General features: G+C 47.0%; 2 protein-coding genes across 3 annotated transcripts; one reads left to right on the top strand and one right to left on the bottom strand.

Annotated features, from left to right (window-relative positions):
• Nucleotides 1-3,048: 3,048 nt before the first annotated feature.
• LOC119181425 (myeloid differentiation primary response protein MyD88) lies at nt 3,049-13,447 on the top strand. Of its 2 annotated transcripts, none has more exons than XM_037432672.2 (7): nt 3,049-3,177; nt 5,266-5,750; nt 6,686-6,733; nt 7,309-7,341; nt 7,417-7,585; nt 9,997-10,088; nt 12,847-13,447. In XM_037432672.2, the coding sequence occupies exons 2-7, from the start codon at nt 5,381-5,383 to the stop codon at nt 13,251-13,253; spliced, it is 1,119 nt and encodes a 372-aa protein (XP_037288569.1). In that variant the 5' UTR covers nt 3,049-3,177; nt 5,266-5,380; the 3' UTR covers nt 13,254-13,447. The 2 variants fall into 2 exon arrangements, with proteins under 2 accessions (XP_037288569.1, XP_075745082.1); XM_075888967.1 differs by having other exon boundaries at nt 3,131-3,285.
• A 2,979-nt stretch (nt 13,448-16,426) lies between these two features.
• Nucleotides 16,427-28,117, bottom strand: LOC119163746 (uncharacterized). Its single transcript, XM_075888965.1, has 6 exons — nt 27,998-28,117; nt 26,949-27,160; nt 25,274-25,462; nt 24,363-24,509; nt 22,935-23,028; nt 16,427-21,759 (listed from the first exon to the last, which is right to left on the bottom strand). Exons 1-6 carry the CDS (start codon nt 28,041-28,043, stop codon nt 17,789-17,791), a joined length of 4,659 nt encoding a protein of 1,552 aa, XP_075745080.1. The 5' UTR covers nt 28,044-28,117; the 3' UTR covers nt 16,427-17,788.
• Nucleotides 28,118-56,209: the final 28,092 nt, after the last annotated feature.

Raw genomic sequence — 56,209 nt, forward strand, 5'->3', positions numbered from 1 at the left:
TGATAATGAAGGTTGTGAGCTTGGGATACAGGAAGTCACGCTAAAGATAACAGATAAATACAAATATCTGGGCGTATGGATAAGCAATGGGACCGAGTACCTAAGGAAGCTCGAAATACAAGTAACAACTAAACGTAACAGGAATGCAGCAGTGATGAAAAATAGGGCACTGTGGAATTACAATAGGTATGATGTTGTGAGAGGAATATGGAAAGGGGTCATGGTTCCTGGTCTGACGTTCGGCGATGCGGTCTTGTGCATGAGATAAGATGTTCAAGCAAGATTAGAAATTAAGCAACGTGGAATAGGTAGGCTTGCTTTAGGAGCTCACGGGAATACACCAAATCAGGGAGTACAAGGTGATATGGGATGGACATCATGTGAGGGCAGGGAAGCTAGCGGCAAGATAAAATTTGAGAAGCGATTGCGAGAAATGAGGGAGAAGCGTTGGGCTAGGAAGCTTTTCAGCTACTTGTACATGAGGATTGTCGCGACAAAATGTAGGAAGCGAACCAGGAAATTGACTGGTAAATACTTAGAAAACAGCAGGTGGCCAAACAAAAAAAAAAAAAACTATCGGTTAAGAAGAAAGTGAAGGAAACGGAGACTGACATGTGAAGAATTTGCATGATTAAGAAGTCCGCACTGGAGATCTATCGAACTAAAGGTTCGATAGATCTCCAGGCTATGCAAAGTGTTGCGTTGTTGCACCGTTCGCCACAAGTGGCGCCAGTGACCGACAACATTCTAAAATAAAGGAGGGAAAGGGTGTGGCAGCTGTTTATCTTTACTTGCGGGAGGCATCTTTCTAGAGAAGGCGTCTGCTTGGCAATTCAGTGAAAACAAGTGCCTCTGGCCGACAATGCAGTGAAAATCGCTCTTTTTTTACAAATGCGCCCTTATTGTTTTAGAACCACCATAGCGTCCTGTATAGAACGATGATAGTTATAGTGCGAGAACAGAACGACGACAAAAAGACAAAAAGGACTTTGTCGTCGTTCTGTTCTCGTGCTACAACTATCCTCATGTCATACCAACTAGCCCAAACTGCCGCACTCCAGTATAAAAGCTTCACCAGGATTGCTTCTGACTTGCGAGCCAATGTCACTGAACGACGATCAAGAAGTCGCCAAAAGTCACCATTTTCCTCCAAGTATTGCCAAAAATGTCGCCACTCTAGAGGTGCGTGGTATGCCTACTGCTACTACTAATAAATATTGAAGATTTTGTATGACACTGTAGAAAGCAGTACCATCCTCAGCCCCTAAATCATACTGATTTTTTTTATGCCAATGGCATTTACAACTTCACCATGAGAGTACTTGGGGCGTCTTGTTCGCCGACCAGCCCTGAGATGGGCATTTGGTGCAAGGGTGTACTGTTTGTTATGAATGGAACGCTCAAGACATTCTTCCACTGCAGTCCGCTCGTTTTAAAGGTGAAAGTGTGGTAAAGATCGTGTGGAAAGCATGGCAGCATTTTTGTAGAGAGCGTGACGCTCCTTGCATGAATTAAAAGCTTTATTGAAGGTAATATACATCTTTAATAGCTGTTGGGATTTTACGTCACGAAAAGGTAATACATCTTAGAGGCACAAGCTATCAGTGTTTCTTATTCTTTTTGAGTACGAACTAATATGACATCAGGCACCTCTGCCTATTTCTTATATATAGTCGCCTCAATGAACAGATATAGTCAATGGTATGTTGCAATTGCTTTTACTGCTCACTCACCGAGAACATCAAAAAAATACCCGAGTGAATATTTTTTTTTATTGCACGTATGCGCCTCTGGGCCATTAGCATGTCCCTAGGCACTTGACCACGACGCACCTCCCGGGTATTACGGTAAATGATGGAAGCCCCGGGGTAATTCGCCATCATGATGATCGAAAGACTTCCCCAGAAACAATGTAGCTTGTTGACGTACGTCTTACACTGCAGATGAGGGCCACATTAGATCCATAAAATGGAAATCCAGAGGTCCAACTTCATCTTGTTGTGAAGTTCCGCGTTAGTCAAGTTTGCGTGAGAAGATACTCTTTCGGATTCGGCATTTGATGTTGGAAGTGTGAGGATCCTCACGGCTCCAATGGCGAGCGCCGAGGAAGAGCATACACCAGCAGCATACCCGAATGCCAACGCCTCACACCGAAAGGTTGTGGCGAAATTGGCTTAATTTGAGGCGAACACAGAGCGAAGCAGTCGCTGCAACAAGAAAGGAATGGTGTGCGTGGCCTTCCTTTAAATTAATTAAAGAAGTTCATTGTGGTAGAATCATACGTTCAATAATTGAACTACTTAGTGTGTCTAATTACAGAAGAGGAGTGTGATCACATTCCTGAAACTTAACAGCTAGCCTCTGTAGCAGCAACATGGATGGTAAGAAGACGTCTTTGATGAGTCATTGAATGATGTCCTCGTAAAGTTTTACGTGTTACGTTGCAAAGCATTACCGCCGATGGGCATGAAGACCACCTGCAGTGCAGTGCTGCCTAAGTGAAAAAAAAACCCAATCTGCTGCAGTATAAACATTTTGCATAGAAAACAGTGGCAGTCATCACACAAGAACATTAGCTATAGCTGTAGTAGTTCACCGAAAAAGTTTACTTTTTCGCAGGTATCACTGCAGAAGGACAGTAAGATAGTCTGTCTTTGTAGATTTGTAGTTTATCGTGAATCAAACGCAGCACCACAAACGAAGGAAATAGACGGAATATAATGAGGGACGTCGATGTTGCTGACATCGTGCGAAATTTCGGCACGACCCAAGGCAGCCGCTGATCGCAAAGCTGGCAAAGTTATTCTATCGCTTTCTAGAGAAAATTCATGCATCACGAGATCTAAGTTTTACCAAATGTAAAGCTTTCTGCATTAGAATTCTCTCAAATGATTACTTCCAACGCTGATTCGTGCCTTCGTTTTCTTTTTGTCGTCTGCTTCAACTGCAGCTTGCAGCGCCCCTCTAACCAGCACTCTAACAATAACTTTATGTTGCAGTTATTCAAAAGGTTCAAAACAAAAAGTAATATATTACTTCAGTAGGAAGGTAAAGTTTATTTTTAAACAAGCACAAGTTGTTTAAAAAGTTTAAAAATTGTAACGTGACATGATACTGTGACGTAAGCAAAGCGCAACAGAGAGGCCGAAGGAGCGAGCTCGGACTGGCCTGTTTACGGTACGTGTTGATTCAGGCACCTGTAGATCCTCAAAAGTTTCTAAAATGTTTTATTGAAGTGTACTGCGACGGAGCGCTTCTCCGCCGGATCTAATCAGCGAACATTAGGTATGTTTAGCTTTGCTAGCGGTGCGATTATAGCCTTTCGGTGACACATTCCGCGACAAACGCGCCTTCCGTTTTGGGACGGCCGATACTAGGAATATCTGTGTACAGTTTCCGTAGCGTCGTGATAAAAAAAAAAAAAAAGCATGCTGTTCTATTCGTTATTTTTAGTTCTATCTTCTCTACGTTTATCTCTAAGCGATGATGCAGTTTGTGTCTGTCCCGATCGCATTCGACTTGGGTGCGCGGTCAATATTCGTCGTGTGCGTAAAACGAAAGTCGTTCGCATAATGCAGCCACAAACGTCGTTGATGTGATTGACATCCATCACCGGCTGCTGATTATACATGGCAGAATATCCTTACGCCTAACGAGAAAGCGAGATGTCCGCTTGCAGTCCTGATATTTTACGAATATCTGGTTTTTCCGGGGATTTACCTACTACGTACAACCAGGTCGTCCTTCGGACGCTTTTCCCGCATAGTTTAAAGTCTTGTCTCTCTCTTTCTCTCTGATTTCTTATTTCTGACGCTAATTTCTAAAAGAAAAGTGCTCATGTTTTCTTTTCTTTTACATTCTTCTAATACTAAACTGGTGTCTTAAATTTATAAGGACACACTTTTCACGCACTGCATTGCGAATTTGATCGCGATTGAGACAGGCCGAAATGGAGAGTGTTGGTCGCGATAGGGTTAACTTGCTCAAGATGCAGTGGGAAGCTTATCACGACCAAGTATTACTGGCGAGATTGCGTTCTTGATCGGGGCTAGATCGCCATCGGCAAGTTTCCCCGTGTGACGCCCACTTACCGCCATGTATACGACCGGTAACATACGAAAGTTACTTTCTCTTGCTATGTGGTATGTTCGGCTTTTTTGTCAATTTTATGCAAGAAACGTACTGTGTGATCATAACATCATAACAAACTCCAGAAAGGATACTAGGATCGCGTGAGCAGTGCACTAGCCGTGCATTTGCCAGCACGCATGTAACTTAGTCACTTTGTCTTGCAGGCGTGTCGTGTATTTCAGGGCTGTGGCGAGCATAACTGTGGGCTTCAGGGGAATAACCCCTCCTCCTCCCTATTGTCAATTTATGAGACATACTTTGCGCCCCCTCCTCTCTGCACACGCCTGTGAATAGTGGTAAGGACATGCGTGCCCTTTGCCTGATGCAGCAGTGAGTGGTATTAAAAATTGCTTGTTCTTTTACCTGCAAATGATAGAAAAATTGACCACTAAATGCACCAGCGCGGAAGTTCAAAGTAGCTGAAAAAGCACCATGGTGTAACCTAGACTTTTTAGAGCCGGACTGGGCACTAAAGTAGCCAATTTGGCACAAAGCAGCCACCAGGAGTAACCCTAATTGAAATTGCCGTTTGACAAGTTTCCGGGAACACCCAGTAGTACAATACAAATGCGGTGAATCTTATCCTGGCTTTATTTTTTTTTTCAGAGCAACATTTTAAATTGGTTATCATAAATAAAAACCTATATTAATAAAGAAGAAACGGCCTCCATAGCAAAACCTATATCCTCTTCTTGTGATTTTTCTGAATTTACGCCACTGATTTAAATGGATTAAAGTTTTAGTTTTAATATCACGAAACGGTTCAAGTGTTTGAGATTCCACCATGGATGCTTCTGGATTAAATTAGGCCCATCAATAGCTAGTTAATGAGCACTTAATTAGTCCAGCATGCGCGAGGAGTCTGCTGGTGCTCTTGTGTTTCGTGCCAGTGCAGTTGTGGCTGCCACGACTAGCAGTCAAACCCGTGAGCTTCTCACATTTTGCAGTGGAGCATAGCCACAGCCAAGGTAGCGAGTATGCAAAAGCCCAGAAAGTAATTTAAGAGTGCTTACTAGTGGTTGCAGTCAGCTATAGGTATATGCCTTTTAATTGATACCTTTCAGATAGATAGGCAAAATAACATGCACATTGTTGTACCTCACATTTTGTTCTTTCTTTTGGTTTTTTGAACAGGAATGGCCATACACCACACAGCGGACCAAGAAGGGCTACATAAGCTATAGCCAGATAAGCAATTGCCATATGTGATGTCGTCACAGTGTTAATTGTATCGTCTCTCAGGTCATTAATGCCCGACAGGCAGATCATGGCCTATCCGCAGCTCCCAAAGCAGGAGACTGCCGAGCTGACGCCGAACAACTTCCAAGATGTTCCGATCGCTGTAGTCGGTCTGAAGTGTCGCGCCATACTTGCCATGCGCCTCGACGTGCCGCAACTGCTTTTGGGGCCGTCTGGTCATCGTGACTGGCGAGGACTGGCACTGTTGGCGGGCTTCAGCTGTGATGAGGTGGAGCTCCTCAAGGAACGGGGAAAGAGCCCGACGGCATCTTTGCTAGACGAGTGGGATGCACGACCCGTGGCAACTGTCAGCCTCCTTGTGCAGCACCTGATGTGCCTTGAGAGATACGACGTTCTTGACGACATCGAAGCAGAGCTACGTAAGCAAAACTCTTACGTGTGTCTTTCTTTCTTGGTATGTCAGGCACATCAGGCTTGAAAAGACCCTCATGGTGTAAAAGCTTTGACAGGGGGGTCAAATTTTCATCCATTTGTGAGTAGCAAAAAACAATGGGCACCCACCACTTTTCGGGTCTCTTTCTGCTTCATGAACACTAAGCACATGATTACTTTTCTTTCATTGAAAACACGCACCTTCCGCTTTCCTGTCAAGAGTGCTGTGTAATAGTGATAGCCTACAGGCTATTTGTGACCTCTAGACATGGCACATGCGACGTTATCTCATGGAAAGCCGTGAGAGATACATTGTGAATGTGCTTGTGTGACGAAAATACATCCCTAACGGTTCTGCTGTTCTAGAGTTCAGCCGTGCACACAGGGTGTTCAGGAGGCCATGGTGCCCTCTGAGGGGTCACCTGCATAAGCTCATAAATCTAAATTGAAAAGTTGAGAAAGAGCCCTGAAAACGTTGACTATGCATACCTTAACAGAGTGCTTGGCTGTAGCCCTGGTGCATAAGCATTGCAAATGCAAAGGTGTGCAGGTTTAAATCCATACTTCACTGAAAGTCAGTCGTGCAGTTTGTGTAAGCAAACTTTCTGTTCTCTGGTATTCTGAACAGTAGCAAGGGAGAGAAGAGGGAATATTTTGGTACCATTGGGATGAGAATGGCTGCAGTATTGTCAGGGCAAGAAGTGTGCACATCAGTATGTATACCATGTTTACATTTTTGAGAATAAAATGCTTGCAGGAAAGTCAACATAAGCAAAGAGCAACACAAGCTCTTAAACAGCACATGTCTTATATGGCTCGTTCCGGCTTGCTGACAATTTGCATTACAATGAATTTTTTGGCAGTTTGCTAGGTCAAGCTTCCTTTATCTTTATTATTTCATTAAACTGATACCTCCTTACAGGACAAGACATTGAATTCTACCGAAGAAAACAGTCTGGCGGGATTTCAGGTTAGTAGGCAGTAGAGCTGACAACTTGCAAGGGCTGCTTGGTAAAAAAAAACAATAAGGTTCAATATTTAACTGAGCTTAAAAAACTAGACTGATCTTCATGCAAAGCTAATGTATTCTTTTGCAGCTCGTATTTTGGGACATTTGTTTACGAGTTAGTAAAGGCGTGGCATTTGCCATGTCCAGCTTTATGTTAGTTGATAACTCTCACAAACCAATTGTGCAGCCTCTTCATGAACAGGGCCTACATGTATCTATTTCATTGTTATATATGGAATGGAAAGCAATGTAATCAAAAAACATTGTGCCATGAGATTAGGATACCCTGTAATCTATCCTTGATCTTCATGACAAACATTTAGTTTCATACTATTGTACATCACCTGTTTTGCTAATCATGAGCAAATATTTGGCTGTCAATTGCTTAATGCTTTCAATTCATGTCATAATTCTGGGCTTCCTGGATTCAATGTGAAGCAGGTGATAGAGATATTTTTTTTAACTAATATGATTGTGCTTTCCAGAGTAAAGCTCTGAGAAAAAAAAAAACTCATTACGTGGTTGAACACTTTCAGATGTCATTCGTCCTCCAACTGTCAGGTCGATAAGTAAGTAAAATTTGTACATTCTTTATGTTTTCTCTATGGTAACTAATGTTCTGACACTTCCAACTTCAAATTCAGGGACGCCTATCTACGACGCATTTGTGTGTTACACATCCCAAGACTGGCCCTTTGTTGAGGTGCTGATCGAAAAACTGGAATCACTGGGTCTACGTCTGTTCTTGCCCAACAGAGATCTAAAAGCAGGTGTCCTTCAATACTCTACATTCTATGAACTCATGGAGAAATGGTAAGTTGAATTCTCGCCTATAACAATACCTTTTTTTTTCTCATTTAAATTTACAAGAATTTTTCAATTACCATGAAGTGATTTTAGTATCCAAGCTAGGCAGCCTAATTATGGCAGCCCAATTCTGCCCTTGTACAAGAAATATCGATGGGCTGGTCCCTATTTCGAAAGAGGAATGCCTGAACCACGTGCAGAAGAGGATGGGGACAGCACTTCGCAACCTTGTGCAGAAAAGGAACAAGGCCTTTGGATGGAAGGGCAGGCTGACAAAGGCCCTCATCGACAAGTTGACTGGCTACTATGGCTGGGCCTTACGGAACAGTTCCGATGATGTGGTGGCAATGCAGCGGGCAGTGATGGCATCGTACCACCACGTGACATCGACAAACAAGGAGCCCCACCACCAGTTGTGCCCAGAGGGTGCCGACTCTTGGTCTCGTCACAATGCCAGCAAGATTAACGGCGTTCCACCTTTAAAGCATTCGTGCAATGCTATGTTGCAGATGCACATCTGCCCATTTACGAACGGCTCTCACAGGCTTCTCTTCTGTGGCGCTGCCTGGGAGCTAAGACGCAGAACGCATCACAGGCCTTTCACTCAGTGCTATGGTCCCTGATGCCTAAGGAGTAGCATGCATCACTGATTGCTGTGGAGACAGCATTGCATGAGACAGTGCTTTGATACAATGCTGGCTGCTACAGGGCCACCCAAGTGCTAGCTTTATCAGTGGGGCTAACACCTGGCCATTCAACTGGCAGCCGAAAAAGACTCACTGCGCCTGAAAAAAACCTAAGTAATCCTTGGAGAAAACAGAGAGGCGGCGAAGAAAGACAGTACCAAAGGACACCTCCAGTTATGCTGCAGGGTTGTTTTAGATTTGCATATGTGCCCGAAACTTTCAAATGTCGTTTTCTCAAAATGACTTTTATGGCTTGCGAGGCTGCTTGTTCCAGCCATATCAGAGAAACCACTCAGCCAATTTTCATAAGTCTTTTTGTATTTGTTCCAGCCTTATTAGGGGAACCACTCAGCCTATGTATTATGTACGTGAATAAACTTCTGAGGGGGAAACAAGCCCATTTTTTCAATATATTGTGTCCGTTATTTATGATACCTGATCAAAGTTTGATTATTGTTATCGCAATCACCAACACTAAATTTGATGGTCTCCTAGAATTTTTCAGTAAGGAAATTCAGAAAAAGAGCTCTGTTACCCCCCGAGGTATCAATCTGAGAATCATCATAGCAAGTTTCACAGTTCCAGCATCATTTGAAAGTTCTCCAGACCTGGAATAAGGGAACCATGTGCACTATTCTGACATACTCCCATAACTGGAGAACCAGTGAACATAACTTGATGAAATGTTATAGTAGTTCCAATGCTCTTGCTATTAGTCTATCCTGAAAATTTCATTGAGATATCTCGATAAACAAAAAAGTTGGTATCTGATGGTAGCCTCCCCCCTTAAATTGCACTTAGGATGAGACACCAGAGTAGAAGCAAGACTAACAACTGATTCATTGACATCACGCAATTTTACCTCCAGTGACAATGTGTGTGCACAAAAAACAGCCATGACCACATCACTGCAGTAAACTCCCTTTCCAAGACTCCTATCTAACCAAGAAAATCAAGCTCTTTCTTGAAGAGACGCACAGATGCTTCACTGACCCACTTATCTAGGCAAGTCTAGCGATCCAAAAGCTCCCAGGATTTTGCATGCTCTTTGGCCTTTAGCTTGCACCAGTACCTCCATGCTATTAAATATGGGCTAGCACTTTTTCGCACATGTCCTACAATGAACTGGCAGGTACTTCCCACTGTCACCTTCTAGTGAGTAAGAGTGTTTCATTAAACACTAATTAATATACTATCTCCCAGTCTGCCCCACACAAACCATACCACAGGTGAATAGAAATTCATATAAAACTTCCTTTCGTGCACCAAGTCGGCAACTTACAGAGCACTGAGAAAATCGCGTCAACCCCGAATCTGCCCACCACCATCTTCAAGTCATGCGACATCTTTTGGACATATGGCATTACTTCACTTTCTCTCTCCATTTTCTATTTCCTTTTCGCCCGTGGCACTGGTACGGTGGCATACAACCTTCACCAGTGACTCGAGTATGTAACCATGAGTGCATAACTATGTACTCATAGAGTACATCATAAAGTATTAAAACTCATATTTTAGAAAACTATGTACTCTGGCGTGCCTTTTAACATTCATTTCTAATTCAGTAAGTCACACCTGAGTCTTGAAAATTCGAAAAGCTGGGCATGCTAAAGAGGGAGGGCAATCTCATTACACTTTGCGAGTAATGCAGCTGCTTCAAATGCTCTTTTCTAGCTTTGGGTAAAGAGAAGTCTAGCCAACTTTAGTTGGATATGCTTTTTGTCTTTCCAGGTGTAGAAAAACCATCATTGTGTTTTCGCCCGAATTCCTCGAGTCACAAGAGTGCCGTGTGCAGCAAACATTCATTGAAAGCATTAACAATGGTGAGTTCAATCTGGGCCAGTTGTATCAATTTGCACCATTAGTGGTGCCATCTTGTTCTCAAACATAACTTTGGTGACACAAATTCTGCCATGCATGCGCCAAAAGTAGGCTTGTGCAAATAGTAAATTTTTGGCTCGAACCGAATTCAAAGTGAGTAGCAATTTGGTTAAATTTTGAATTTAACTTGAATAGTACTCAGACCTCGATATAACAAACCCGGATATAACGAAATACTGGTTCTAATAAAATAAATGAAGAAATAGTCTTGCAATAAATATATATTTAGAAGTATACCTCTATAACGAATTTTTGGCTATAACAAACTAATTTTCATGTAAGATGCAACTTTTTTACTATTAGATTTGAGTTTATACTCATTACTAAGGCAAATTATGATGTACTGTCTGAAAATGTGTCAATTCTGCATGGCAGAATTCCAAGACGCTCAGTATTATATTCCTGGAAAGAAAATGCAGGAAAGTTTTGTTTTGTCAGAGTTTGAGTAATTGATAATACACTTCTCTTCTTGCATAAAGAGAACCAAGTATTAAGCCCAGAATGTGTGCAGTTTTCTTTTTTTTGTTGCATTCATGTCCAGCAGAGATTAAAAAAAAAAAAAAAAAAACCTCTTGGCATTGGTTCTGGGACGTGGCACCTCTTACGGTTGTCGAACATGGCAGTTTTTCTAGCAAAGCGGTCCTCTGCCGGAATGAAGCTCACAGCACAATGAGGTTAAATGACCGCTAGATGTCCTCCCTGCAGGCCTCAATCAATGTGTGCACTGTGTTTCAAGCCATTAAAAACAACACTTAGTGCATGACGCCCTATCGTAGTTTATGTGTCCAATTGTACACGTGGTGCTTGAAGGGACTATATCCCACATTTCAAAGAGAAAGGAGCATATCAGTCATGACCTTGTAGGCATTGTCGAAATCTAGGAAGTTGCTATGTTTGGTGTGGGAACTTCGAGGTAGTTTTGCCAGCTGCATTTTTTTTCTGTGCATTTTCCCACTTACCAAGTGTCCTTTTGTGACAAGCTCGATGATCTTGGAATTGTGGAAAAGTAATGTACTAATATGACAGAAACCGTTTTTCTCTGTAGCAACGCTGTCAGATCAAAAAGCAGCTTCTGATGATGTTCGCTCATTATGTAGCATTGTTGTTCTGTGCCTTAACTGCAACTAGCAAAAAAATAAATATTTAGAGTTGGAAAAGATCGAGGGCCACCGACTATCAGTTTGGCATTAGTGGAGACCCTCCTTGCAACCTTATACAACCGGAAGAGCATATCCCATGGTTGCGAGATTTGAAGAGCTTTTATGTAACCAGACAGACACTTACGCGGGAGCAACTGCTGCAGGTTCTCATGGTAATGTCAGTGAATTTGCCGACGCCTGATGCAAGTATAAATGAAGAGCATTGACCTATATCGCCATTTGTCGATAGAAAAATTCAGCGTGACAAGTTTTGTCCCAAATGCCACACTTTGCACGTTAGCCAGCCTGCCAGTAGCATTTACGTCTGTTCCAATTATCTTCCTCCATGTGCAGATATATGCGTTAAAACCTCTAGTGACTCTCACACAACCGATAATGCAGGTGAGCTTCTTTAGGTGTGCAAGTTTATAAACAATAACAATATCTACGGTCTGATGTCCAAAAGCTTAGATATGATTATAAGGGATACTGGAGTAGAGAGCTCTGCAAATTTCGACCATCTGGTTCTCTAGCATTCGGCTTCATCAAAATGGAACTGCCACAACCATGATCGTACCCGCGACATTTAAGGTCAACAGCCGAGCGCCCTGACTGCTACACCACCGCGACGGACTCAAACTGCGAAAGTTCAGTGAACTGACCAGGTTACACCATGCATAAGCCAGTACTACACTGAAGGTTGCACGTGCTGGCGTTGAGTCTGTCTGCGACATCTCTTGACCTTTAAAACATCTGACACTTATCAAATGACCAATACAATGGCACACAGAAATAATGGTAGTGCAGTGCTTCAGTAGCAAAGTGCAGCTGCACTTATGTTCACAGTATTTCATACCCTTATCAGTAACAAATTTTCAGTTACAACTGCCACAGATCTCAGAAAAGTTATATTTTGTCCACCAACTTTTATGCCTCCTTTCAATTGAGTAAGTCGGATAGATCAGCCAAAGGTAATAACTACTTCAGATGTCTCGCTTCCCCAGCACATAGAGGAATGGCGATGAACCTTGGGAACTAGGAGTATTTGATTGGAGGACCTCGGTAAAACACGAGTGATCGAGGAGTAGAGGCACTAGATGCTGAAGCTGTTGAGTGTGGTTATGTGTTGTGCCTAACATATTTGCCTTGGTTGGGACAATGTGGTATATACTACTGTGTATACATAGGTTTAATATTGTTTGATATTATCAAAAAAGATTTTTCACTGACTGTTCCACTGGTCTTATTTAAATTTAGCAGAAATGTCACATTTATTGTTCTTATTGTTTAATGCGAGGTTGTGGGTTTGTATCTCCCTGACTGAGAGTGATTTTTGGTCCACATAAATTCAATTTATTTTATGATTACTACACTTAATTTTAATACAATTGATGTCCCATACGATTTTCTCGACTATCATTTGTTAGGTAATAAATAAAAAAAAAGTTTTGAGGTATGGGGAGAGTGTTGCTTCCGAGGTGTACATTGTGTAGTCTTTTGATATGGATTGTACAAGCCCAACATTATTTAACCTTCACGGTATTTCACTTCCTCTTGGCAGAACAAGCACAGCAAAAACTGATACCGGTGATCGTCAAGCAGTGCGTGTTGAAGGGCACGATCCGGATGATCTCCAAGATCAATCTTTGTGATAACACTTCCAAGCAGGCCGAGTGGAACTGGATCAAACTGATCGAGTCGGTCCGGTGCGACGGGAGCTCTCTGTTTGTCCGCACCTCGGCCACCACCACACCCCTGATCCCGCCCTCTCTCGTCATGAGCACCGCGCCCCCTCTCGGCACGAAGCCGGCGAGAGCTGTGCCCATGAAGACGCCTGTCAAAGACGAGAACGAGTCTACGAGTTCAACAAAAAAGTGGTGGAAAATTTTTGCCCCCCGTAAAAAGACAAGCAGCATGTCTAGCGATTCCAGTGGCTTCCAAAGTATGGGTTCGCCAGAGTTATCGTAGCGACAATGCTGATGCAAACCAGCGCGTGACACATCATGTGCAAGGAATGGAAGGTGGACACAGGTTTTGTGCCCAGAGACTGCACTTTTAATAGGCCGACTTTGTGCGACAGAGTGTCTAACACGGTCAGTTGCTGCTCTGTTATGTTCGCTTAGCAATAAACTATGGCTTTGCTTGCCTCTCTCCAACCTGAACAGATGTGACTGATCAGTCATCGAACCTGATTAGAGTTGAAGCTCACTACTGCTGTACTATGCATTATAAGTGCAGTGTGTGCTCTGAGCTGTGCCAAGAACGCTCTACACCATAGTTGCCAACACATACAGAACAGATGAATTACTTATGAGCCTAGATCAATTCTTTTTTCAACATAAATTAGTTGTTGCTGTCGCTATACATGTCCAGAGCTTTCAGAAAGCATTCCTATGATGCAGATATTTAAAACTGTGAATCCGGATTTGAGGAGGTAGCTGACAGATTGAAAGCGCCAAGTCAGAATAGATGAAATGAGCTGGTAAAAATGCCTAAGGCAGACATCAGTGGATCCTTGACAATGATAGGTCCACCTTTTGAAATGTCCATCAAACACACTTTCTCCAGTTAATTTAACCATCTTCGCACTGAAGTGAAGCCATTAATAGCCAGTTGGCACAGAAATGCTATTTATTGTGTGCAATGGTATGTTGTTACTTTAGATATCACTAATTATATGAGAGTTTTTACATCCCAAAACCACAATATGATTATAAGAGATGCAGTAGTGGAGGGCTCTGGAAATTCTGAATCTGGTGTTCTTTATTGTGCACCGACAAGATACCATCGTTTAACAGTGCCATTGTACTATCACGTTAGCAGAAGTAAAAAGGCTTGCCAGCAGAAAGCGACACAATTTGAAGGCATCTTGCGTACTTCCTTCATGTCCAGGGTGCATGGATATGTTATGAATCTACTCCATCGGCGTAAAACAACAAGTTAAATTGACAGTAAACATTTTGTATTAATCTGCATACCGTGTCACAGGTCATACAATGACTCTCGCTTCACTTAAGTAGAAGTTGCATTTCGACGATGTCCTTAGGCTTTAAAAATTCAGCCCTTTGAAAAGAGAGAAACAAATAGTGTATCAGTTACAGGTGCCTATTGTACGAGAATTAGGTTTGCTACAGCAGATGGTTTTAACCAACTGGTACAGCACGAGGGATTATAAAATAGCTCTTGAATGTCTTCCTGTCCAGATTTCTTCGTATGCTGTTGCACAAATTTCAATTAAACTTCCTTTTTGCTTTTATAGGTATAGTCGAATTGCACAGTACCATGCCATTGTTGAATCAAGTCCTAAAGTGAGACAAGCCACAGGGAGCGAGAGGATTTTCCCAACTGTGGGCAGCCTTGTTTAAGCTGTGCTGTGTCATGCATTAGCCTCAAACCTATTTATAATGTTTACAACTAGCAAAACATGCAGAGTCCACAGCTTGCCAAAGAGGCTGAAACAGTGTCTGCAACATTAAATGCAAAATAAATGTGTGAAACCGCTTTTTTCAAGTCGTTTCATATCCAAGCAAGCTTGCCCACTTTGAATTGTAGCAACCAAAACCTTAGTGTCACATTCTGAACACAGTATACAACATTGTTCCCTTCCCATTTTGTGCCATCAAAAAGAACAAGGCTGCAGGTGAAAAGCATTAATTCTTGAAGTAATAAAATATGCATTTAATCCTGGCTGTTGCATGTTCCCATTCTTTACGAAATTAAAATCTACATAATTGCATCTACTAGTGGTTACATAAATTGCAAAACTTACTGTTGTTAGATCTAGATATTTGAAAACCTACAACGAAATTGTGAACAATCCTGTTCACGTGAAAGGCAAATACGTAGTCTTGGCAAATTAATGTACTATTGCCCATTACCATGCAGACCGAGTAGTCATACTTCAATGGTCAAACTGCCACAGGCACACATACACTACACTAGTACCCTTATATGTCTCCAGCATTCTTCAAAGTTGTGTGATACACATGAGAAGTTTAGTATATTTCTGCATGAACACACTGTATGATTGGAAAAGTAGAGAAGAGTTTATTGAGGCTACAGATACCCCTTAATAGCATGTTCAAGACAGTCACACTTGTATGTTAATGAGGGTGCAAGGTCTGCTGTACATTTCATTTAGTTTCAACTCAAACACCAGACCGAGAGCAGAGGACTGGATATGCAAGCAGTACGGTTACTAGTTGCACCAGTAGGTGCAACTATCTGGTTGTAGTCTCCCTTTCCCTAACTGCAATGTTCACCACTTTGAGTGTACACAAGCTCGCCTATATTTTTAACTTTTAACAATATTAGGTTTTTTTTTTTTTTTGGTCGGCATTATCAGCACGTTACCATAAAAAAGGATGTGGCATCAGCGGCTCTTCTGCCTTGCACTACGTGCTTAGCTACTGCAGCGAACCACCGAACCAGTCAACCAGTCAGCTCGCAGCAGTTGCAATACTGAATGTGTCGTGCAATAAAGTGACTAGCCTTTTACGTTGCATGTGCAACCATGTCGCATGTGCAACTACGCCTTAGAAACACAGAGTACCAGTTAATCAAGGCATGTCCAGTAATTAAAAATTATGTTCCAATTTCGCTCACGCCTGTAACAATCACTCTTTGTTGCAGAGCAGAATTTTTTCCAGCACTGATAAAGCACTTCATAATTATCAGTAGTCTACAAGGATTTTGTCATGAGCACACCAAGCCACTTTTAAAGATTGAGCGTAAAGACTTAAGACCAATGCACTTGGGGAGTTTTATTAGCCTACTGCCCAACAGACCATTGGCTAAGTTGAAGCTGGATCCAGCGAAATGAAAGCAACACAAACTTTCACCAGAGGTGCAAACTTGAATATGCAGATTATTTTCAGTAACTATCTTGCTGCAGATGTTCAGAACTCGCTCAAGAATGAACTCTGAGTAGGGTCAAAATGAAACATAGCTGTTGCCATATGCAATCTGCCACACTGCTATTGCTCTCAAGGCAGCAACATAGTCAACCTGGTGACATATAAAGTTGATGTGGGACACTGTATCACAATATTCCATTTTAAGGCTGAGCAGGCTTTACAAGAAAGCGTGCAGAAGTTTGTCAACACAGAGAGATGGTGAAACGAAGGAACACAACACTCAAGTATTCATAAAATTTTTTTTTTATTTCAGCAAAGTATGTGTAAAAAGTATCGCAGAAGAAAAAAGAAAGGTCCCTAAAAGAAGGTGATGCAATACATACTTTTAAATAAGTCATAGACAACGTATGAACTTGCCCATGTTGCAGGCAAGGGACTCCCCACGAAAAAGTGCTATCAAAGAGGTTATTGGGTTGGAACACTTCTGTGTGCCGTATTTATAAATGTTGCATAGAAAACATGCAAGCCGAACACATCACTATAAAGAACTGCAGGACTTCTCTGTGGGGGACTGTTACACATCTGCAGCGACGTGCAGGGTAGAAGAGACTGAAACCTGAATTGTAACTGGAAAAAAATTTAAAAGAAACTTAGCAACATGGCCTAAGCAATACTTGAACCTTGATATAACGAAGCAAATCAACTATGGCTGGTGTAAGACCCAGATACAGGATATGACATGTTAGTGTACAGCAGAGAATAATTAGTTTCATAGTCGCCCAAAGTATGCATTATCGACCATCTGTGCATGCAACAATGCAAACTTGGTGAAACATTGCGAATATTTCTTTGCCCAAGTACCTGTGTAGAGACGCATTCGTCGTAGTATAATACTATTTTGCCCAAGATGAGACTTCGTTATATTCAGGTTCAGCAACGGATTACACCAACCCACAAGCCAGTGGGGAAAACAATGCAGTTTGGTAAACGCATCGAAATGTCGACTTTTGCTACAATTGCTCAACACATTGCATTTCAATTGAGCCCTCAAGTCAAAGCACGTAAGCATAAGACAAAGCAATCCCCTCCCATTCCTCTCATTAAGGACACTTGATGCAAAAATAAATAACACCTGCCCAAGAAGCGAGTACGTCTTGCTGCTTTTCAGAATGCCTTCGCAACTTCGCAGTTGATGCGAGTGGGCTAACGAAAAAAAAACGATGCTTGCAAGGCATCCAAGCAGTCTTTGGTATACACTCGCACCTGGGCACAATCTCTTCGAGAGAGAAAGAGGAAATTGCAAACTTCAGAACAGGGCATGACAGCCTATGCATACAACTAACGCTAGGTAAAACGGGCAGGGAAGAGGAAAAAAAAATTCTGGCTCGAGCGCCAGCCAGTACCTGCACCTTATCAAATGCGTAAATTAAAAGATTCGATAAAAAGGGATGTGCGCAAGTATCAAAGACTTCCCATACAGAGAGTGACCTTGTACCTATAATTCTGTAGCATGCATGCTCATTATTTGTCCCTGCACATTTTTCGTTGTAAAAAGGAGCTGTCAAAAATACTGTTGCACCATTGCAAGATTAAAAAAAAAAGCACAGGATAGAGCAGAATGACTAGTAGAGAGTCAAGATAGTAAAACTACACATCCACAGCAGGGACGTCAGGCATGCTTTCCGCAATGGCAGCTGGTTTAGCTATTTCGTCGCTTTCCGGGTGGCTGCCATTGCTCAGGATGCCTGGTTCGCCTGCAGGCGCAAAGGCTTCCTTGTTGTCTTTCTGTTCCAGCGTGCCCTTCTCTTCTGGTGTCCCATTGCAGTTGGCAGCAGGTTCTCCATTGCTTTGATTTTCAGCAGCAGCAGCTTTTGCTGCGGCAGCAGCGGTGCCGCCCCCCTTGGGAACGGCTCTAACAGCAGCATACTTGCTTGTTGTCGTTGGCTTTGCTGCGGCAGTTTTTGACGCGGTGGCCGTTTTACTAGCAGCACTTCTCTGAGTTATTTCCGTTCGTCTTGCACCAGCCAGCTGCTGGTTGGTGCTGTCTTTGCCGAGCTTCGCATCTCGCGTTGCTGGAACCCTCGCGGAAGATGTTTTCACAGCTGCAGCACCGGCATCCGTCACCTTCTTTGCGGCATCCGTCACCTTCTTTGCGGCAGTCGAGGCACTACCAACCCTCGATGTTGTTCCAGGCCTCGAAATGGGTGCTGTAGTAGGACGACTCGCCGTAGTGCTTGATCCAACTCTCGGTGCAGAGCTACTGCTGGCAGGCTGCATAGATTTTGGTGCAGTCCTGGAAATGGGAGGCCGAGTTGGTGCCGGTTTAGTAGTGGGCTTCTTTTCGGCAGTTCCAACTTCTGCCTTGCTAGCAGACGATGTCAATGCAGATCCGATGGTTGTTCGAGGACGAGGCGCTGTGGATGATGGTGCTGTCTGTTTGGCCTTTGATGCTGGAGCCGTGCTCTTTTCTGGTGGCTTGGATGGGGCGGGCCTCGTGGATCCAGCCGAAGGCCTTGAAGTTGCAGAAACTGGCTTCTTGGTTGGTGCATCGGTGGTAGCCGTGGCCGATTTGGGCTTTAGTGGCTCGGGCTTGCGGGTTAGGTTCGTTTTCGCAGTGGTGCTGCTCGCAGTGCTGCTCTGTTTTGCTGTCGTAGTTGCTGTGGTAGGTTTTGTAGCCACAGGCTGCTTTTTCAGAGGAGACTTAGTTGCAGGTGTAGCTTTAGAGGATGGTTCTGTCTTTGAAGGAAGTGGCTTTGCTGCAGGCTTATCAGTGGAGGATGTCCTTGGCTTTGGAGCAGGCGATGCTTTAGCAGCTGGCTTTGTTTTCTGGGCAGCTGGAGAGAGCTTTGCACCGGAAGTAAGTTTTGCGGCACTAGCCTTTGGTTCGGGTAATGTGTCCTTCTGAGCAGCTGCAACATCAACTTCGGCTTTTGTTTCGGGTAACAAATCTTGCTTCGTGTCTGACACAGCATCAACCTTTGGCTCGGAAGCACTAGTCTCTGCAGTACTTTGAACTAGTTCAGAAGAGGCTGCTTCCTTCTGTTCTGCATGAATCATCTCAGCAGCCTGAGAACCTTGGATCGGAACTTGACCAGCCTCTTTTGCTAACTGCGAAATAACAGGCTCTACGGGCTTCACGAATCGCCACTCATTGTCCCTCTCGGAGTCCGAGTCAGTGACCCCATCTGCCTCCGGAATGTTCTCTGGAATCGCACCTACGTCAACCACAGGAGCGGGAGTTTCATCAACCGTAGGTTTTGTGTTCTCGCTCATGCAGTGCACTACGTTAAGTGCGACAGACTTCTGCTCCATATGTTCCTCAATCGCGGGACTCTGGGACTGAAGATGCGGACTCTGTGCCTCCTCGGAAAGATTCTGATACGACGGCTCACAAGGCTGTTCAGCATCACCGACTGGAGATATAGCAGCTGTTGCAGGTTGTTGGGGCTCAACTTGCAGTAGAGAGTCTGGAGACTGCAAGGAGGGTTCTTCAGGTGGATGTTCTAAGGCGAAGGAGTTTTCGGTACTTGTAGGTATAGCAAAAGAGTCTTGGACGAAAGGCTCAGAAACTTGGCTGCCAAGCACAAAACTGTCTTGGGAACCTGCGTAGGACACTTCCGCTGGCACTTGTTCTTGCTGCTGAACAGGGATATTGTAGCATAGATCGTCAACTTTTTGTTCGCTTTCGTCAGACTGCACATTGAGAATGTTCTCCACAGGAGGAGATTCTTTGAGCTCGCAAAAGATAACAGCACTATCTTGCTGGACAGGCTCGGCAGTGACTTTCTCAACAATGGACTCCGCAGAACCACCCAAAGAGGTGTCATCAGCGTCGTCCGTACCAAGGCTCTCCAATGTTTCGCAGACAGGCTGCTCATTTTGGGCATTTTCGCTTGCGACATATGCCATGCTTGTGTCTTCATGTGGCACTGCAACAGTCTCACAAATAAAAGCACTATCTGCTGCATGAGGAGGCGCACTCGCCTCTGCAAGTGACTGCACGGCTGAGCTGTTAAGGTCAATAGACACAAGGTCATCCGACTGGAGGCTAAGGGGCTGATTATAACTAAGTCCACTGGCAGCCATATCGGCATCTGTGCCATCCTTGACGTGCTCGGGCTCCAACGGCTGTGCTAGCTGCATTTCCTCTTTGTTGAGATCAGACTGTTGCGCATTTTCATATAAGTGATCAAGCTGTTGCACTCCTTCCTGGTTGTTACCAGGTGACAGCATGTTGCCATGGATATCGTCTGAATGTTCCATACCTATGGTTTCAGCATCATGTACTGCCCGAGTGGCCTCAGCAACTGCAGCAACATGTTCAGCAGCATCTGGTAAAACAACAGAATCCATGTCACAGAGCTGTGCAAGCTTGCAATCTTGTTGGTCTTCTGGTAATGTACTAAGGCACTCATCCTGAATGGCCGAAGCCCCATGTTGCTCTTTTGCTGCCTCCATTTCCTGGACATCCTCAGGAAGAGTGCTCACATCAACTCCTTCGTCTGGAAGCTCAGCCTCTCTCGATGCTGCAGGTTCAGCAGGAGCCCCAACAAGGTCACCAGCAGCGAGCAGTGGATCTTGGGGCAGCATATGTTGGCCAACTGGAGAAGGCTGCCTAGCATCAACTTCCTGGTCGAAACTAGTATCGAACTCGTGATGCTGCTGTGTTGGACTTGGTGCTGTACAGAAAGTCTGTTCCTGAGGCATTTCAAGTTGGCTGCTAGCCTCATTAGCTCCTTCTGCGAAGGAAGAGAACCGCTCAGCACTTTCAGTCCCACTTTCTTCCAGGGTCCCTCCAATACCAGAGCTTTGAAGGCATTCGGCTGTCTCGAGGTCATGCCCATAGCCTTCGTCATCGAACGGGTTGTGGTGCACAGCCTGCCGTTCTGGTATGTTGTCACCGTATCCATTAGCAGCATGCGAGATGCCGTCGGGTTGATCAAACTTGTCTTCCAGACTGCCATCAGTTGGGATGGCACCGTGAAACTGCTCAGGTAAATCTGAGAACTTTCCACTTTCTTCAGTGTGAAGGAGGTGCACTTGATCGACAATTTGGCCAGCAGTGATGACATCTTCATTGACTCTATGCAGCGCTGTTTCGATCGTTCCTTGAACCACATCAGAGGCCACCTGAAGCATTTCAGTTTCGGCGGCATGCTCATAGGTGTGGGAATTCACAGCTTCAGCATCGAATAAGTGGGCTCCGTAGCCGTTGCTGTTGAACCTGGAAGCATCGAATTCGCTCGCATTGAAGGCCTCCTTTGCATCTTCGGCCGGTGTTGCTGGCACCTCGTTTCCAGGCAGTGGATTTGGGAAGTAGTCTACAATGTCCAGAACGCAAGGCTTAAAGTCGCGAGGATCACGCAGGAAGACAACTATGGCTGTGATGTTGTCAGATGAGCCCATGTCTCTGGCCGTCTGCACGAGAGTGTGGGACACATAGGGTGCACTCTCCGGGTCCTCAAGAACTGCGTGGTACACTCTCGATGCCACATTCTTGGGGCTCAGCTGGTCCCAAAGACCGTCGCAACCCAAGACAAGGAAGTCTTCGGTGCCATCAAGGTCCATGCTGACCACATCTGGCTCACTGGTTACAAATGGCTTATGCTCGGCATCTCCTGCAAGGAAAGAAAAAAGAATAGTAGGTGCTGCTGCTGCTGCTGCTGCTACTGCTACTGCTACTACTAACACAAGAATAAGAAGCAACCTCAAGAAACCAGAAAAATCTAGAGGCTTGAAGCAATGGCCAACAAATTTCATGGGACCAGTTTACCTTTAGTGCAGCAGAAAGCTTACCGGTCAGTGTGCTTAATGATGGAGGGGTAATGTGGACGGTGCATGAAAGAGGCAGTATATTTCTATCTATAGTGCCAATGAAGTCGTGCACACTACACATGCTGCAAACAATGGAAGGCGAGCATCACAGTGGTTCGTGTTCATGCGCTGCAGTTTGCTGCGCATGCATGCACGCCACACGCATGTGGTGCAGCCCAACAATTACACCTGTAGCAAGGCAACTACCACTACTCAGCATTAAGAAGTTTTATTTCTCAATGAATAGATAATAAAGCATAGACTCCTAGTAAAGTACAGCCTAACTTCAAGCGTGGATTGTCGCACCTAAACAATGGCAAATCATGTTCCGCAGTCTGAACAACCAGTTCACATAGTACAATGTTTGTCACCGAGTAATAACGCGCAGATTTTTCAGACTTCTCATCAAGATACTAATACCATTCAAATCATGATAAGTTCTCGATTCTGTCGCTATAACTCAGAACCTACTTTCATCAGTGTCTCGTGACATGTTCTGCCCGATTGTCAGTCCCATTTTAAGCTTTGTCAACCACTTGCGACTCTTAAGTAAAAAGGAGCAAGGTGAGCATTCTGACAAGAAAGACGAGGTAAGCACTAATATATTCAACAAACCTTAAAAGTACAGATAATGAGGAAATCTAGAAAGTTAGCTTAGATGCAAGAGAATTTCTGCCAGTAATCAAAGTAATCATCAATTGCAGAATGACTGCACTCTACATGAAAAATAAGGATTGTCTTGCCAAACCATAAAGAAGATAATCAACTTTATACGAATAATTCGTACAAAGGAGTGATAGCACGGTGTTAAATTGTGTAGTATATTAGCCTTTAGCTAATTCTGCAGCAAGGTTAGGAATGGCAGTAACTAGCAGGCAAAACAAAAATAAAAACTGACAAGTCAGAGCCATTATTAACCGAACAAAATGTCATGCCGTAGCCTTAGGCAAGCGCAAGGCAAACTTGAAACAAGACTAACCGATGGCTCTTGACACGCCAAGTGCGCCGTTTACCCTCCAGATGCCCATCAGTAGGACTACTCCTCCAAGTTCTTCTATCCTTTTTCTTTCATCCTGAAATTGAAAGCAATTAGTACAAGCTTTGCAAAATGGTCATGCTCGCACAAAAATTCAAGTACATGCCACGAGAAACCAATTGAACTAATGTTTAAAATTGTGAAGTTAAAAAGTCCAGTACTAAGGACGACAAAGTTGTTTACTGCTAGAACTACTGCCCAATAAATATTTATGTATACCTGTTGCAGAAAGTGTCCCAGAGAGCAGAGGAAAGTGGACCGAATGGTCTTTTCTAGTTTTCTAAGCAATTTGCTTCTTTATACAGACTACCTCTTTACACAGTTTCTCACCTTAAGTCTTGTGGACACTCTGCACATGTCAGCTCTTGCTGCACCAACAATGCCACTGGGGCAGCTTGCATATTGCTAATGTCAAGGTCATACAGCTCATCGTTCGTTTCTGTAGGCAAAGCGCCCAGAAACCTAAAGTGTCCCCCTTCAATGTTCTGAAATATTTCATTACTGACGTTACATGACTTTTTCTGCAAGAATGGCTTTAAGGTTATTAATAGCATGATAGCACGGAACTCAAAAAGAGGGATTAAGAGGCACACAGGAGCAGGAAAAAAAACTTGTGCAGAAGCGAGTCTTGTGCAGCAATGTCATTCAGTAAGTACCAACTCGTCCAGAAAAAAAAAATTGTGCGTAACTGTAATAACCTGCAATGGCGGTACAAAATGTCAAATGCAACAGGAAAATACTAATGGCAGCTGTCACTTAGTATCTACTGTATACTAGGACAGACTTTAGGGAAAGCCTGCGTACATCATTAGGCATCATTCACCATCACATTTTTGTCCCTGCACCATTTTTTTTCTTTTTATGTGCGATAAAACATGCTTATCTGACAGTTGACCTGAAGAGCAATATTCAAAAGCACAGATCAAAACACATTAGCATCAAAACAGACTGTGGTATCCTGTATGTATACCCCTAGCATGTAGTTTCCTATAAGTAAAATCCGAAGCTTTATTGCCATACTGCACAAGAAAAAGTAGAGAACGAAATGAGTGCATGACTAAAATAAGGAGGTTATGCAATGCAACAGGAACATATATGGGAGCAAATGAAGATGCTTTACATTGGGTGTTCCCAAACATTACATGACAAACATTTCAAATTTGCTCTGCTACAACACTGCTGTTGCTCAGAGATTACAACTGTTTTGCAGTCTTAGGTACACATAAAATTGCGTACTTTTTAATTTTCATAGCCAGATGCAGTAAAAAAAAGATGTGCAGAGTGAAATTGCACTAGACAGCATGTGCAATTACAGCACCTGCCAACAAGCATTCGATACTATTTAAACCTGCAGCCAGCACCGAAACTCGCCTCTCTCTCGGGCTTGTGGGGGTTGACCAAGGGTATGGGGATGCCTTTCCGGACCAAGATGGCCTGCGAGTCGCCAAGCCAGCCTACAACAAGTTGGCGCTGCTCACGCACCAGGCAGCAGACAGCCGTGCAGCCACTCTTGAGGCCCTGTATTAAGAACACAGCATTTATGAGTGCTTTCTTGCGAGTATGAATCTCGAGTGTTAGTGACACACAAGAAAGTCAATAAAAATGAACTAATTATTGTCTCATCAGTGACAAACTGCCGAGATCTGGTCTAAAAGGGAAAAAAAAATTCTGTAAGAATGGTGTAATGCATAATCACAAAGCCTTACCGTTCAAGTGAATACAGAATACTATTTTGTATGATCAGCGTCATCGCACTTTTGGTGCGACATGTGATGGCCTCGACATATATTGGAATAGCTAATAAAAAGAGGTTGAAGAGGTATCTGTGTATATTTTTTCTCCACACCAACTGCGTCAAAAATTTCATTTTTGTCACCTTTTTTTACAGCGCCACACTCTCTTCAGTGATCAAATCTTGCAAGGTGGCTCCCCTGCAGGTCTCGGACTACGATTTTTACACAGTACGACTTGTTTTGAAGAAAACAAAAAGTTACACATTTATTGGATTTAGGGTTATAGAGTACAAAATGAATCGGTAAAACAGAAAAGCTGTTAATAATGTGACCTGACGAGCAAGCTGCTACCAACAACTCAAGAGAAATGCGAGGCAGATTGTCTGGACTTTCTTCATCTAGAAGTCTAAAGTGCCATGATGTCAATGAAACTTTGGCATTCGAATCATTCGGATATCGTTGAAGACCAAAAAATTCATGTAACAGGGAAGCTCACTCTAGTGTAAAATACACAAGAATGTCATGGAGCTAAACTGTTTTTCTCTTTACCTCTCTTGATGAACGCTGTAGAAAGTTTCGGTCCGTCAGGAGGAAGCCTTCACGAACGGCATTCACTGGGTTGGTGACAAAGTCCGGTTGCACAGCTATGTTTCGGTGAAGGTGAGCGGTCGCATAGTCAGCTGCCTCTACACCAGCATGACCATCAAAAACTGCATAGTAACTGTACTGAGGAAGGCCCTGCAAGGAGTAGGGAAAAAAACAAATATTCTATGAGAGTGCAATTATTTTAGAGTTGTGAATGACCTACCAAGCATCGCTATTTGTAATGCAGAAAAACTCCCAAAACAGAGCGTGAATGCAACGAGACGCTTTCATCTACTACCAATCGTGCTGCAGTACAAACAATGAACAGCAAATATAAACACAAGTTACACAGCCATATTCTCACCACCTCGCAAGAACATTCACGAAGACAAATTAAGTACATTCACATAGTGAAAGGTGATAGCACTTGTCATCAAGAACACTCAATGTCAAAAGCAGCTAAGCAAGAGCAATTTTGCTGTGCAGATAGCAGCCACGAGCAGTTTCAGGCTTCCTCCCGAAAAGTGGAGTGGGCAGAGTATGAAAAATGATGCGAGACTAGAGAGATTCTCCTTATTTCATTACTTTCATTACGCACGCTTGGAGCAATGAAAGCAACCATGCATTGTTTGGCACCACTAATACTAGCCATATCCGTGCTATTTGTATGAGTAGCGACAATGACAACTATGCAGTGTTGTTACACAAATGTACATAACTGTGACAGAGTAATGGCACACATGTGACCGATAAATTTTAAGCATATTTTTCTGCTGTCCTGCACTGAATGCCAGGGCTTCGAATATTTTGGTCACATGTTATATTCCTGCTCACTTGTTGCCTCTGGCCACTCACCAGTTACGCATGCCAATGGCAGATAGACTGGCCCTGCTCTCAATGCAATGACCCCCGCCCCCCCTTCCTCCTCAATGCACAATGCTTGTACTATTGTACTACTGTTCTCTTAATGAAATTCACAACACTCTTGGTGCATGACCTCAGAGATTGGACGGTATGTGGTCGCTACCAGAAGATAGGGCTATAGGATCTGTAGTTTTCACTAAGAGAACATTGTCTAGGCTCTGAGAAGAAGTAGGCTCTGAGAAGGAGAATTGAAACTATGAACAACCCTTATGCATGTTCCACTGTATGTTTCCTCTCAGGGGAATTACTCAGGACATTCAGAAAGTTTTAAGGAATAAATTTGCTATAATAGTAAATTTTCGTCTTTTGAGAACTGGAACTCTAATACCTCGTACCCCAGCTCTCAATAATGGTAATGAAGGACTGCTAGTATGGGACATTAATCTCAGTCTCCTGTGTCTTGGCATCAAGAATGGATGCTGGAAGGGGAGATCTGGGGGATTACTTTCCGCAGATTCTTTCCAGTTCCCTCTAATGAGCCTCTGTTCACAAAATAAGAATTTAACCATTGGCTTGAGTTTCTGACAATGGGCAAATATTTCTGGACACACCGGCACCTGGCCAGCCGAACAACTAACTCTGCCAGACATTTCATCAACATATGCTACACTGTATCATTTCGCTGCAGAGCAAACTGTTTAGAAGACGAGTCAACAACACTGTTACAATGTACTACTGTGAGCTGTGTCAGCACAAAAGACCCTGCAATGCCCACCTGAAGTCCTAGTGCAAAGTTGAGGTCTGGAAGAGCCAGGTGACGATCTTCCATCTTGCGCCTGTTGTTGCGCACTCCATACGCCGACAAAGGCAGGGATGCAGCAGGTGTGTGGGGCAGTTCTTGAGCTAGTTCGGGCTGTTCCCTCCAGAGGGCACACTGCTCAGCCAGGGCCTCCATTGCAGTGGCTCGAAGTCTGCTAACAGCCAAGTCTGCAGAGCAAGAAACAAAGCAAGTTGCTAGGACGTAGCTCTTAGCTTCCATTCATGGCTAAAAAACAGGCGGGGGTGGGCCAGGAAATGCATAGCCACAGTCACAATCTGCAGTCACATTTTTGAAGTATCGACGCAAACGAAAGTTCCGATAAACATTACAGGAAAACAAGATCGATGAAGAATAAATTATTCAAGAACTGACACGATTTTCGCCAGTATAGCTTAATAATTAGAATGGAAGAGGTAGCTCAAAGTTTCATATTTAGATTTCGTGACAACGAAAAAACCTGCCAAGCTTGGCTCCATTATAACACAAAATCAATTGTTTAGACCAATAAATATTTGTGTAGGCCTTCGTACACATTGTGCAAGTCTGATTTCATGGCACGAGTGGAACCTCGGAGCAAATAGCTCTTTCAGGTTTCACATATAAATTCTATATTTACTCTCCAGTTCTTCATTATGCTAGGCACATTGTTCACCATGCACATCGAAGATATAATTGACATTTTACCAGCATCTCTACACAGCCTGATAAAACTGGTATGTTGGTTTACGTAACTATATTAAAGAGCAACTCATTGTAGTTAGCACTACAAAAGAATACCAGGGCTACGAGGAAAGCGACAATAGAATGCTCAAAATATTCTTGCAGTTTTTAACTTGCATCTAGTTCAAAAAGCACTTTTGCATTTCACATTAAATGTAATGTGGCCACAACGGGAGTGAAAGAAATCCACAGTCTTGAGCAGACAGTACAACACCAAGGCCACCGAGCCACATTTGTGGGTACCAATCAAAGGAGATCATCAAATCAAAAGATTGACAAGGTACCTTCATCTGTGTAGCCCCCAGCCTTCAGCTTCAGGGATGTGTTCATCTGGTGTGCTACGGTCTTTGCCAAGACGGTGCTCAGACCCACGGGCCACTGCCTGCAATCAACAAAAAAAAAAAAGGAAAATACTGATCACAAGATCGCCTGTCGATATGACAACACTTGGACATCCACCAATCGCACTTAGAGGCAAACCACAACTGAAATGGTTGTATTATGCCAAACTGACCAGAATATACCGATACAGTGATGGAATGACTACTTTTTGGAGTAGCTTTCAGAGAAGTACTGCTTTGGAGTAGCCATGAGTGTTTTCAGAGAATTAAAAGAAATGCTAGTTTAAAGTTACTATTTATGGTTTCGGAGCAGACTGCCCAATAATCCTTACAGTTCCTCGAGTTCAAAGCATGGCCATTTTGTCTCAAAATATTCTTTACAACAGTTATTTCACAATCCTTGATTGGTTTAAATTGCATGAAAGAAAATGAGGAAAACAGCAGGTTATCGAATGAACCATAGAATCCACATAATTAAAATACCAATACTTGTGACAGAAATGAGGTCAGGCTGGTGGAACTAAAGCTGATTGATAACAGTTATATCACTGTGGTTCTATAGTGATGGCAAAGTAGCAGTTGATAATTGGTACCACATCAAAGCTATTTCCGTCATTTTCACATTTAAACAAAATAGCCAGTATGCCAAGCTAAAAAAACTCGGCTAAATTAGCTATAAGCTTTATGAACCAACTCATGTTGCATAAGCAAAATCAGAGCTGATGAAGCTGCACAATTGCAGAGTGACATCATACAGATTGTTTTTTTTGTTTCTTTGGTGCTAGCAAGTTGGCCACATGCTTAAAGTTCTTCATTTTCATTTTCTCATTGCAGTTTAGAAATAGGTCAAAGATCAGTTCGGAGGAGACGTAGCAGCATTTCTCTTCTGGACCAGTTTAGGGCAATCGGGGAAGCACTTAATTCCCTTCAGTGCTCGTAATCATTGCTGTCCAACTTTTACGATGACCTACAAGGCACAGTTGAAATGGGGGCCATTCCTGTTTCGCGTGCGCTGGCTCTTCAAGAAGCGAATAAATGGTCGTTCTACTCCGGCACCTTCCGACAATGGCGCCGCGCCGCGGAGGAGCAGAGACAATGGCTGCCGCTACACTTAAATGCGCGTTTGTCACGAAAGGCAATCGGAAGGGACAGGGCAACGAGGCAGGTAATTTAATGCAGGTAATTTAATGGAGAGGGAAAAAAATTAGACGATTCCACAAGGCCGGATCCTATCTGCTCTGCACGACAGCTCAAAGACCCATCATCGCGCACGGCGTCCCAGGGGGTGGCTACTAATGATTATAGAAAAACACAAAAGACCCTAGGTCCCGGCCACACACACGACGGGAGGGCAACCGTAAGTGCGAAGATCATGCGGATTGAAAAAAGAAGAAAGAAAAACCGGCCTCCCTCCCCATCCCAATGACACGCGACCGCCAAACTCGCGTAGCAACCGAGGAGTTGAGAATGGGTGGCCTGCGGGGTGATGCTAAACGTCGGAGATGCCGATAAAGAAAACAAACTCGCAAAAAAAACAAAGGGGATAACAAAGAAGAAAGATATCAAAGCGGGCGAGGAAGAAAGACGCGGCGCCAGTCAACCGGGCGCCCAGATGTCAATGACGAAGGCACAGAGGGAGCCACTATGAAACAAAGGGAAACAACGCAAGTGTGTAAGCGAGAGAAACGGGACACGCTGCAGAAAAAAGGGAGGGAAGATGCGGGTGACGCCGGATGGAAAGGGGGCGCTCGAGAGGCGGGAGGCTGGGAAAAAGAGTGGGGGAAAAGAGGATCGCTCGACACTAATGTTTGTTCGGCAGCTGCAGCCGCGCGTCGGGCGGGGTTCGTCGACGTCGGTCTCCCCTTTCGCCAGCGGGCTCTGATCGGCGGCGCTGCCGACGCGCGCTACTATATGACGCCACGGCTTGGTGGCGCTAGCCACCGCCCGATCTAAAGGGTACAGCCATATCCATCCATCCATCTATCCACACCGATCACAGCGTTAGCGTCGCTCCATGGGAGAGCGCGGCGCTTATGGTAAGTATCATCGCATAACAGATGGTGCGATATCGCTACGGCGCGCGCAAGCAGTTTAACTGGGAGAATGTCATCGCGAATGCGTTATAAGCTACCGAAATAAGTGACGAAACGGCGAGTGGCACACGCCGTCAAAATATATGACGCCACGGCGCACGATTGTCAAGAGGGGCATCGAAACTTATGGCAGCAATGGACGTTTCCTTCATAATAATGTTACTTCCAATACACAGTGCGACTTACTTATCAATTCGGTATACCAGTAAAGAAATTAAAAAGGAAAGCATAGCAATTATGCTAGTAACGAACGTGTAGTGTATAGTTCAGAGCAGTCGCGGCCGCACTACGTACGACACAAGTTCCGTACTTTTTCATTGAATGGCAGCTACAGCGGCGTGACGAGGGCTAAAAAAGTATAAAACGCGTCCGCACCCGTTTGACACGACGTTGTAAAAAAGCATTACCACGCGTTCAGCGCCAAACCGGATCGATAGGTCAAGTTAAAAGGAACAATGCACCTGATTGATTGATATGTGGGGTTTAACGTCCCAAAACCACTATATGATTATGAGAGACGCCGTAGTGGAGGGCTCCGGAAATTTAGACCACCTGGGGTTCTTTAACGTGCACCCAAATCTGAGCACACGGGCTTCATTCATTTCCGCCTCCATTGGAAATGCAGCCGCCGCAGCCGGGATTCGAACCCGCGACCTGCGGGTCAGCAGCCGAGGAACAATGCACCTGAGCGAACGCGTACGCCATCGAAGAAACGCGTTTGAAAGAATAGCTAGGTGTCCTGGATTAGCTCGAAAAAAAGCACAAATGCCTTACAATACGGCGGACAACGGCGACACGGATAGAATCTCGCACACACGCGCGCGCGGGGTGTTTGCAGCCGTTCCCCTCGTCACCTTCAAAAGCCCGCGCTCGGGTACGTTTTCAACAAGCTTCGAAGCGTCCGTTTGACCCCGTTTGTGAGCAAGATAAAAAAACAACAAAGGCGGGAGGTGAAATAAGCAACGCGCCACGAGGCTGACCACCACGCTGTACCCTGTCTGCGTGTTGTTCCCGAGATAACAGACGAGGAACGGCCCCCACAACAGATACGCCACAAGCCACGTTCCTCGCAAGAACCATGCATGTTCGGTCCAGCAACAAAAGGATCGGTCGGCGAGGCAACGTTGACAGGTAGGCCGGCCCCCGGAACGTGGGCCACCACCGACGCTCGCGAACAATATCGTGCAGTACCACCGAAACTGATCACTGGCCACCCCTGATAAATAATTAGAACTATTCTGTGACTTAAGTCCCGAAATCACGACATGAATATGAGAGACGCTGAAGTAAACAGCTCCTAAAATTTCACCCTTCTAGATTTGCTTGTCATTCGCCCATATCAAAGCACACAGTATACACAGACAACTACTGAAGTATTGCTTTTATCAAAATGCAGCCGCCACGGCCGGGATTCAACCCCGCGACTTTCAGGTAAGCAGGTATTCACGTGACGTCATCCGCAAGGTACGCTAGCGCGGCAGCCGCCATATTTGTGGTGTCGCGCGCGAATACCATCGTCGGACCACAACCAAGGTTCTCGGAAGCGCGTATTATGTTGACATTTTCGTAAGAAAACGGGTTAGTAAGTTGTAGCACCGCCAAATGACCACGGCTATGGCGGCGCACTCGCTGACACCATATAGCGGAAAGAGCTCAGTGAATACCTCTGCGTTCAGCTGTAAATAACCATACTAACGTGACATTAACTGACTCAGTTCATGGAAACTATATACCTAAAATACCATCGATGATTTCGTTACTCATAATTATCAGTGGCTAATAAACTTATCGTTGTGTACCATATGACTCACTCACGGTCATCGATCACCCTCGGTTATGTAAATCGAGCAATTTATGCGGCGGTAATTTCGTCTTACCAGAGTCCTTCAATGTATTAAGGGATAGTGGTCTTACCAATACACGAAGAAAGTCTTACTCAGTCATTGCAGTATTATCTGGTATAATGTCGCCAAAAATTCCAAAATTAGCGATGCATATACAGGCAACAGCGAGCTAGATTACAACGGTATGTATAGATACTATTGTCGATTATTTTGCAATGACATCGGAATGCCATCGGCGAATTTCTTTTTAACCCTATCGGCAGCTTGGGAGAACTTTCGACAGATAATTTAACTATATACTGTACGCGTTCACATATGTTGCCACCAGCTTGTAAAATTTCATGCATCGTCTTGCCGCCCGAAACACGTCCGGTATATACATGCTTCTAAGATACCATGATACTTCACGCAGGAACAACCTGTCGCAAGTATTTGATTACTAAAACAGCCGCTTGTTCACTTCTGTAGTATATAAGCTCTCTTCGCACTTAACACTGCATTGCAACGTTTAACTGCGTGAAATACTGCAAGTCGACTCTCTTCAATGAATGCAACCATCGTCGTGAACCAGCCATTCCTCAGACCACCCACCTCGTACGTGGTTCATCAGTGAATTGGAATACTCGTAAGCATATGGAAACCGCTTCGCAGTCAGTCGACGGAGCTATGCGCAAGCAGACTTGACTACGCAACCAGTAAAACTTTGACCAATGAACAATAGCCACCCTAGTCAGGTTGTGGAAATGAGAAAAGCAGGAATCGGCTTGGTCAGTGCCGGACCTCGACCGTTTTGGCTCCGGCAATACTGCACGGAACTGTCAGTGACCGGACTCGCTCGCACGACCGCAAGGCCAGGTCGCAAGCGTTCACAACAAGAACACACACGCCAAGTTCACTGCACCCGCCTTCTACTTGGGCGGGCAACTCATAGAAAAAAAATGGGCATCCACCCCGTCCACGCCTCGGCTACAGAACAAGCCAACGAGCGCACTTAGCCCACCAAACAGTACACGCTCACACACCACGAACTCCGAGCTGTCCAATAGACCGTAATAAGCAGCTGCGGATGACGGCAGGCCGTCCTCGTGCCAATGGGCTTAGCAGCCCAAAGTAGGCCGCTATAGTGACTGCAATGCCGGAACGCAAATAAAAAGGTCGAGATTTACTATAGGGCCTCGGCAGAGAAGTCCGATTGTATTGCAGCGGACGTCCGGTCAGTGACTTTCAACACAAACATTCAGAATCATGCAACTTCGTCGAAACACCCACACGGGAGCGAAGTGACTTTTGAAAAGGGGAAAAGGAAGAAATAATCGCTTTTTCAAAGTCACTTCGCTCCCGTGTGGGCGTTTCGACGAAGTGGAGCGTTCACTGTACTTTATATAGTCTGGATAGCATTCGTGCTCTTGAATATACCTGGGAAATGTTCGTACGCTCACGAGAGATGCAGAAGTGTACCGCTAGGTCGGAACAAAAAAGGAGGCTCCAAATGCTTGGCGTATATATGCAGGCGCGCGTCCACCCCTGCTTCTCGAGCACAAAACACTCGGACGCAGGGCAATCGGTCTATCCCACGCTTTATCCATACACTCGCCATATACCAACAATGACGGAAAGTGGCGGCCACAGAGGGAACAAAAGACGTGACAGAACGGAGGCACGGGTTGTACGGTCTTTGCAAGCCGACGCACGCGTCTCAACGAAACGAGGCTGCAGCGGTGGGAGTATAGAAACAATAACTTGAGCACGCAATCGGAGCATTGAGGTCAGCGCGCACCGGGATCCCTCACGGCGGCGAGACTAAGAGGGTTCCCAACAAGTATACGGCGTCCAGTCTCTGGATCGACTCGGCAATTCAACTCCGACTCGCTTATGCGAACCTCCACGTCATCTCATCGGAGCGATGGCCCTGATTGATTGATATGTGGGGTTTAACGTCCCAAAACCACCACATGATTATGAGAGACGCCGTAGTGGAGGGCTCCGGAAATTTTGACCACCTAGTGTTCTTTACCGTGCACCCAAATCTAAAGCACACGGGCCTACAGCAGTTTCGCCTCCATCGAAAATGTAGCCGCCGCAGCCGGGATTCAATTCCACGACCTTCGGGTCAGGAGTCAGCAGCCACTAGACCTTAGCGACTAGACCACCGCGGCGGGGCCTGGATTTCTTAATGACTTCCTGCTAAAACAAGCGGTTGTCCGTTTCCTTTTTTTTTTTAACGTTTCCACGCACCTTGTGGGATTCTGCTGAACCGATTCGGAAAGATACGTCCAGTGCACTAAATGTACGTACAGTCGCGCTCAATGCGATCAAGTTGCAAGACGCTGGGCATGGTTAAAGTGACCCAAAGGTCTGAAAATGACGTCAAAAAACGTTAAATTAGTTCAGAAAGTACTGCTAATTGAGAGAGTTTGATAATTCACCGACGCTTTTCTATGTAGGGGCCGCTTTACAGAGTTGGCGCCATTCAAATTTTAGTACAGTCGGCGTATTGCACCTCCTACTGAGCGCGGCTGTTGTGCACTCCTGGCTACAAAAGCTATTTGCGCACAAAACAGACAAAAGAGAGGGGGCTATGTGAACAATACATAATGAATCCTTGGAATCGAAGACGAATAACACATTAGCGAGAATATGCAACTTGCTCGTGCGGCTGAGATGCTCCGCTAACATTCGTAATCGAGCACTTAGGTGTCATTGAGGTGTCTGACACGTCAGTCTATGGGTGAACGCACCGGAATGCGCATTAAGTCTGCAATTACGTTGCCGGGTCACGGACGTCTCACGAAAGGACACTGGATGTCAGCTGCCAGAGAGGGAAGGGGTCCGACGAGGAAGAGCCACGCCACAAAAACGGGCTTTTATACGGTGCCCCAACTGCAACTGGACAGATGACAGGATCGTCTCAAATCGGGCTCTTCATTCAGTCAGCTCCATATCGCGAGTCGGGCAGCCAGCGAACGGATACTGACCGCTCGATTCCTGGAACAGTATAGTGATACGGCGTTCAAGGCCAAAAAGAAAAAAAATTGCCCGCAGCTTCCCTCGGGGGAAAACTGAGGAGGATGCGGAGCATATAATTGGTTAACGGGGTGTTAAAGTGCGACTTACTTGGGTCGATGGCTAAATTGGTTAACGTGGTTGTGAAATGGGGTGTTAAATGAGTGAACACGTACACACGTATGTGAAAGGGCGGCGCTGGTCGAAGGGACGTCGATCATTGTGTTTGTGGATTCGTTGGAATTCATTTCACCGCAACCTTGGACGTGGACGCGCCGTACAAACCAACCGACGAGCGGCAACTGAGCGAGCGAGCGCCGACCTTGAGTATATATACAGCTCGACGGCGCATGCACTGTCAGCTGTTGAATGTTCTCGAAGCGCGACGCCACATGCGCGTCCACTGGAGAATGAGGAGAATTGTAGATGTCGAACGCGGTGTGTAGAGGAGGAAGGGTGCACAGATGGTGGAGGAGTGAAGCACGCGCGGTGTGTAGAGGAGGAAGGGATGCACAGATGGTGGAAGAGTGGGCGACGGCGCGACGGCGCATGCGCGCGCGTCAGCTGTCGAATGTTCGAGAAGCGGTGCGGACGGCGCACTACAAGGCGCGAGTATAAGATGCTCCGCATCTAAAAAAGAAGACAAGCACGCAGAGAGCTTTCTTGTAATCGTTCGAAGACCAGAACTGCCAGCCATAACTAAAAGCTCGCCTCGGCAGCCAGTCGAACAAGTGGCGCAGCGGGTGCGAAACTACAAGGCCCCTACAGCGCGTTCGAAGGAATATAAAAGAGCGCACAAGCAGGAGTCGACAGAACGCAGCGTTGCGACGAAGACGACTATAAAAGACGCCCGGCGCGCGTTTAAAGGGCCCCACCACACGTACGTCCGACGTCCGTTAAGAAAGCAGCAGCTCCCCGCGGCAACGCCAAAGTGGCCGCAGTTCAATCGGCACCGCTACCGGTTCTGGGCATAGAGGCCGCTGCTGCTGCTGCTTCACGCAGAGACTGCGCCGATGTCGGCGCGAGGTATACGCACGTACTCTGGACTGGGGCGGGAGAAATAAAAGAGCCAACTCGTCAGGACCCACGCACGGGGGGCCCGTCCCCCGATGCGTAGAAGCGACTCGAGCCTCGGCGTGCGAACGACGAACGCGCTTCGTCTCGTAATACAAATGCGCCTGTTTGTCCTATACAGCTTTTATAATACAGTACAATGCGAGGAGGAAGCGAGAGAACAGGTCTTGTCTTCCCGCACCCACGGACTGAGCTCAGCCCGCGAGAAAAAACGAAAACAACCAGGGCGCCAAGCTCTTCACCACAGAATGGTCTGCCCTTTTCTGCTGCAGCGCTTGCCGAGGCTAACTCGAATAATAATAAGTTCGTCGGAAACCGGCTCAACAGGCCCCGCTGCCACTTACACTGTACTGCACAGCTTCGCCAGAAACTGGAAGCGCGCGAATGTTTTAGTATAGTGGTTTTCTAACCACTACACTTTCAGCACAAGCCGAAGACGTGCCGCCGAACGGACGGTTCCAAGACATCCCAGACCAGACCACGGGCAGACGTACAGTAACCGCGGCCCGCCCTGTCTCCCCGTAGCAAACAGAAATGACCGAAGATGGACGCGGTGGGGGGGGGGGGGGCTATCTGTTTCCATTCAGGAGGACGAGTACATGCAGTGCAAACACACGCACGACAAGCGTCCACGCGTGCGGGACCCAGTACTGACGCGAGCACAGCAGCGCGCGTGTGTGTTAACATGAATGGGCGCAGTCGCGGCGTGTTGGGGGACACGGAAGAAGCGGACGCTTGAACATCGGGGACGCGTGGAAGTGGGAAAGGAAGGCGGGATGGGGTGATCGATACTCACCCCTCGGACGGCGCTCCAAAAAGGCTGCGTGCGGAGAAGAGAGATAGCGAGCGAGTCAATTCGTCTTGCCACTGTTTTCAATCGCGCAATGCAACTTAGAAGTGTGGCAGTTTGGGCTAGTTGGTATGGCATGACGATAGTCGTAGCGCGAGAACAAAACGACGACACAGAGACAAGGACAGACTTCCTTCCTTCTTGTCTTCCTTCTTGTCTGTGTCGTCGTTTTGTTCTCGCGCTATAACGATCGTCATCACATACCAACTAGCCCAAGCTGCCACACAAGTCTTTCGTGTCCTTGTCTCTGTGTCGTCGTTTTGTTCTCGCGCTATAACTATCGTCGTGCAATGCAGTTAAGTACGCAAATTAACAAGCGTCGACATGCCGGAAAAAAAACCGAGAAACAGACACGGAGAAACACCGGAAAGAAGGACGTGATTTACTTTGCCGGTTTTTTTTACGGTGTCACGCCTAAAAAAATACCGCAGACTATAACGGTATTTTTGCACATGCCACGAATGAACACGAGAAACGGAACTTGCACGTTATGTGCTCACCCTTGATGCGACTCAATGCAACTCGATCCGTACAACGAAGTCACCACCAATGCATCCCTTGTGGAAATCTTATTCCTCGCATATTACATAAATGTGATGCAAATACGACAGGAGCGGATCCAGCCACTCCCGTGTTAGGGGGGGGGGGGGGCGGTCGCCTGAAGTAACATTGGAGAGGGGGGCGCGGTCATGACATTTTGTTATTACTAGCAGAAAAACCGCTTCGATTCCGATGGAGGCGAAAATGTAGGCCCGTGTGCTCAGATTCGGGTGCACGTTAAATAACCCCAGGTGGTCCAAATTTCCGGAGCTCCCCACTACGGCGTCTCTCATAACCATATGGTGGTTTTTAGACGTCAAACCCCACAAATCATTCAAAAACCGCTTCAAACCATAAATACTGTATAGGCGTGCTCACAGTGGCTTCACTGACTTGTCCTAATTGCTGATAAGAGGTGGATCACAAGCACTGAAGTGAAAGGGGGGGGGGGGTTGCTGACACCTGCTTCGGGGGGGGGGGGGGGCGATCGCCCCTACCGCCCCCCTCTGAATACCCCCCTGCTATACAGAAACTACATCAGCATATCATACAATGAGTCTCGTGTGCTTTACCACTCAGCCACACTGTACTGAAGCGGGTAAGGTTTACACAAGCCGCGCTTGTGCGACTAATCTCTCAGTCCCCTCCATTCACCACTCTAGATTTTTTTTTGTACTTGTGCGTAAATGAAACTCAAATCAAAACCAAGGTAAGAGAGTTATCGTCCGGAGCATATGTATACAACAGCGACGACTTCAATGCACGAATGAATTCCACGGTCCTTTGAAACGGCGCGGCGTTTTGGGGTGAACAACCGAATATACAGCAAAACTAGTTCGTTCCCACGGTTTAAACTTTTTTTTCCCAAACGCAGTGTTGAAGATCCAGCAGCGCCTCGTCCATGCCCTATGATTATTAACGTGTTGGCGCCAAAAAGTGATGCAAACAGCGCCTTAACCGTGTGCAAGCACCGCTCCAGCACCTGAAACACGTTCATCGCGCATATACAGCGGTGTACTAATGACATCGCGTACTAATTAGCTCGCGGCTGTCGCGTGTGTATACACATGCACCGCGATAAATGCCCATACTGAGCTAAACGCAACGTGACCAACAGTTGCAAAGTTAATCGATATGTGGCGGACGAAGGCGTGGCAGGATCCTTCGTATACAGTGTAGCAGCCATATAGTTGTACGCAGGGTTCTCCAATGGGCGGGAGTGGGGAGGCAAGTTTTATCGCAGCATTGGCACCCCCCCCCCCCACCCCCACATGGATAGGGGGAGCTCTGGTCGCCCCACCACTCGCTATGCCTATAGCAGCAGCAGCAGCTCATTGTTTTCCTAGCTTCCGATGCAACACGACCACCGTAGGTCCTGAATAAAAACTCTGCCTAAATAACATAACGCGCCAGCTATATAGGCGTCCGTCCAGTGGCAGTAATAATAACGTCCACGCCAAGCTTAGCTGCAGAAGCGAAAAATACGGCGAAGACGAGCAAACAGATGGGTTAAAGAGAATTAAAAGAATATAAAAGAAGAACAATCTAGCACACAGACAGCGGGGCGGACGCCCCGTTTTTGACTAATAGCACCTGATCAAAGGATAATGCGCTTCAGCGCGTGACGCGGACAGGTGCGCTGCGCCTGTTTATATCGCGGCCGCTCCTTTCTTGCACTCTGTGGCCGCGGGTGGTTATATGGAACGACTAACTCTTCCCACAGACGCGGCACAAAGGCGCGGAACACTTAGATAGCCCGCTTATTGAGAGGAGGAGCAGGGGGGGGGGGCGCATTTGACCGGAGTCGGGTCATAGCGGCGGCGAAGACTTCCAAGGGGAGCCAGACAAGTCTATTGCCGCGTCAGCACCGCCATTGTAGCGTGCGCGCTCGAAGACGACCAGACGGGTCAGACAGCTTCAACTATAAGACAGCCCCAACCAACTTGCAAGCACACAGCGCTGCCGCTCTGTCCATGGCGCAATGAGGACGGCAGACGTAGTTGTCGAGGAGGATGAAAATAGAGGGAGGGCTTTTTTTTTTTTTAATGAACGGCTCATTACACTCGGAGAGAGCCGTGCAGAAAGATGCAGAAGTTTACGAGAGGGCGTATATATGTAAAATTGCTGGCTGGTCGTCTCTAATTTGCGGTAGCTATTTACAACGGCGCGACCGCATACCGCGAGGCAACACAAGGCGCCCAAGCTATATATCCGCCATCGACAAATGAAAACAATCAGCCCCGAAAGCCGAGCTGTTTGACCCAGCTCAGGTCCGGTACGTTCTCCTATATGTAATGAGAAAAAACTTCGATTCATCGACGACTTCGAAATTATGTATCGTTATTCGGACGTTATTTCAATTACTACAAAGTGCAAAAGCACCGCAAACGACCACGGACGATGATGAGTGTAAGAATTTCAGTACCGTACTATGTAGAGCCCCGATAGAACGTACCGTAGCCACAGTTTCGCTTTGACATACTCTGTTAGAGTTGTACTGCTCTCCGATGAACATCATAGATTGTAGAACACCACAATGTCATTGGCTATAGTCCAGCGCGCGATGACCGGCGTCCTAACAGGCAAGCTCGTGATATGCGAGCAGATTATGACCGTGCAGAGAGGCAAGTGCAGAGAGGCCCACAAAAAAAAAAAAAATGTGCAGAGAGGCAAGTTGTTCCAAATATTCCTATAGGATTAGAATGTACAGCCACGACCGTGTTACTGCATAGCTTTTGCCAATGAAGATCATCGACATCGTAACGGCTCACTGCAGGCTTTGCGAACCCGTCCCTCCGGACTGTGTCGTGTACACTGCACAGTACTAAGTGACTAGGAAGGAGGAGGGTGAACGCATTATAGCCGTCGCCGCGACTGGAAGGATCGCCCGTCAAGCGCCGCTTTCGAGAACGTCAACCGTGTGACGTGGCCCCTTCAAGGCGACGCATGCCGGGTCGGCCCGCCGCATGCAGTCGGCTCCGGTTTCATAATCACCCCTACAACACCGGCTGCTCAGAGACGACGGCATCAATCGAGAAGCCGGTCCGGACGGAGCCAGGGGGGAGCGACGTCGTAAACACAGGCATGCACGATGCACGGAGGCAGTGGCGACCTCTCGGTCTCGATCACGCAACAACGCAGCGAACAACAGCAACGACGAAGTCGCGCCGGACGGCATCAAGACACGCCACCTCACGCAAGAAGACCCATCGTTACTTCCATCGTCCGTGCAGCAAGAGCAGCGCAGAGAACGGCGGTCGCGGAAGACATTGAAGGGTTCGTGGTTCACTCGATTATGCAACGCTCGGGCGTTCGATTTAAGCGGGGCGGCGGATAAACGAGGCATTTTTTTTTCTCCGGACAGCGAGAGGCCGATCAGGTATAAATAATCGCGAGGGCGCAGAACGTAGCCTGATCGGTTTCTTTACACGGCTGACGTGGCACGCACTAAAAGGGATGGTTTTTGGTGAAGAATAACAGAGCTGATACAAAAAAAAAATTGAAGCGGCCGCGCGATGCGTCATATTTATCATACAACGTTCCTTAAAACTCGTATTTATATTTACTTCTTGATTGGACGGTATATGCTTTTTTACTGCTCGATCTTCCTGTGTTGTTCCACGAACGTCGTAACACCCCCACTATAGTGGAGCAGTGGTCTCCCGTTTCTTGTACTCGGTCCGTATATATACATATATACATATACATATATATACATATACATATACATATATATACATATACATATACATATATATACATATACATATACATATATATACATATACATATACATACATATACATATACATATACATATATATATATATATATATATATATATATAAGGGAGAGAAGTGTATACCTAAGGGCTCGTATTTCCGTGTTTTAACACAATATTAATGAGATATAACAGACAGTAGTGCCAAGGAATGTACAGGGGGAGTTATTAGAACCAATGGAATGTAAATAAGAAGAAAGCAGAAAGAAAAGTGGATGAAAAAATTACCAGCTGTGAGCAGGAAACGAACCCACGACCTTCGAATAACGCGTTCGATGCTGGTAATTTTTTCATCCACTTTTCTTTCTTCTTTCTTCTTATTTACATTCCATTGGTTCTAATAACTCCCCCTGTACATTCCTTGGCACTACTGTCTGTTATATATAGTCAAGTAGATCCTCCGTGAGCGGTCACAACGTGGTTTATTTCGACGTTTCGGCCTAGTCTGGCCTTCATCAGGATTGAGGGTACAGTTATATCAGAACTGGCCGGTTAGATAATGGGACCAACGATGACGTTCATACTTTCATCAACTACGCCCCCGATTTTCAGGAACGCATTCAACTGAACTTACGAATGCATCATATACTGGGAACCCCTGGTGTTATGAGGCACGCCGTAGTGGATGACTTGGGAGGTTGCGTCCCTCTTCATATACACACACGTTCACTATCATACTATCCTCCTACCGGCAGTTCGATTCCCTTAGAGTTCCTTTCGATGTATTGGTTTTTGGGGATATTTATGTAGAAAGAAACTTTATAGTTAGCGTACGCGTTTAACGCGGAGAAAAGACAACTTTCATTTCCCCAAATGACTTCTTGAAACGCGTGTAATGAAAGATTAGTTCACATGGCTTAGTATACGGTATTGCCGAGCTCTTCGATTATGAATGCGCAACGAATGTCGAGCGTACCAGTTGTGAAGGGCTCTGGAAGTAAACCAAAAAACAAAATATACACCGGCAAAGCTAGGCCACATGGCAAGTGCACGCGTTAAGTCGAAGAACGCACGACAATGAGACTGCGGGATTTCGAATTATTAGAAAGTTTTAGTACTGCGGAATGGTGCTACGTACGCATCACGCAAGCGCCTTGCGTTACGTGGCGTTGTTTGCCACTAATCGGCTTTTGTTACGCCGTAGTACCCACGTACGTAACGAGCGTGAAGCGTGTTGCGTCATCTGGTAGATCAAAATAGAAGCACGTGTTGTTGACAGCCAATGTGAGCCAATCCAAGTGTTATAGCCAGATTATGGCCATATTTTAAGCCACAGAGCCGGTCGGTGCTTGCCTTCTCGCGCTGTCGCGAACTTGTTCGAGAGCGGCGCGATCAGCTCATACGTACGCACGCACGCATCTCATGCGTGCGTACGTAGCGGCTGCGTACGTAACGCGATACGTGCGCGTTGCGGTCTGCGCATGCGCACTACGCAGAACGTGGCGTCCTTACGTACGCAACACCGCCACGTACGCAGCGTACGCTGTACTAAAACTCTCTATTGTAAGCGTGGGGGCTTGATCAATTTCGAACACATGCTCTGGCGTTGCTCGGCAATGGCCGGTGCGGCTTCTCACGGTGAACAGTGGTGGCAGCGAATGCTGCACAGTGACGCGCTGGCGGACCAACTCGGGGCTGTCCAGAGGGGCTAGTGCGGCGCCAGAGGGGGCTTGGCCTTTCTGTCCCGACGTGGGAGCGTCCAGCATCAGTCCTGGACTGATCCTCGGGACTTCAATTAATGTTCTGCATACCATATCATACTCCAATGAGATGAAAAGAAGAGAGAGAAGATGATAGGGAAGGGGGAAAAAAGCGGTGCAGACAAAGCAGTTTCTCGAAACACTCACTCGGCTGTCGAGAGAAGCGACGGCGGGGCAAGTTTGTATTTGGTCTGCTATAACCTTTAATTCGCTATATCAGTGTTCTTTATAGCGAGGTTGAACCGCGTAAATAGCCAAGCCTTCCCATGCTCAGGCACGTGGAAAGTACACGCATTAAGTTCGGCGTTACTTCTAACAACGCCGACTAAATTTTAAGGCGGAAAGGCTGCCGCAGTGACGTCAGAGGGTGGAGGCCCAGTTACGCCGCGAACGCGGCGGAAAGCCGGTGTTTCGTTCACGTTTTAGGAGAACCAACGCTCCCGCTCTCGCAGCTGCTGCGGCTTGATTGGGCCGAATAAGAGATGTGGAAAAAAAAGTCTTACTGAGCATGCTCAGTTGGGCAACTGGGCCCCCAACCTCTGACGTCACTGCGGCAGTTTTTCGGCCTTGAAATTTAGTCGGCGTTGCTTCTAAGCAGCGCGACAATGCAAGGGGGAAAATAGAAGGAAAAGGGTAGGGAAGGAAGGAAGTAAGGAGAGAAAATGAGCGGCGCAGACGAAGCAGTTGAGGCACGCACTCGGCAGTCAAGTGAAGCGACAGCCGCTCGAGCGTGCCGCGCCGATGACTGGTTTCCGCGGCCGTGCTCGTTCCGCGGGCCGAAAAGGCGGCGGTCGACGCGAGTTCGCAGAGTTTCGTTGTTCGGGTAAGACTTGCGCAGTCACCGTGATATAACGACCAAGGACAACAAGCACTGTGAAAAAAAAAAAAAGTGAGCGTGCACCTTTTTTCTAGCGCCTGCGTTCTGCGGCAAACGTGGAATAATTGCCGACGCCTGCATGCGAAAACAAGATAGACGCTTGACGGGTCCAGAAATAACGATGACGCATCGCGCGTCGCCATGGCAGATAGTACAAGGATTGTGGCGCTACTTCCAGCTCAGAAAATCGTGCGAAACAGGTCCGCAAAGTGCAGCAACTGCCTGTGGTGCTGGTCGCATATACAGACGTGCTGCTGAACCCTCTGCAATACGGGGTTTCCACGAGGAACTAGTTTCATTCGTGGCTAGCGCAGTAAATTGCTCGGGTTTCACGCGTCTAAACCACGACATGATAATGAGGCATGGCGTGTAGTGGTAGTTATAAGTTTTGAACACTTGGTGTTCTTGGGCAAAATGCAAAGCTTTTTTTTTTTTTTTAATTTCGCTCCCACCCCGAAATGAGGACATGGCTGGAAATCAATCCCGCGCGCTTTCGTGCGTGGCCTCCGAGATGGCACGCCGGCGGCGGTTTGCGCGCAATCTCCGAGGCCATGCTTCGAGGAGCCGATGGCCGAGCAAGAAGACGCGTGCTAAGCTAGCAAAAAAGACACACAAACAGCAGGTTTACCATAACGTAACTGATATGTGTGCGCTACAAAAAAACGTTTATTGCACAGCAAGCTGTAATAGCGCAATCAAAGCCTGCCTTCTTGATACGCTTTTCACACGTCACGACAATACGTATAACGCGCATGCGCACGTGTTACAGTCAGTAACGACACAAGCTAACCATGGCATACAGCAACGTTCTCGATAGCCGGAAGATGGCAACAGCTGAACGAGTGCCACGCGAGGAGCGCAAAGTCCGTCCACACTAAGCGAAATGGACCATTACGTTAGCTTATAGTTTCGATAGATCTTTTTTTTTTCTCATAAACTCCGCTTTCGTGACACACAACACCGCAGTCGCATCAGCGTCCCATCATTCGGAAACGGAGTGCCTTAACCTTGACCATAAGCACACGTTACACAAACTGCCACGGGACATCTCGCTTCTCCTGGGCCACCAAAACTTCAAGCGTGGAGCGAGTGGTGGAGAGAGAAAAGAGGAAAGGGCGGGCATTGTGCGAAGGCGATTTGCGGTTCAAAATAGGAAGAGGACAGCAAAGCGCCGCGCTGTGCCACTGAACTCCACGACGACGTCAGGGGCAGGGAGGCGTAGCAGAAGGGTCGGCGACGGGCTTGCACTTTCGGTACGGCTCTCGGCTCCATTAGGTCCCCGAAACAGAGGCGTGGGGATTTCCGCCGACGACGGGGGAACAATCGGACGCCGACGGAGAGGAACGCGGAAAGAAAAGTAATGGAAGGGAAAGAAGAAATGTAAGAGGAAAAGTTTTGAAAACGGAGCGGAATGGAGGACTGTGGCGGCGGCGGTACGTGGCCGAGTCACGACAGTCGCCGTAGTTACGTCATGCTCGTAATCGCGCGAACGTGGACGAAAGAAGCGATCAAAAGAAAGAAAAGAAGAGAAAGAAAGTGAGAAAGAAAGAGAGAAAGAAAGAAACGGAACAACAGTTGCGGAGAAGGACAGAGATAGGGAAGATAAGGGAATGCCTCCATCAAAGTTTTTAGAGACCAGAGGCACGCAGGACTTCCAGAAAAGGAGAATAGAAAAAAACCCGGTTCCCACTTTGAGACGTAAGAAGGTACGAAAGGAAACTGCAGAAAAAAATCGGAAAGAAACGAGTACAAGCCGCGTAAGAGAAATAAAGAAGTGGAGCTCTCAATGTGACACGGTGGAGGCTCTTTCCCAAGAACTTTTTTTTCATGATTTGCTTTCTTTTTAAAAGGCGCTCGCTTCGCATGCAGGGCAAGGGTATACGAGGCGAAGTGAGAGGTTCTTTTGCGCTTTGCAGAACACGCCGACCTCGCCACTAGCTAGCCGGTCGAGGCGCCAAGAAAAAAATAAAAATAAAATAAAGGCGACGAGACGCCGCTGACGGCCACGGAAACCAGTCATCGGCGAGGTACGCTTGAGCGAGCAACCGCCGCCACACTTCACTGGTGGCTGGCGGTCGAGCATGCGTGCGTGTGCGATGAGCGAAGGAAAACTTAAACCTGGCTGCTTGTTTTCGCTGCTTTCTTCGAACAAACTCCACCCACGTCCTCAATCAACTTTTTAACTTGGTGCATTTGGTTTTGTTTTTTAAAGGAGTTTGCGCAATATCTTCGGACACGCGCGACTGCATACGCCGAGCTACTTCATGTAAACATTGTTCACTCTGACAGCTTTACTAACGAAGAACACCACTAATCATAATCATCATTCGAACCCGAAACCTTTCCATGCAACCCACCCTGTCGAACGACAGTATCCAGAGTTTTAAGTGCCAAAACCATACGATGCAAGACGCCGTATAATGGAGGGCTCCACAAATTTCGACCACGTGATCTTTTCGAAGGGTGAGGGCCAAAAGCTTGCCACGACCGTTTAGGCCCAGATAGTCACTTCAGCCTGAACACAGCAGTAAGTTGACGACAAAAGTGACTCCCAGGCCTTGAGGGAGGAAGATGGCAGTATTGTTTTGCAAGCTGCCTGAAGGCTGCCCAATAACACATCTTGGGAATGTGAAGGGAACCCACCACCAAAGCGCAGTGAAGTGGTGTAGACTTGCGAACTGATAACTTGCAGAGACATTGCACGGGCCTCTGGCCTTTTTGCGGAGTCTAACTGGCTATCTTGGGGTCAGCGGCCAACTATGGTAACCGCCGTACCAGAGCGGCGTGACCCTCTCCTGCTCGTTCAGTTATATACGATTACGTCGCTTCACTAAACGCTTTGCCGCCGTTTTCAGCTGTTTTATGAGAGGAAGTAGTTTCTTTAAGAAGAAGATGAAAAGTGAGCCCCGCAACTGTCTGCAGGCAAGTGCGACACTTCAGCAGTAGCTCACGAGGGAATGGGATAAGGAGGGATCAAGAAGGATATTGTGAAATAAAGATTGAGAAAAGAAGATGATTCGGACACAGTCGAAGGAGTCCGGGGAAGGGGCACCGATCGGCTAGAGCTACGCTGGCGTCGGAGATAGCGGACCACACAACCGTTCAGCACGAAATCCACGAAGAGAGTCGTCAGCTGCTGTATCCGTTCCGACGCACTAGATCATGATCACAGGTGTTCTGTCCTGAACGAGGGCACGTTAATCTGAAACAAAACGGGCCACTTTTTTAACGTCATTCTTGCGTCCCATGACGCAAGGCCACCCTTTGTAATCTGCAATTTATAATTGCTGTGGTTTTACGTCCCGAAACCACGATATGATAATGAAAGATACCGTAGGGCTCCGGTATTTTCGGCCAGCTTGGGTCATTTACCGTGTACCCAAATATAAACACGCGGGACAGTTTTCAGGTCACGTGATACAACTTTTAAGGTGGACAGCCGGTCGGAACACAGCGCCCGTCCACTGTCCATTCTCTCCCAGTGTGTTTTCATCGCATTATGCTCCGATCGAAGATATACTTGATTCGACCAACGGTCTTCCAAAAATATAGCCGAGAAAAATGGTGCAGCCACAGATGTTTATAGGTGGAAGGGTGGGGACGGGAGCAAAATTAAAACATTCATTATACGTGCGTGCGTGTGTTTACACGCGAGTGGGTACATATTGTCACGGGCGTCCCGCGAAAAAGACGAAGGCGACAGCGCATACGCGCATCTGCACGCTTTTATGCAGAACGCAACAACGAGAAAGATGAGGAACTCTCTCTCACGCGGTTAACAAAAAGACCGACCCGCTGCTGTTTTCTCAGCGTCTTCGAGTACGACCTCTCTCTTGACGTCGCGACAATATACAGACATGTACAACTGAAAACTCGAGAGCGAAAAAGGAGTTGAACACCCCAGCCCTCCCCTGTACACCGTTACGTACACCAGGGCAGTAATTAAAGCCGAGCTAACCAGTTCGTATGAGCGCATTGTGGAATATCGCAAAAATGCACTCAGGGACACAGGCAAGAGAAAGGCATAGCGCCTGTCTCTTACTACTACTACTACTACCAACTCCCTACTACCAACTCTTCAAGAATTCAAAGTGGCTTCAACTCTCGTCCAGTCAACCGCCTTCCCTGCATGGTTCACCCCGACGCATATGTTTCCGGTCTCCCGTCTCGCACGAAAGATCCACGTGCGTCGTAGAGGTCGCAACAAATAAATAAAAAAAGGAGAGACAAAATAGATGAAGGTCATAAAAAATTCACGACTGTAAAGCCACCCCATACGTCTTCAAAAGCAGCCAGGCTGTTTGAAAGTTCTGCCAGAAGAAGGATTACGCGTACGTCAAAACGTCCTTACCGGAACAACGAAAAAAAAAAATAAAATTAAATAAAATAAATACACCTGGAGAGAAAAACGGAAAGCAGCTATTTAAAGAAGTGTCGAGGGCGACCATGAAGCAATTGCGAAAAAAAAAATAAAACAGCATCCAAAGTATAAAAGTTAATTAAAGCGCCGACCAAGACGACACGTGCGGTAGATAAATTAGAGTCGTCTTCGCCTTGCAGGGGCGACGGCCGTTTCAAATGGGGCGAGCGCGGAGCAGCTCGGGGCGCTCGGCCGCGCGCATGTTCTTCCCAAGTTAGGAGGGTTTTTAGAAGTGTAGACATCGCTTTACAGCTTGGCATTCGAGATCTGACGTTTCGGGAATGATAAGTGGAATGTGTGACGTACAAGTGCGCAAAACCTACAGGCAATAATGAAGTCGACGACGATGAAAAAAAAATGAAAAAACGCCGGCGCGAGGTCTGACCATAAGCGTGCAATTAACGATAGTTTTCTTTTTTTTCGTTTGTGGTAATACGCTCTTTCCAACACCAGCCTGTACTCTCCGCCATCTCCTGTCGCCGACAAGAGCTCTCGCCAGTGGTGCCCCGTCCTCGGACTCCTGCAACCGTGTCCTTCTTTCCTGTCTTCTTACTTCCGTCGCACCCTGTCCCACTGCCTCGCTCTCTGCTTCCTCTCCCTCTATCTCTCTATCTTTTAATCCTATCCTTTTATTCCCTTTTCTCCGCCATCCCTAGTGAGCTACTGTTGAGGTGTCCTCCCCCTGAGAGACAGTTACGGGGCTCACTTTTCTCTCTGTTGAGGTGTCCTCCCCCTGAGAGACAGTTACGGGGCTCACTTTTCTCTTTTTTTCTTTTAAAATCACTTCCCCTCTCAGCCCTAAATACCGTGCTTCTGCTATACTTCTCATACTTCTGCTATACATTCTATTCTGCTCCTTTCTCACTGCCCGGCATTTCCTCCCCCACGGGCCCTAGACCATCTCGAGACCTGGGAGGACTGGGAGACCCTACTGCGTTCAGAGGACCCAGTTGAGCAGACAATGGCTGCCAACCGGGCTGCCAGCGTCATAGAGCACCACCGAATGAACGCTCGGGCGCAGCGGGATCGTGCGGGGGCTCCCAGGAGCCTGCGTGCTCCAAACTCCTCTCTTGAAGTAAAGTTTTTCTCCTCCCCCTCCTCTCCCTGAAAATGAGTTGCGGAGCAGCAAGACATCAGACAAAGACAGACAGACAGAGCAGCTTTCTATAGTCTAGAACAGGAACAGCTCGAAACAGACGATGAACGCAGCCGTACGGAGGTTACAGAGACATGCAAAACGCACACGGACAGCTGAGCAATTAAAAGGGATTGAAATACCGAGGAGGCTGTCACAGATTGTTGAACAGCTGTGTTTGCGCTTTAAGCTGGCCACTCATTGGAACTGCGCCCCAGGGTCACCCGATACCTACTGCTGGATATAATGCCTTTCTTATCCGCCGCTCACGGGCGGCTGGTCCCGTTGATAACCCGGGCAGGCATTAGTGACGGAAAGGGCACGGTACAGAGACTCTGTATACTTCGAGCACAGGGTCCCGTCCGTGCAAGGGAGTAAAAGGGGGAGGCGAAGGGTGGAGTGAGTGGTTCTTTATTGCGGCGCGTTGTCTCAACTGCGCCAGTTACGCTGGACGCACAGCGTTAAAATTTACGGCCCGACGTAAGCGATGCATTAGCCCTTTCGCAGATAAAAGAGCGCGGTCGTGTCGACGTCCTTTCGCAACGAGATCGCGCGCACTTGCGAGCACAGCGGCGTGCCCAAGGACTAGCAGGAAAAAAAAAAAAAAACTAAACATTTAGAAAAACCGCTACAGAAATAAGCCGTCATTGAAATCGGCGAGCGCAAGCTTAAGCAGCGTGCCCAAGGACTCGCAAAAAAAAAAAAAACTTTCGGAAAAACCGCTACAGAGAAAAAGCTGTTATTGAAATGGGATATGTCTTGAAAGCTGTCGAAAACCTGCTATGCCTCATGAAAGGCGACAAGTGACCTTCGACTAGACAAGTGGTGCGGGAGAATCATAACGTCAGATGTGACGTAACAGGACCACGTTATCACACGACGTCGCTGTTCAAAGGTTTGGCGATCATGGATGCAGTGCAAAACATGGTCAAGTGCAGAAATACTGCAGTGCCTCCAATCCTAGAGTAAGTATACCGTGAAGAAGACAAACGTGGCTTTCGTCTTCCCAGCCTGTGTGTTTTTTTTAAGCTTTGTAGTTGGTTGCGCGCGCGCGTATGTATACGAGCATGCTCTAGTATTACCTCTGCGAGGAGCTTTGAACGTCCATCACTAACGCCGATGCGCACTGCGACCAGAACATGCCCTAAGAGAGGCAAGCACGAGCAAACGCTCGCGTTAGATAAACTTACACGCAGTGCGCACGAAAGAGAGAGAGAGAGAGAGAGAAATCGTACAACCGTCTCGTCACACGAACACCAAGCACGGTATTCGCAGGCGGATCCGCGCACATCAGAGAGACGGAACCGTGTAGATGGTGGTCGCCCACGCAGTCGCGGGCGGTGCTGTCGACAGCTGCCGACGAGGGGCACCGAAAGGGCAGGGACGAAGAGCACCGGGCCCCATTACCGCCAGAGCCAGTGACCGGATTATGGGCGCCAGCCCAGCGCCGCCGGCCTCTGCAGCATGCTGCTCCTCCCGGGCGCGTGCAGCGGAGGCAGACACATCGGCGCCGGTCGCCAGAGAAACGCACCGCGGTGGCCCCGGAGCTTCCTTTTCCCCAGCGACACAGAAGAGGCGCCCAGCAGGCTCGCTCGCCCTTCCGGAACGGAAGGACGCCGTGGCGGGGGTCTTTTACCAACACGGACGACGCATGCGCATCGTGGGTAGAGAGATCACTCGCGATCACGCAGGGAATATAAGCGCCCTTGTTATTGGAGGGAAAAGACGGGAATGTGGGAGGAATGTGTAACTTCAGCGACCACGCGAGGCAGCTCTGAATGCAGCACCGTCGCTCTCGCGTTGTCTTCAGAAGAGACTCGACAGTTGTGCAACCTGCGTTCAGCGACTCCGGCCTGAAGTGCGACGTAGTTCCGACGAGAAGACGAAGCGTACGGGCGTCATCGCGCACGCGATTTTCCGAGCCGGAGAGTTCCATGACCGGGGTTTTCAGCGCAAGCTGAGGACGGTCATGAGTGCGCTGTGCGAGCCAGCTGTTCTCTCGCTTGCACTGTCAACGTTCGAATGTGGGACGTAAACAGCGCGTTCGACGAACCACGTATCACGCCAAACATAAGCGATAGTACCTTTAAGAGCTTACGCTGTCCATTATACAATTTGCCAAAGACGACTGGAAGGCGAAAGCCACTTGTCTCAGGGCGATCGTATACGTTGTCACGACCTACACGAAATATTCCTCCACCAACTTAGTTTCGCACGGCCTCCGGGATCGGAGGCATAATAAGCTTTCTGCCTTCTGGATCGGACCACACTGGACCCAAGAGATATCACGCGGGAACGTCAAATTGTGACGTCACAAATTGTGCCGACCTGCGACGTCATGACGCGACGCTTTTTGCGTCACTGACGGTCAGTTTTCGCAATTGCTAAGCATTCAAGGCTTTCGCCTTAATAAGATCCCCCCCCCCCCCCAACTTCAACTTCGCTGCAAAATCGACGTGCGGGCTTGAACCATAGGTCGGCGAACTCACGAGTAGACTCACTCGGATCGAGCCGTGAGTGTCAGCGAGTCCGGTTGAAGAAAATTTGTGTGTGAGCCTGGGTAAGTTCGGCCCGGGAAATCTTTGGCAGGTCCGAGTCCGAATGAGTCCAAAGCGCCACATGCATCTTTGAGTGATTCTGAGCACGTTAGACTTTCTTTAGCCGATCTAAGGTCCTATCTAGTCATCTTCAGCATTACGATCAGCCTTACATAGATTCACATTGATACTCACGTCTACTCAGATATAATCCTAATCAGTGTCATTCATACGCCATTTCAATATTGTCACGCAGCAAAGGACGACGCAGTTGTCTATGAGGAAAACAAGTTTATTGGAGCGAACCTGTGCTCCCCTAACAACTGAAAGAATACACAGGCGGCGAAGCAGCGGCCAGCAAAACGACGGGCACGCTAGTGAGCGTCGGCGATCGAATGACGCGGCATCGGCTGTGCGGGAATTTATATCCCTCGGCGCGAGGGTTTCTCGAATAGTCGAATTGTACGAGAATGCCGTGATAGCGTTTGTTAGAAACGCTGTTCGTTCGAACAGTGCTTCTAACGAACAACACTTAAAGCGTTGTTTCTATCGAACAACGCCTGAAGCGTTGTTCGATCGATAGCGTTTGTTCGAAACGCTGTGGTAGCGTTCGTTCGAAACGCTGTGAAAACGGCGATAGCACAGGCCGGCGCAGCCAGGCCGAAAAAACAAAACACAAATAAACAAACCCAATGCATGGTTCGCGGCATTGATCAGATGCGTGAATTACGTAGGGGGTTGGCTTGATCTCCCCCCCCCCCCCCCCGCTAACTCTTCCAGGGAAGTTATGAATAAATATATGTTATGCTGTCATCTCATTAAAAAAAAAGACCTAACTGGTTTGCAAGCACCCAGAGTTCCAATTACGCGTGACATTGGTGTTAAAGACCATTGACACCATGGTCGAAGGAGAAAAATCTAGGCTAACGGACTCACGAGTCGACTCACTCGGACTCACTCAGACCGAGTCTTAACTCTGACGCCCGTGTTCTAGAACGTCCCTTCACTCAACGCTTCACCTTCACTTGAGAAAGCCGATGGGAGCGCCTTCTATAGGCACGGCAAGTTACTGCATATCTGCGATAATCTGCTGCAATTATAGAGTATAGCACAGCGTCATTTTCAGCCGAGTAGTGGCGCAGTGTTGAACTCTGTCAAGTGAAGGGTGAAAGTCGAGTCGAGGAGCGTTTGTGAACACGGGTGTGAGCGAGTACGGATGAGTAATGTTTTGGTGAGCGAGTCCGGCTGCGGGAAATCTTCGCGAGTGCGAGTGATTGATTTGATTGATTTGATATGTGGGGTTTAACATCCCAAAACCACCGTACGATTATGAGAAACGCCGTAGCGAAGGGCTCCTGAAATTTCGGCCACCTGGGGTTCTTTAACGTGCACCCAAATCTCAGCACACGGGCCTAGAACAGTGTGTGCGAGTGAGTCCGAAGCTCTAAATATATTTCACAAACGAGTGAGCGAGCTCGACAAGTATACTGCCGACCTCCGGCTCGAACAGAGCGAAGCCAAACATCCGCGACGCGCGCAGCGATCCGCAGTGACGTCCGAGTTGCGCCCGACGGCACGTCAAGAACGCCGAGCGTTCCACCAAGAGCACACTCGCTCTCATCTCGCCGACAGTTCACCGCGGGGAAGCCTTACGGCGATCCTGTATGACGGAGGGGGAGGACATTGAGCAGCGGAAGAGGGGAGCCATGACGACGACGACCGCGGCAGGCTTCTTCGCATCTCCGTTCCCTCTCGCGTGTGCGTCACTATTTATGCATTTATGCACGCGCCTCGACTTAAATAGTCGCAGCAGCGCCCGAGGGGGCCACAGAGGAGAGACAAGGCAGTTCGTCGAACTGCTGCGGTAGAGACTTCCATCTCGGCTGCTGCTGCTGCTCTGGCCTGGCGCATGTACCACAGGGGACGGGTTCAAGAGCGCTGGTGGATAAACGAGAGAATGAATCGCGGCTGGCTTCAAAAGCCGACTGATATGTGTATACGTTGTTGCCACACACAGTGGCGCCACCCGTTTGGGACGCGCTGCATGTGGTGTACTAACGATAAGGCGCGAAGAGGACACGTATAAAGGGCTAAAATGGGGGAGGGCGGCTGTGCTGCACTGATAACCCACACTAAAATTATCTAGGATTTTAAGTGTCAGGACAACGATATAAATGTGAGGCGCGTCGTATAGTGGAGGGCTACAGAAATTCCGACCACGTGTTATTTGACGTGCACCTAAAGGCAAGTACACGAACACCAGGTGGCCGAAATTTCAGGAGCCCTCCACTACGGCGTTTCTCAATCATATCGCAATTCTGGGACGCTAAGCCACAGAAATTAGTATCGTTACGTTTTAATGATGTTATTGTTCAGCACACGGCCCTCTAACATTGAACTAGAACCCAGTAACAGGAATGTGGTTAATGTGACGAACCCCCCCCCCCCCCCCCTCCACAAACACACAAACTACAACCACGTGGACGCACAACAAAGCATGTATGCATGTTCCGCTGTTCATAGAAGAAATGCTGTACCGCACGTAGGTGTAGCCTTTGTGCTTACTCCTCTAGCCTTGTGTCTTAATGTTCGAGCTGGCCTTCATGGGTACAAACATCCGTTAGACCTTGAGTGCAATACTTATCGACACTCACTCGTGTTTATTTTAAGCAAGCGCGGATGATCTCCGGAATGCTTGTCGAGACTAATTAAGAGTTCGCTATCATCCGGGCACACAAACACCTGATTTGATTGATTGATATGTGGGGTTTAACGTCCCAAAACCACTATAGACCACCTGGGGTTCTTTAACGTGCACCCAAATCTGAGCGCACGGGCCTACAACATTTCCGCCTCCATCGGAAATGCAGCCGCCGCAGCCGGGATTCGATCCCGCGACCTGCGGGTCAGCAGCCGAGTACCTTAGCCACTAGACCACCGCGGCGGGGCGCACACAAATCCCTGTAATGCGTACACAAACGCCAAAACAACCAAAACGAAGCTTTAATTAAGAATGCTTTGACCACAGCCCGCTAAGAAATGCTTCCAACTCTCAAAACAAATTGCGCTCTCTGTAACGGCGAGAATGAGCGCTTCCCACTGCGCTTTAGGCAGCGCATCTCGAACAATGCACGTGTTAGAAAGACGCGCGAGAGACTGCACAGCAAGTGCGAGATAACGAAGAAAGAAAGAAAAAAATCTACAGGAAAAAACGTTCCAAGGCCCCGCCATCAGCGAGCAAGGAAAGAAAGGTGGGACTTTCCCACGTCCCGGAAACGAGCACTTATGCAAGCCGCGCCATTACAAGCGACTCGATGTGTGTACGCCGTCCGCACTAGTGCGCGCTATACGCAACCAGGAAAGATGTTATACGGGCTATAGCTGCTGAAAAAGTGCCCGGAGGGAGTGTACTGCGCCTCATCACCATCTGCTTTTTTTTTTTTGGGCTGCCGCAGCCCACAAGGCGGTTCTCTTGATTGGCGTACAGACAACAGCACAGGCGTGCACAAGGATGGCGGGGGGTGTTCAATAGGGTCGCCCCTCTTAGCTATTAATCTATAGAGGAGGGGGGTAGAATTTGGCGCCATTCCTTTGATGACCAGTTTTTCTTTAATGTACCTACGTTTTTTGGCGATAACTGCGACCAAACAGACGGGATTTTGCGTGCAAAGCAGTTGTTTACTCGCTATCTCTACGTGTGAAAATCCGTACAAGTGGCAAGCCGCGGTATAAAAAGCAGGCAATCACTTCATTTTAACTTGGTATCCATTGCATAGTTTCCTTTTTTGGGGGGGCTCGTCAAATGAGAGGAGGGGCTGTGGCAATACTTATCCCCCCCGGCCACCTCTGACGTATATGGTGGAGAACCCGACGCACGAACATCGACACACCTCTATAGGGATGCGGCGCTTCTCGCCTGCTGCAAAAGACGAACTCGAGATCGCCGCTATACCGACTCTGCGGCACACATCAATGAAACGATCGAGACCACAATATGCGAGGCATCAAAGCCCCGCACGCTTCGTTTGCGAGAAAACTTCGTCTACATGCAAAAAACGAAAGCGGCTTTGAAATAGGTATCGTATTCGCCCATGCAGCGTTGTATAGTAGGCGATCCATACCCAACTCCCGACCAACAACTTGGTCGTCACTGTCATAGACCGGCTTCGCGGTACTTGTCTCTCTTTAAGCTTCATATTCCACGGCCCTTGTTTAAGGAAGGGCGCGCCGCTGCGCACGCTTTCACATCGAAGGCCGCGCAGAAGAAAATGCGTAACGTATACGCGAACGCCGCAATTTGG

This window comes from Rhipicephalus microplus, chromosome 3 (assembly GCF_043290135.1).
Source record: "Rhipicephalus microplus isolate Deutch F79 chromosome 3, USDA_Rmic, whole genome shotgun sequence".
Taxonomy (NCBI): Eukaryota; Metazoa; Arthropoda; class Arachnida; order Ixodida; family Ixodidae; genus Rhipicephalus; species Rhipicephalus microplus.

Excerpts from the sequence above, each read along its gene's own strand:
- LOC119181425 (XM_037432672.2), top strand. The coding sequence starts at position 5,381 with ATGCCCGACAGGCAGATCATGGCCTATCCGCAGCTCCCAAAGCAGGAG. Across the intron at positions 6,734-7,308 it reads ACAGTCTGGCGGGATTTCAG|ATGTCATTCGTCCTCCAACT; the intron begins GTTAGTAGGCAG and ends GAACACTTTCAG. Across the intron at positions 10,089-12,846 it reads CATTGAAAGCATTAACAATG|AACAAGCACAGCAAAAACTG; the intron begins GTGAGTTCAATC and ends TCCTCTTGGCAG.
- LOC119163746 (XM_075888965.1), bottom strand. The coding sequence starts at position 28,043 with ATGAACACATCCCTGAAGCTGAAGGCTGGGGGCTACACAGATGAAG. Across the intron at positions 25,463-26,948 it reads ACTTTGCACTAGGACTTCAG|GGCCTTCCTCAGTACAGTTA; the intron begins GTGGGCATTGCA and ends TACTCCTTGCAG. Across the intron at positions 21,760-22,934 it reads TGGCGTGTCAAGAGCCATCG|GAGATGCCGAGCATAAGCCA; the intron begins GTTAGTCTTGTT and ends CTTTCCTTGCAG.